Genomic DNA, 72089 nt, shown 5'->3' on the forward strand with positions numbered 1-72089 from the left:
AGGGAACACAGATGGATTAAATTCTATGTGTTTTAATGTTTATTTTATTTGCTGATTGTTCTATCTTCCTTCTTTTAAGCATGTGGCTAGACTATTTTCTCTTTCTCATAAAATAAATCCTAAATGAATTAATTTTTATTGATGTGGCTTTGGGCAGTTTTACAAATGGTTAGTAGCACATATCAGGAAGCCTGTGGACCTTCCGACCATCTGCAAATGCTTGCTGTGGGTTTTCTCTTCATCTTTCCTGCCTGAGTCTCATCTTTCAAAATAGGCAATGAGTCTGGAAATGTGAAGATCTGACCCATCTGCTCCTCTGCCTTGAATGTACCACATGACACTGAATGCATGATTTACCTTTTCTTCAACCTCCATTGATTCATCTGTAAGACAAACCCTGGTCCTAGTGCCTCCCTAGATGGCTTTCCATAGCGTGGCAAACCCCTCCTCTTGGGATGTGCGACTGTGCAAAATTCTCTTTTCAATGGAGATGATCTCCTTTTCCAATGGCCTCATCGTACTTGAAAAATTAAACCTACATGCTAAAATTTCACATGAGAAGTCTGGGTGCCCTGAAATTGCCCTGCTGGAGGGACCACCTGAGAGACTACCTGGTGGTGGGCGGGGGTAGATGCCTGAGGGTGCCAGCTGCTCCTGCCTTCTCAATCCAGCTCCCAGGTGTGTGGTGGAGCCTTCAAGCAGTCCACTGCTCAGCCACCCTCTTACTGCAGCTGTTTGAAAGACCTCAAACAGAACTGCAAATCAATCCTCAAGCCACGAGATATAATTCACAATTAATGGCAATTGTTTTATAACCCTGGATGTGGATGTTTGTTGTATGGCCACAGGTATCTGAAACAGCGGTGATGATCAAAGTTATGGTTGTTCCATTTATGTTCCTATTCCCATTCCCTTTAGCTGATGCCTCTTTAGCATCCTGTAATCTCTAAAATTTGAAATCTCTTCAGTTGCAGTCAGATGCTATAGGCTTCCCCTATACCCTTTACCCAGTTCTCCAGTAATATCCTACTTGTATTGTCCGGTACAAGGCTCCCCAACTCTCCCTGCAAAGAAACCCTAAAATTACTTAGAAATATTTCTAGGAGCACTGAGATAAAATTCAGAGCTCAGCATGGCCAATCAGAAAAAAAAGTAAAAACCCAGGAAGGGTGAAAAAGAAAATAAGACAAACTAGGCTTTCAAAGAAAATTGAGGATCTTGAGTGCCTTCAACGATTTTGATTTATATTTAAACATTTCTTGAGATTGAAGTCTTGATTAGCCCAGTTCTCTCAAGTTCTGCCTCTGCCTTGATTTATGGGAAGGCCAGGCCAGAGCAGAATGAAAGCAAAATGAGATGTTCTTGAAAATTGCCTTGGAGCACTTGAAGGAGGGCAAAGTGCTCACATGGAGATTAAAAAGGAAGTGATGAGATGAGCTTCCAAAGCCCTAGATCTGTGGGTGCCTTGTACTGGGGGTGGGAGTCCACGCAGGATGGATTGCAGTCTTTGCAGGTGAAACCCTTGAAGGATGCTGTGCCTGCCTCGGTTCCCCATAGCCTGAGCTCTCCATCACAGGGGCAGGCTGGCATTTCCATCTCCAGCTAGGAGAGAGAAACTTCTAACATGGAGGAGAATTACAGAGGAGTGGAGGGAGGGGGCTGACTGGTGGTAGGTTATGGTGGTGGAACCTAGACTTAGTGTGGCTCAGGGACTGAATCACCCCAAATTCCAATTAAGGGAAGCCCCTGACCTAGGGTCCCTTCTCTATCACTCTTCCCACCATGCTTTCCCATAGGCAAGAGACTCAGGGGGCTAAGAAAATGTGATCACTTGGAGCCCAGTGCCATCTTGTTAGGAGGGGTGACTGGGATCTGTAATTACTCAAGCAAAAGGCTACAGACGCACGTCCATGTGGGGTATGTACATTCTTCTGAAGACAGAACACACTGTTGTGCACATCTCGGGATTTGAGGGGTGGCCAAGTAGTGGCTGTTTACAGGAGTTGTGGAGCGGCTTGCACACATGCTCCAGGCACATTCACATCTGTGTGCATAAGGCTCTTAATATGTAGGGTGGAGCCAAGGGTGGGAAGAGAAGAGAGGCATAGGTTAGAGGCCTCCATCTTTGCTACAAAATGCTAAGAATTTTGCAACTTTGAAACTCAGAACTGGCTTTTCAGATAGACATAGAGGTACATCTGCCAATGAAGAAGGAGGAAGCACTTGCCGTTTACTGTCTTGATTTATAACGTGGACATATCTAGCCATAGGACAGATGTCCATATGCAGACGTGCCCTGGGCCTGCAAATGTTAGGACAGTGTCTGTGCAAAGGACAGGGACAGAGTGAGCTGCTGGTCTGCTATCTATGCCATCAACAGTGGCCTCAGCCTTTCTCTAGCCCTCTCCCTTGAGAGTGGGATGGTGTTGCTTTCAACTTTAACGCCCCTCCCAAACCTGCTCAGTTTGAGTGAGCAGTTGCTGCCCTGTGGAAAGAAACCTGACGACTGATGGAACATTCTGGACCAATCTACTGGAATCTGTAATCCTTCAAGTAAATGCCTCTCACCACTAGCGTCATATCCTTCATGGACTTTCTATTTCTATTGGTTACACAAACCCCTTCATTGCTCCTCCCTGGCCCTCTTCCTCTCAAATCCCCTCTACCATATGGCTAAATGCACACACACGTGTGTGTGTTTAGGTCCTTTTCTCTTAATGGACTCTTGATACTTATTCTGTCTTGAATATCATTCCCTCTCCTCTCCACCCATCCAAATCCTACCCATTTTAAAAGATCTGGTTCAAGTTAAACTTCTTAGACAAAGTTTGTTTATTCACAAATTCATTCAATGACTAATAATTGACCCTCTGACGTGTACCCAGCCTTGGAGTACAGCCATGGAGCCAGATTTTTCCTATTTCAATTCACCCTGACCTTTATTTTCCAAATTCCTCCTCCATATAACATAATTCTTAGTACATTTTAACCAAATTTCAACCTTGTCCTCCGAAATTTCTTAGTTGCAGATTTTGTTTCTGAAGCTAGAGGTAGGTTTCTGGAGAGCAGGAACTCTGTTGGACCACTCATTGGCCAGCTGATTTAATGGCATAAAGCTGATATGTAGTAAAGACCCATTGATTAAGTGATAGACAGATTGATGGAGGGATTGACTGATTTGTTGCCAATTGCCTCCCATGAAAAGGAATTTTCAAAGAGCACGGGTGGTCTGGCTTCCATTCTCCCTCTGCCATATTTTATTCTTCCATTGGATTATTTCTAATCTGCTATGCATCTATCATGACTGAATTTATTTCAACCTCTTTGCCTGAAGTCTTACTAAGAATGATTTCTCTATTATAACTTTGAGATGTTATTTGTACTTTGTAACAAATTACTCTTGTAGACAAGCATTTGTTGAAACAAATAGGTTCAGTTATTTATTATTTCTTATTATTTCCATATGACATTTTGGTTTGCTTGTCTAAAAAATCTTCTAGTGGGTCCCAATCTCTATTTCTATCTCTTTTCCTTGAGGAAGCAGCTCATATTGAAGCAGTGGTTCCTAAAAGTTTGGTCTCTGGGCCAGGACCATCAACATCATCTGGAAACATATTGGAAACGCAATTTGCAGAACCCAGCCTAGACCTAGTAATTGAACAAGCCCTCTAGGCAATTATAATGCATGCTAATATTTGAGAACTACCCCATTAGTATAAATAAAAAAGAGCTGGCAGTATAAGCCTGAATCTGGGCTCTGGCTCTGTTCTTATATGGCTGTGCAACTCACTCTGAGTCTTAGCTTTCTTGTGCCCATTTTTTCTGTCTGTCTTGTTGTTTTGGGGATAAAGATGGACTATTTTCCTTTTAGTTTTTTTTTTTTTTGATTAATGACATGGTGACAGTAACAGTGTTACTTTACAAAGTTGCTCTAAAGATCAAATAACCCATTGCATAAACATCCCCTCAGGATTTCCTTTAATTGCTCAGAATCAAGGGTACCCAGGTCTTCACTATTTTACCTTGATTGCACAATCAAGAAAATCTCAGCTTCTGGCATTTGGAGGTGTTACACTCCAGTGGAAAATGCATACATACTTGCCCATACAGTGTACTTGAACTGCCTGAATAAATGGCACATAATGATGGACAGTTGAATTTGAAGAGCAAACAGCTTCTGAGGGCTGCAGTAGTGGACATCAAAGATGGGTTTTGAGTTGGTGCTTAGAGATAAGGCTATGGAGAGATGACTGGTGAAAACCATTCCAAGTCAGCCCAGGTAGATGAATGACACGTCTAAACGGCATGCTAAATGGGTGTACAGAGTGGGGACTGAGTAAACCAACCACCAGGACTTGTGAAAGCCAGTTTGAAAAGGATGTTGGAACCAGGTGTTGAGAGTCTTGATGGCAGGCAAAGGAATCTGGAAACTCAGAGAGGACATTTGTATAAGAGATCACTTGTTGTATTTTAGATTTCTCTAGGGTCAATGGGATATTACCTGGTGGTGTGTTGGGAGTAGCTCAACAGATACCTTCAGGAAAGGAGACAGAAGTGAGGTCTGAACCCTTGAAACTCATCTTGGGAGTTTCTTGGCTGGCTCATTGGAGCCAGTCTTAGGTCATATGTGTTAATTAACTCCTAACAGCTTTAAAGACTAGCCTAGCCACCACATTTCAGATACCCCAGAGGAAAGAAAGCAAGTTAATCACAGCTGTAGTTTGCATTTCTGGCTACATATTAGCAATAGTGGGGAGCTTTAAAAAATTCTGTATCTGGACCATACTCCGGTGGTTTTTATTTAATTGGTTCAGGGTGGAGTCCAGGAACTGTTATGTTTTAAAAACTCTCCAGAATCTAGCAATTCTGATGTGCAGCCAGGGTCCTGACTCCCTGCTGCTGGAGGGTCCAGAAGATGTCATGGTAGGTATCTGATAACATTCAACCAATCCCAACAGTTGTCTCTGAATCTGGTGGCTCTTCAAATAATGGGGCAGATTGCTATGGTCTTGGCAAGTCAGGGAATCTGGCAGACACAAGAGATCTTGGCTGGGATACTACAAAATATGGACCCAGGGAAGAAAACATAAGGTGTGGGCTCCACTGAGTGGAGCAGCAGAAAGGTTTCTGGGGAAAGGCATCTGAAAAATTCTGCATGATGCCCAGGAAGGAGTCAGGAGCTACAAATCAGGACCATAACTGTAAGAATGTTGTCTGATTTGTTAGAATTTTATTACTACCATTTTAAAATTTTCTCCTCTGTAGCTTCAAAGCAACTACCAGTAAATCCTTGGAATTGAAATAGGATGTCAGGGATCTGGTGATGTGGCACAGTGGATAAAGCCACCACCTGCAGTGCTGGCATCCCAGATGGGTGCCCGGTTCAAGTCCTGGCTACTCCTCTTCTGATATAGCCCTCAGCTATGGCCTGGGAAAGCAGTAGAAGGTGGCCTAAGTACTTGGGCCCCTGCACCTGCATGAGAGACCTGGAAGAAGCTCCTGACTCCTGGCTTCGGATCAGCTCAGCTCTGGCCATTGTGGTCATTTGGGGAGTGAACCAGCGGATGGAAGACCTTTCTCTCTCTCTGGCTCTACCTCTCTCTGTAACTCTATCTTTCAAATAAATACAAATAACTCTTAAAAAAAAGAAATAGGACGTCAGGCTTGTTGTCTGGGCCTGAAAGGAAAACTGGAGGGCTCTGTGGCACGGTGTCTTGGAGGGAAGGGCCCTGGGCATAGCCTGGGTGTGGACAACTTTCCAGGGGAAAGAGAAGGGGTACCAACAAGAAAACCAGCTGTGAGCAAGAGTCTCTTGTGGTACCATTGTGTTTAAAAATGCAACCAACCCAATACTCGGCACACAGACTTTATTAAAGAAATGTCTGTCAGATTGATGCATCCTGTCCTGGCCTCCACCCTGCATGGATTGTTTGTCCTTGAGTACATTATTTATTCATCTAGAATCACAGCTTTCTCCTCTGTAAACTGGGGTTAATCAGTCCTTGGGAAGCTACCCAAAGGCACAGGAGAAGGAATTGATAAACTGTGAGGGGTGTAGAGTCAGTGTATAGCACACATTTGGTGACTGTCATCCCCCTGAAGTCTCACATTTTGGCTTAAAATTCTTACACAATGAACACTCACTCATCAGCACGATTGTACTGAGGGGATACTCTGCATGGCATTACTATAGGGGTTTGGGACTCAACACGGAACAGCCGTCCTGAGTAAAGGTGAAGGTGAGCAGGCTGCAAACTGAAGTCTGAAGAAGGAAGAGGACCAGCCCAAGGTCACACGGCCGGCAAGTTGATAGCTAGGAAGTGGCCTGAGGACTCCTGACTTCCACTGCAGGCCCTGTCTCCCATTGTAATTTGGAGTCAGCATTGGTGTGGGCCCACACTTTTGGCAGTCAGATTATTTAATAAATCAAATAATCTTACCATAATGGCATGAGCATTTCATAGTTAATCAAATCCCTTGTCACTAGAGCTTACCTAATTACCCACATGTAGTCATTCAGAGTGAACTCTCCCCTTGAAAACCATATTTCCTAAAATATCAATTTCCCAGATATATTGCTCTGAGATGGCTAATGCTGGCCAGGGATGAGACATGCAGTCTGGATTAAATCCACCTTGAGTTGTTTTTTATAGTGTCAGGTCCCTAAATCTTGAATTTTATCTTGTAAGGAAGAAGCTCATAATGGATTCTAAAGGAATAAGAAAGTTTAGAATTGGTATATTAGTGAGTCATTTAGACTAAAGGGGTGGGTTCAGGGTTAAAGGATTACTTTTCTTTCAAATAGGGGGGTATTTGAGGGCATCAACAGAACCAGTGAAGAAAGGTGATTAGATTTAGGCAGGAGACGTGCACTATGTTTTCTCAGACTGGAGGTAAGTATGGTGAAGATAGAAATAAATAGAAGATTGAGGCTGTGTGTTGAGATGCAGTTGAGATTAAGGGTATGGATCAGGCAGGTGCAGTTGAAGCTGTACGCATTCCTAACCAATGAAAAGTTGAAAGTGCAATTTAGGTAGACTCAGTAAACAATGTTTAGTGGTAGATGGGAAAGGTGGGCACTCTTCCCACTGCCATAATGAAATTCCAATACCACTGTCTCCTGGAGATGTTTTCAGACCATGCAAGCTCACAAAAATTCCTCTTCTACAGGGTTCACATTTGCCACAGATTCTATAGCATTCAGCACACGATTATCATAGCCCCAGAGTACTCTTGTCTCATTTCAGACCTATGTGCCTGCTCCTCTGTGTCAGCCAGGGAGAGTTAGGTTGCGCTGTAGCAATAGCCCTCAAATCCCTGTGGATTGAAACAATTGAGGCTCACTTGTTGCTCATACTAAGTATGTGTTGTAGTCTGGGGTGGGTGGGAATTGGCCTGTGCTCATTGTTATCATTCTGGGAGTCATGCTGACAAAAGAGTTGCCTTCTTGAACACTGCTTGTTCCCATACCAAAAATCAAAGGATGCTATCTGAGATCTTGCCTCAACATGTAGATGCTCTGGCTTGGAAGTGGCATGGCATTTTTGCCTGCAACTCATTGGCCAGAACCACTCTTTGGCTCTGCCCATCACAGTGAACAGAAAGTGCAATTTTACCACATGCCTAGAATGGGGACATACCATATGCATTTAGCCAACAGTGCTTGTGACTGCCATACTCCCCCAGCCCGACAGTATGCTCCCTGGAGGCTTGCCTGGTCTCCTGCTTCTCTGGCATAGATGCCCTATTGGGCAATCAGAGCAGAAGTCACAAGATACGGACACCCTGGTTGTGCATATAGAGCTCATCCATCACCATGGTCCCGCAGGCCTTTGGCCAGAAAGCTCCTGAGGCAAACTAGGTGTGTTGTGGGCGAGGCAAGACCTGGCTGGGGACGGCAGTGGAGGTGAAGGATCACAGGAGGCTGCTCACCATGACTGGGGCACTGACTTTGCTATCTAGAGTGGCTGAGTGCCCCAGCACCTCCCAGCATCGGGAGTGGATGGGGTAGCTCATGACTCTTCTGGGTGGTGGGAACCCTGGAAAGACCAGCCTGGGAGAGCCTGATACCTTCCCTGACCCAGGACCCTGAGGGTCACATGGCGACAGACCAGGACTGCCCTTCTCACATCCTCACCGTCCTTTTCTGAGGCATTCAGGATGGGTCTGGGACCCGTCGAGTCCTCGGCACAGTTTGCAGACTTTTTTCTGCAAGCCCCTTCTTGAGGTACCTGGCCATTTTGACGTTGAACCTGAAACTCTCCAGTGAAGTGGGCGGTGACAGTCGGTGCCCAGAGAAGCAGGAGGGTTGCTCAAGGAGGGAGGCTAATGCCCAGAAGTGCTGCTTTGCTCACACTTCCCAGGGATGCCCCACGCTTGCCTGACTAATGCCTCCACCCGGACCAACTTTGTCTGAAATAGAGTGGACATAACTTCAGTCTAATGCAGTTAAGGGGTGCTTGGACTCCTTAATTTTAAGGCTCCCTGAGTATTGAATACAACACAGAAGCTTCTGTCTGTTCAAAGACAACAGCTCCAGATCAGCAGGCAAACCTGGGCTGTCCAGCCTGCTTGCTCCCTGTCAGCCGGGGTCCCTTTAAGATATAAAAACTTGGAGGTAGAGAGGTCAACCACAGGCCAGTGGAAGTTTCCACACTCTGTGTGTCTGGGCCAGCGTCTCTGTCTCTGGCTATCTCTGCTTAGGAAGGGTGGGCCCTGTTCCCACAGAGCTGAGATTTATGAGTTCAGTCTGGGAGGGGAGGGTGGTGGCCTTAATTCTCTGCAGGAGCAAGTGGGTTTCTCCAGTGGTAAACAGTGTTAGGCAGAAAGTTCAGGTCCAGTACTCAGCCTGCGTCCAGCTAATGTTCTGGTCCTTTCTCTCGTAGTGAGTTACACACACACACACACGCACACACACACACACAGAAAGCCTTCACCTTGCTTGCAGCCCTCACCAGCATCTCTCATAAACTTGACTTCTGAGCAAGGCAGGGCATTCTCAGCCTGCACCACCTACAGTTATCTGTGAGCAGAGATACAATCTCCTGCCTCTGAGATTCTTCCTGTAATACACTGAAATATGGAGAGGCGAGAGCCACAAGTATTGAAGGTTTGTGTTTTATTGAAGGGGATTAAACAGGAGTCAGAGATGAGCAAAGAGCTGGCTGAAGCCTTGATTGTGAGAGACAGACATAGGAAAGAAGTCTGGCTGGATTAGCGAGGCTGGAGCAGTGATGCAGACATGGTGTGTGTGTGTGTGTGCGCGCGTGTGCACGTGAGCATGCATGTGTATGTGTGCCTGTGCACATGTGTTAGGGGTGGCAACAGGGAGAGGGTCGCCATCAGGTTTCTACTCTCGGGCTCCTGTGCTCTAGGAGGTCTAATAAAAGTTTTGTGCCTATGAGAGAATTATCCTGCCTTCTTCCATGGCAGGTGTTGTATCATAGAGCTTAAGAACACAGGTTCTGAAATCAGACTGACTTTCAGTCCTGGCCCTGCTATTTCTAACTGTGTGACTTGGGCAAACTGACTTCTCTAAGCCTCAGTTTCCTTATCTGTAAAATGGGCATCTTTAGAGGACTGACACAGAGTTGGAACTGCTGAATGTCTAGCACAGGGCAGAGAATTTGAAGTTACTATGACTATTCCTTGGTTTTCTATATGAACTGATATTGAGGTTATTCCACATTCTATTTCCTCACCTTGCCCCACCTGGAGCTCTTATTTCCATCACAGAAATGACCCATTCCATTGAGGCAGAACACTCTTCTTCCCTTAGCTCATCTCACCTGGCACCCTGGTGCTCCCTGACATTAGACAGGGGCAGAACTGGGGGTGAGGGACCAGGGCAAGTGGGTGGGGCACCTGTCTTCTCTTGTGAGTCGGGCCTGGTTGAGATGGTTATACCAGCCTGTGGCCCCTCGGCTGGAGGGGAAAGAATGGTCATCAGTGTCACTGGCATTCTTTCCTGTGCCTCAGGAGTGTTCTGACCACGGAGAAGTGGGACAGGGTACACAGATACAGCCCTGGGGAGGAACTGGAAGTTGCATGTGGGTGGGAGCTGGTGTGTGTGGCACGTGTAGTATGGTAGCAGATGCCCAGGCCATGCTGTCCGGAGGTTGTGGGGTAGCTTGGCTTCTGACACTGATGAACCGTGGAGCCTTGGGCAAGTCGCCTCCTCACTTTTGTGGGCCTCAGTGTCCTCTGCCTGATTCCTTAATGTGTGATCCCTCCACACGCTCACACATGGACGGTCATGCACACTCACACAGAGGCACGCACATGCACTCCAAGGCACATCACACATGTGCATGAACACACACATACATGAACACACATGTTCGTTCACATGTGTGCTCCTCCTCAACCATCTGAACCACATCCAGTTCAAATCCTACCTCCTGCCTTGCTGGGCTTTCCATCCCACCCTGATCACCTAATTGTCTGAACTTTAGGGGGTGCCTCCCCTCTCTCATTCTCGCTTCAATGTCCCTGTTGAGTTTGTATTGTTTGTGCTCTGGGCTGTTTTTGTCTCTCCATACAGCTAGTTAATTCCCTGACTCCAAGGTTCCTGGTCTTCTTCCCTAGACTCTCCACAGCATGCGGAATTGAATTTCCTATCATGCTAATGACACATATGCTCCAGGGCCCTTCCTCAGCACCATGTGTTTATACGGTCACATGTTTTCATGTTGTTGGCAAGAGGGAGACATGTTCATTGCAATCCGTTACAGCACTGTTTCACCTTTATTTCCCCTTGGTCACTCCTCCCTCATTTTGCTTTATGTTGGAGTAGCCCTTTGGAAACTAGCTAATGGGTGGTTGAGTTGGAGATGTGTTTGTTTTAGGTTCAGTGGGAGTATCTGTGGGTGTTTTGTCACCTCTCTGTGGTCACCTCACTTATTACCAGCTGTCACTGCAGGGAAGGCTTCCAGGAGTAATCCTGCTGCGCACTGCACAGATGGCTTCCGTTGTGTTGTAAAAAGGACCTTAAGCTGGCTGGAGACCTGCGTACATGCATCTATGTGTCTGGCAGTGGAATTACAGGGATGCTGGGAGAGAAGCAAGGTTTCAGATGCCCAGACCCAGAGGCATGGTGGGAAATTCCTCCAGTTATCACATATGTAAAATCATATGTACAGAGGTTCTCATCACTGCCTTGCCAAGAATATACTCAATCATGCAAAGTAATATGATCATAAATGCACTATTCATCTTGTTTATTTTTGATAGGAATTGCCGACATGGAATTTATCAGACTTTCCATGTTTAAATGTCGTGCTGATTTGATAGGAAATACTGACATTGACGGAGATAACATAAAATTCACTATACTCCACTCTGATGAGGACATCGATGACAATCTTGTTAGGAAATTTCATAAATTCCAAGAGTATTTTCGATTTGTCACTATAAAAGAAAAGTTACAATGCCCTGAAATCTCATAGCTCATCTACAAAAGATACCTGACAGAGGTTTTCCCAAAGTTAATAGCAATCTTGAAAATTCACATGGCATTATCAGTGACAAATGAGGAGCCTGAAAAAACCCCTTTCCAAACTGTGAATAATAAAGCAGAGAATTTTATCACCTTGTTAGAGGAGAGACTGAATTTATCCATGTATTCTCTATAAAAATGGTATTAGAAATTGTAGTCATTTAAAGAGGTGATCACAGTTTGCAGTCAACCTCTCCCCCTACCCCTCCACCGAAGGATGACACATAGATACGTCCGTCAGGGAATCTCAATGTGTCAGTTTCTAAAAATGTGTAATTTGTTGTGATTTTCTCTTTCTCAATAGCTTCTCACTTTCCAAGGTAATCTTGTAGTCGTCATTTTGAATTCTTTCTCTTCAAGCGGGCCCTGTAAGCCATGCAAGCATGAGGCCCGCAGCCTGGGTCTGCCTTAGCTCCCTCTCTGCCTCTGCGGAGGGCTCTGTCTCTGCTCTGTGGCCTGCAGCTGCCAGCTGAGACCCTGCAGAGAGGACAGCATCTAGGGTGGCCCCTGGGAGGCACCTGCCAGGGCCAGGGCTGGTGGGGAATGCAGGCCTGGCTGACATCACACAACTTGGAGGACCATGTGCCTCTTACACTACACGGGGCAAACTTTGGTCATGCCACCTAAGAGGGCCCAAACCTTCCCACCAACCATCTTGTCAGGGCCTGGCTGGGCCCTGCCAGCCCCCCTGTGTTTCCTTTTAATAAAATTTAATGTTTTCATTTTCAAAGACCTAGAAAATCCAAACACTTTTTAAAGGCCCTGAGGAACTATAAAAATTAATAGCACAGGGATAATTTCTTTTTCAGTGGCGACTCAATTAAACCTGCCAAAGTCAGACAGTGTGATTTAAACGCGCCACTTGCAGAGGGACCGAGCAGAGCAGGCAAACACGGGACGAAACAATAATATTTACCAATTACCCTCTTGGATGTTTCCCACCAGGCCTCTTCCCCCCAGGGAGAAGTTTTTCCTTCCCTCCCTCATCTCTGGGGGCCAGAGCTCAGCATCCCTAATTGTTTTCTCCTTGAATGGTCACATTGCTATCAACAAGTGACTGAACTTCTTCTCTGCTCTGGGGTAATGGAAAAATACCACCCGGGCTGGCTGCCCTGGGCAACAGGCCACATGGACATCATCCCAAATGTGGGACTGAACTCAGTTTTGAAAATGGAAGAATTGCTCCAAGTTCATCCCAGCCAGACCAGACATCTCACATTCCATGCTCTGTCTTGCCCCGGGACACTTGCTTCTGCTGTGCCCCCTGCCGGGAATGCCCTCTCCTATTTATTGAATGTTTATCCTTGAGCACTTACATCTTAGGTGTTCTGTGAGGCCCCTGTCAAGATTCAAGTTCTTTCAGGAACTCTTTCCTGATAAACCCTTATCCTTGTAGACTTTCCCTTTCACCTGTCTACCCTCAGCACTTTTATATCAAGTCAATTACGCATTATCTCTTGATTATGCACGGCTGTCTGGACACCATCATAAAGCTTTCAACACATGGGTTTATAACAGGCTCGCCCCTACTCTAGACTGCAAGCTCCTTAAAGGCAGGGACACATCTGCATGCATCTTTTGCATTGTTTACGGGATTTTATTTAGTGTTCTACAACCCATGGAGTCTTACCAATTGCTTTTGTGCAATTAAATCAAATTTGGAGAGTCTCAATATTTTCACTCCCGTGGGAGACAGAATGGTGTACCTCAGGAAATAGGTACAAGGATTTTAATGCAAGATTATTCACACAGGAAACATAAAAAATGAGGAAAAAAAAAAAACCACCGTGACCTCAACATCCATTCGTGGTGAGTGGATAAAGAAATGGAATATGAGGACTTGCCAAAGAGCAGTTAAAGGAAACGGAGTTGAGTCACCAGAATGTGAAGATTCCTCAGACAGAATTGTTGAGTGAAAAAGACAACTTGTAGAGCAACATGTTTGTAAATTCAGCCAGCACTACATAGTGTGTGATGGGTCCATGTAATTATACCCATGTGTGAACACATGCATGAGAAAGAAATACAAGCAATTCATGGTAGGCAATGCTGGCCAGAGAGAGAAGGGAGGAGGGACATAGGGGTGGGACCTAAGAGTTGTTAATTCCTTCTGGAGATGTTTTTATTTTCATTATAAAAGTATGAAGCAAGGGGGCTGGCACTGTGGTGCAGTGGGTTAACACCCTGGCCTGAAGCGCCGGCATCCCATAGGGGCACCGGTTTGAGACCTGGCTGCTCTACTTCTAATCCAGCTCTCTGCTATGGCCTGGGAAAGCAGTGGAAGTTGGCCCAAGTCCTTGGGCCCCTGCACCCACTGGGAGACAAGGAAGAGGCTCCTGGCTCCTGGCTTCAGATCAGCACAGCTCTGGCCGTTGCGGCTAATTGGGGAGTGAACCAGCGGATGGAAGACTTTTCTCTCTCTCTCTCTCTCTCTCTCTGCCTCTCCTCTCTCTGTGTAACTCTGACTTTCAAACAAATAAATAAAATCTTAAAAAAAAAAAAGAAAAGTATAAAGCAAACAGGACAATGTCAACCTGTGCTGATTCTGCTTGGTGAGTACATGGGTGTCTATGAAACACAGACTGGCAGGATGACCACTCAGAGGGCTGCCCCTCCTCTTGTCCTATAGCTGGACCCCATTTCCCAGCCTTCCATAAAGTGAACAGCTACTGTGTGACCTTGGTCAGGTTGGGGAAAGTGGGTGGGAATGAGAGATGCCCCCTCTAGACCTGGCCCCTGGAACACCTGGTAGGTGAACCAGATGTTGGTTTTGCTGTCACCTTCTACAGGGAGCTTACTTAGACCAAGAGCAAGCTTAGGGAACAACTCCAGAGCCTTCTGCTGCCTATAAGATGGATGGCCAGTTGGCTCCACACACAGGCACTTCACTGGTTTATTTGCATTGGCTGGCCACTTCACTGTCCCCAAAACATACCTTGGTCTTTCCCAACATACTCTCCACCTGGAATGTCCTCTCAATAGTTTTCTACATTCACAGAACACACTCCACCACAAAACCCTCTGCCAGGTCTGGGCCACTATCCCTGGCAACTCTACTACAACCTGGTCTCCTACTCTCTACTTCTTCCTTCCAACCCACGAGGTCCCTTAACTGTACTGCTTGTTTTGGCTTTAACTGCACACTACCCTGTGCAGTTGCTTGTATCTTGGTGACAGGGACACTGCTTTATCTTTGTCAGGGAATGGCCTAAGGTGACTTTTCAATAGAAGGGATGAGAACAACAACATCTAATCTAGGGTTCCTCTGTGTCTACTGGTTTACAACACATTGTTCAGAATTTCCAGAGTTGGGGTAAAAGGGACTCTACCTGGTTAGAGATGGAGAAAGGAAGGAATGCTCCCCAAGAACTGTAACAGAGAGAGGGGACGAGGGCCTGGAAGGCCCTACAATGAGTTGTTGGGAAAGAGGCTGAGTTTTCATTTCAGAATTTCAGAGAAGATCGAGGCTAATTCCAGACTTGTTAGAGCTTCTTAACATTGCCTTAAGCTCCAGAGCTCCTTGCACTAATTTTTTGTTTTCACTTTTAATTCCTCCACAGGGACTCCAGATAAGATCCCATGGGATGCAGGGGTTTGCTTGTGTCAGAGGCAGCCAGGAAGGAGTAGACAACTGGAATGATCATCCTATTTCTCAGGCTGTCCTAAGGGAGGAGACACTTCTGTGGGGAGGATTGGATGTGGGAAGGAGAGATGTAACTGGTTAAATCTCTAAAGTTTATGAGTGAAAATGGAAAAGCCCAGGACAGAGGGATGTCCGGAGGGTGGGGGAGTGATGGAGATCCTTACCTGTAGAGTTGCAAAGGCCAGTTGCTGACCTCTTAGCTTTGGTCAAAGCCATTAAGCCTCCCTGAGATTCATATTCCTTATTTTTAGAGAGGGGGTAATAACAACTTTGCTAGACCACTGAGATTGACATGAATATAATATGAGAACAAGTTGATCAACTCTTAGGTGCTATCCAAACACAGATCATCACCATGACTAGTAATTTGGATGCCAGATAAATGTAGGCCAATCAGAATGAATAGGTGAACAAATGAGGGAGTGAATGCATAAAGCAATGAGCTTCTTGGGGAAAAGAGGGCATAAATTTGCACGTGGGTCCCGAGGTCCAGACTGTAGATAGGTGAGCAAGGACAGTATCTAGATAAGGATGGTTCAAAAAGACTTGGGCCATATCTATCAAGTTCCTGCTGCCTGACCTTGATGTGACTTATCTGTTATCTCCAAAAGATCAGAAAGTTTGGATCAAGCATCCTCTCCCTTGGGGGAGAGCCCTTGGGGTGAAACCTAGTACTTGCAGGTTATGGAGAGTCTTACAGTTTTAGCACTGTGGTTGGAGCACAGACCTGAGTCTACTCCAAAGTGAACAGGGGCATAAAAGCTGACTTTTGGCTGTTTGCAATTTGGTCTCCGTCAAATTTAGCCATAGGTCACACAGAGCACTCTAGCCACACATTAGAAGAAGAGTCTTAACGGTGATTCGAGAAGACCTTTATGTGAATCCAGGGTGGAAATGCTTTGGAGGGAAATGCAAGGACCATACACCTTTTATGATAGGACTCTGCTTGAGACACCTAATTTCCTACTGTCCTGGGAGACAAAGTCAGAATATCTTCAGATGTGGAGCCTTCTGCAGACTTGCCAAGTGGCCTTCTTGGGGTTCTTGCCCACCTGGGTTGTCTTGCACAAATCTCTCTGTTGAGTGAGCTGAACACACCAACCCATTTTAACACGCCAACTTGGTCTTCTCTTTCTAGCCAACTCTACAGCATCATCAGGGCTCCACTCATATCTCATCATCTTGCCCTAGATTAAGAGGTTCAGTTTTGACTATACCTTTTAGTCTTCACCATTGCCCATTTCTTTTCTTTTCTTTCTTTTTGTTTTTTTTGACAGGCAGAGTGGACAGTGAGAGAGAGACAGAGAGAAAGGTCTTCCTTTGCTGTTGGTTCACCCTCCAATGGCCGCTGTGGTCAGCGCGTTGCAGCCGGCGCACCGTACTGATCCGAAGCCAGGAGCAAGGTGCTTCTCCTGGTCTCCCATGCGGGTGCAGGGCCCAAGGACTTGGGTCATCCTCCACTGCACTACCTGGCCATAGCAGAGAGCTGGCCTGGAAGAGGGGCAACCAGGACAGAATTCGGTGCCCCGACTGGGACTAGAATCCGGTGTGCCGGCACCACAAGGCGGAGGATTAGCCTAGTGAGCCGCGGCGCTGGCCACCATTGCCCATTTCTAACCTCCCTGAATGCTCAGTGCTTCTACCCTCCATGTGATTTTTTAACATTCCCTGCTTAACATTGTGACTGCAATGTTAAGTTTCTCATCTTTTTTGTATACTGTGAATCCCTAAGGGAACTGATTGTATTTAATTTTATTTATTTATTTGAAAGGGAGAGAGATATAAAGAGAGAAAGAGAGAAGGACAGACAGATAGGGATATTCTGTTCCCTGATTCACTCCCCAAATGCCTGCAACAGCCAAATATAGGCCAGGCACATGTTGGAGCCAGGAGCTCCAGCCAGGGTGTGAGGTGTGATGGACCCAAGCACTTGAGTCGTCATCTGCTGCCTCCCAGCATGTATTTTAGCTGGAAGCTGGATTTGGAAGTGGAACTGGGACTTGAACCCAGGTACTCTAATAAAGGATGTGGGTGTCCCCAAGCAGCATCTTAACTGTTGAGCCAATGCTTGTGCTGAAACTGATTGCATTACACCTGTAATTCTGTGTCCCTCAACCCACCTAGCACAAAGCTGGGCACACAAGAAACTCAAAGGTATCTGTCGGATGGTAGGGAAAAGAGAGTCCTTAGTGATTAGGTAATGCCTTGTCCTTTGGTATCTCTGGTCAATGGCACATGTTGGAGAATAAGAACTTTTCAGGATTTCCAAGATGCAAGCATTGACAGGTGACCAACACATGATGCACAACCTGTGTATCCCACTGTGGTGAGGCTGCTTTCATGGTTTATTTTTTGCTTTGCGCCTACTGGATTTCTACTATGCCCCTTCCACTTCTGGGACACAAACAGCCCAGGGCAGTCTCCCATGAGGCTCTCATTACTAGGGCCAATCCTGTGTCATTTCCACTGTCTCTGCACTATGTGCACTACTCAAATGTTTATGGCTCACTTGGGAGGGAAGAATATAGCAGATTTTCAGACTATCACCATTAGAAGTTTAGTCATCCCAGTGACATAAGTGATGGCTGTCCAGAGAGGGAGAGCTCACTTGCACTTGGGAATGTTGAGGGTCTCCAGAGTTGGTGGCATTTGAGGTGAGCTTTGGAGGACAGGTAGAATTTGGAATGGATGAGAAGAAAGAGCAATATGCAGAGTTAAGAAGCAAGAAAAGTGGATGGAAATGAAGGAATACAGAAGACGGGGAGGACAGGTGAGTGAGAGGTTGGGGATAGGATGGCCTGGTAGGCTACCTAGCAGACAACTGGGCAGATCCTCAATAACACCACCAATATTTATATGGAAGTGGTTTTTGAGTATCTGTGAGTGCCCACTTTGGGCTATGGTGGGGAAAATCAGGTTGACTCATGTCTATGTCATCCATAGAAATGATGCCCAGATCCTCAGATATGGAGTGAATTCATCAGGAGTAGGTGGAGGGAGAACACCTTCATGGGTCTATACTCCTGCCAATCTGGGGTTTGTCTCTTCTAGTGGCCTTACCTGCTTTAGAGGTGTCAATAGCTTCTGGACAGGAATAATTAAGTAGGCAGGAAACTACTGCTAGCACAAAATGAGAGAGAGAGAGAGCTTGCCAGGCAGAATAGGCAAAAGTCAGGAAGAAGGCTGAGCTAGGAGAGTTTGATGATTCATAGATCTCAGACCCAATATACAAGGCCTCTAGCATGTCCTGTGGAGGGAAAACTTTGCATGGGCACAATCCAACTCTAGAGAAGCTGGGAACAGGGATCCTGAAGAAGGCAGGGTTTGAGTTCATCTTGGGGAGGAGAGAGGAGAGTGTGAGTCAACTCCAGCTTCTCAAGGTTATTTCCAAACGCCGTTTCCTTGGGCAATCCAAGAGCATATAGTGCAAAGGTATAGTGCAAACAATCTGAGTCCACAGCGTGAGAGGCCTGCCAGAGAAATAAATGCAACTTAGACACAGTGGCGTTTGGCAGATCGGTCTGAGCATGTACAGCAACTCTTGAAGACAGACTTTGGCAATCAAAGAACAGCTAGAGCGAAAGCATATCACAGGAACTGTCAGGGAAGGGGACGTGAGAATTGTGGGCATGAGAGGTCAGGGTTGAGAGTGATGGATGGCCTGAAACAGCAATAGTCTGATATCTGGAGATGTTTGCTACTCGGTGATGTTCAGCTCTCATGGGTACTGCTCTGCAGTGGCAACAGTCAGATTGTAGAGGATACTGGCTTCTCAATGCTTGAGGTCTGTAATGGGAAGGTGCTGTATGCTCTGATATTGCCCATTCTGACTCGACGATCTCACTTATGTGTGGGGCCTGGTACTATATTTCATTGTAGCAGAAACCTAGATACAGTCAAGTTTACAGGTAAGTCTTTTTGCATTTATTTGGGACACGTCAGAATACTTTCTTTTGCTAATAGTATTCTACTGATTCTGCCTATGCATAAAGCTTTTATACCTAACATTTTCTATGGCAGTGAAGGAGTGGTGTGTTTTTACAAGTGGGACAACCTCGAGGGCAGGTACTGTGGCTCACTTGGTTAATCCTCTGGCTGTGGTGCCAACATCCCATATGGGTGCTGGGTTCTAGTCCCGGTTGCTCCTCTTCCAGTCCAGCTCTATGCTGTGGCCTGGGAGAGCAGTGGAGGATGGCCCAAGTGTTTGGGCTCCTACACCCGCATGGGAGACCAGGAAGAAGCACCTGGTTCCTGGCTTTGGATCAGCGCAGCACCGGCCGTGGTGGCCATTAGGGGGAGCGAACCAATGGAAGGAAGACCTTTCTCTCTGTCTCTCTCTGTCACTGTCTATAACTCTACCTGTCAAAAAACAACAACAATAAAAAAAAAAAAAAAAAAAAACAAGTGGGACAGCCCCAAATGCCCTCCGCTCCCGCCCCATGAGTGCTCCATATCGGAAACAGCCATCCTCTTCTCTTTTGGCAAGTACATTCAATTCATCCTTGAATTTGCCTATACAAAGCTTGCATGCAAAGTCATAGGCAAACACATACAAGCTGTGTTGCATCAGTGGAAAGAGCATTCCAAGCAGCAGGGAAATCGCAGCGACAGATATGATCCCATGTCATCCTCACAGTAATCCTATGTTTTAGGTACCACCTTCATTGTACAGAAAAAGAGCCCAAGCAAGATTGAGTAAATTGCCCATTGTCACTCAGCTGGTAGGTGGCTGAGGTAGGGCTTGAACCCAGATCTGCTTGAAGGCCTTTGCTTCCACATTCTACTGGAGGTGAATCAATATAGCATCGAGGGCAACAAGCCAGGGACACTTATGAGAGAATTTCTGCCTGAGGGGTGAGTGGCTGAGGTGTCTTCTGCCTCTATAAGCTTATGGTCTGTCCCCTGGATTCTTAGGCAAACATCCAAACATACAATACGGTGGGTAGTATGATCTGAAACTCCCCCATCCTCAAGTCATAGCTTAAAATTCCAGCCCTCAAGGTGATGGTACTGGGAGATGATTAAATCACTAGATGGAGCCTTCAAGAATGTGTTCTTCTCAAAGAGGCCCCTGCTAGCTCACTGACCCCTCCCTCCACGTGAGGGACACACAATAAGTTGGCAGCTTGCAATCCAGAAGAGGACCCTCACCAGAACCAGAACATGCTGTTGCCCTGAACTCATAGTCTTCCACCCTTCAGAACTGTGAGTCGCAAACTTCTGTATGTAGTAATTTTTTGTAGCAGCCTGAACAATCTAAGACAGTGGGCCAAACCCTTCAGACCTCTACACAATGACAAGCCTGCAAAGGCACAAGGGCAAGGTGAGTGAAATTTGTCTACACCTCCTGAATACCTATTTGCTTTGCAATTTATCCTTGTCTCATCAAGGGTAGCTAGCCCTGGGGACAAGAATAGCTGCTCTGTCTTGCAACCAAATGGAGAAGACTGGAGAGCTGAAGACCCCCAAGTCCATCTACTCAGAGCTTCTCAACCCATTTCTACCCCCTGATAACAAGTTCTCTTCCTTCCTCTGGAAATAGAGATGCCATGGGTTTTGGTAGGATGCAAAGTATCTGTTTGGACCAAGGTCAGTTTATGAATCCTCACCAGCCAGGAAGATTCCGTTGAACTCTCCTTTCTGTAGAGTGTATTAGGGAAGTAACAAACAGACTGTTTGGTTTTCTGAATAGAAAACTATGTTCTACTATGGAACATTATTTTTTCTAACCATAAACATTTCCTTTGCCCCTCCTCATGGAATTCTTACATACTGTAGAGATGGATATGCTACCTCCTTCCTCTGCCCTCACAGTCAAGAATCACTGGTCTAGTACAAGCCTTGTAGCTCAAAAGTCAGAGATATGAATTAATTTGTTAACAGTTTCATTCACAAAATTTCTCATTCTGTTCATTCAATCTGGGTCATGTCAACAAATATTTATTGGGCAACTACTACATGCCTGGCATTCCAAAGGCAGCAGGTACATTTGCATTTTCAAATCCATCTCAAGAAAGAGGACCCTCCAACCAAACGCCTGAATGCTTGGTGGTAGGTTTTAGGAATCAGTGGTGCATGTTCTTTTAGTTGGGAATCTTCCAGAGACCACTAAGATTTCACATCCTAGAGAAATGTCTGCTCCATCAATGGAAAAAGGGCCAGCCCTGCACATTTGCCCAGGTTTGAAGACAGCAAAAACGAAGCAGTTTCCAGTCCTGTCCCAAAAGTACTGGCATCTCTGCTGCCTGTTCTTGTCAACACCCTCTTCTCCCTGGATTTGGTCTCTTACCCTGCCTGCTGTTTTCTTTGCTGTCTTTTCATCCCCACCACACTGGGCAGAAGGGCACCCCTCCCCTTATTTCCTCCATCACTCCCGCCCCATCCTTCCCAGCACAAAGTTCCATTCTTCATGAATGCTGTTTTAAAGCCAGTGCGGAGCTGTTTTCCAGATGTGGCCATGCGCAGACAGTAATTGTGCTCTGTGATCCCTTCCAGCTGCTCCCGACGCTTGCCAACAATCTCCCCCTGCCCCCGCCCTGCAGCCCCAGGAGCCCATGTTTGGGGGCTGCAAATTGGGGCAAACGTTGTAAAATGATCATGTGCTACACACAGCCTCCCCCAGAAGAATTATGGACTTTATAACTGAGCTAATTGGCATTAGGTCTTGCCTGAAAGGTCAACAGAGTGGCAGAGAAACAGGATCTTTGTAAATTGATCGGCTGTGCCCCCCTGCTTCCCCCAGCTCCCTTTCCTTCTTGAAATATGGCCTACCTGCCCTGTGGGGTTGCTGACTCTTGTAAATTGCTGCCTTGACTGTATGGGACTGTGACACGTTGCTTCACATCACACGGAAGGGAGTGGGGATGTCGAAGGGGTGTGCAATTAAACCCTGCAAATTCTTCTACCACACCGCTGGCCTCAGCCTTCATGCACATCTGTGAAGAGGGGCATTGTAACACTCTTGACCTTCAAATCAAGCATGATTTGTCCACGGGTAGCATACAGACTTCATCTTATTTATTTATTTTTGCTACTAATACATGAATTCCTTTGGAATGATCTTGCGATATTTGGTACCCTTGCCTTTCTGTTGCTTCCCAGATGGGGACACACCAGTGACACTTTTTCATCCCACAAACTCTCCCTGAGATATGGAAAATATTACATATCATTAATCTATAGATTGTGCAGGTCTCTTTCCATGTGGGGTGCATTGAAGGATTTTGGGCTCAGACTGTCTGTCTTCCCTGCCTCTGGTGCTCACTGTTTGGGGTTAAGCCTTGAAAGTCCTTGTGGATACACATACAGCATCTGGGAAGAACTCATTAAGCTTGTGGTTCTTAGCTCTCTCTCCATTTCTTTTGTTAACAAGGGGTCCTCAGGACTCTAATGAAAGTTGGCCTCATGGTGCACACACTCCACAATTTTGGGCTGTTATTGGATGTTTTAATTCCAACTATGGATCAGTGCTTAGTTGTAAATTCCTCCTCAGTCATCATTGCCACCCGTCAACACTTGAGCCCACCTGAACTTGTTAGACCACGTTCTTGGAGGAAACAGGGCTCCACTGGTCAAAGGAATGGAAAAAGTGAGTATAGAGTCACTGGCTGATTTCAGGGCCACAAGGTGAAAGGGAACCTGAAAGTCATCTATGTGTGTCATGGTCATCTGCTTGTCCTTTCTGAATGCAGGAAGTGCTGCTGAGCTGTGAGCCTTGTGGCTTCGCTCAGACGTGTGGACAATAAGTATTTGCCCAAAGGCTGTGTGATGTGACTGCATTGATTGGTTCATGCTGTTTGTGTTAAAATATTGCATTGCCCTCCCTAAAAATATACACATATTACATGTTAATCAAAAGTTTTAAAAAATAAAATAATTTAAGAAGAGAAAAATAAACACCTCTAGATTCTTAAATAACGTATCATGCTGGGAAGAGTTGCAAGGTTATTTGACACAAAAGAGAGCTCTGTGAGGGGGAGAGTCAGGAGCCCCTCATCTGTCCTGTCTCTTTGGACCAAGGCCCCATCATGGCTCACTCTGATGACCACCCTGGCCTGAGCGTGCTTCTTCCTTCTGTGCTTCCTCCTACATGCAGCCAGGGTGGTTCTTTGAAAATGCCAGGCTTTCCATGGCTGTTGTTTGACTCTGAGTGAAAGCCAAGGCCTTGCCATAGCCTCCTGCTCTGATATCATCTTCTATTATTCTTTCCTTTGCTCCCTGTAGTAGCTCCCTAGCCCCAGCCCCTTTGCTGTTTCTCCTTTTAGTGGCTATTTTTTAAGATTTATTTATTTGAAAGACAGAGTGTTAGAGAAAGGGAAGGAGAGAGGAAGGAATAGAGGAAGGTAGAGAGGAAAAGAAAGATGAAAGAGAGAGAGAAAGAGAGAGAGACGGACCATCTGCTGGTTCACTCCCAAATGGCTGCACTAGGCCAGTTTGAAGGCAGGAGCCAGGAACTCCATCTGGGTCTCCCATATGGATGCTAAAAAGCCAAGTCTTGGGCTATCTTCCGCTGCCTTCCCAGGTGCATTAGCAGGGGCCTGGATCAAAATCCAGGACTGCAACCAGCATTTGGATATGAGATGCTAGCATTGCAAGCATAGATTTAATCCATTGTACCACAATGCTGGCCCCTGGCAGCTATTTTGGCCCTGGGATGGCTGTAGGGGATCAGGGAGAGAAGGCATGGTCAGTAGGGAAAATTCATGCAGTTGCTGTCAGGAAAGAGGGAAGAAGTGAGACCGACAAGGGGCAGAGTGGGTCACATTTGGCCTCCGCAGGGTGTTAGGCCTCTTTGGACATGACAGGCAAGAATGACGAGGGTCAGGGAGGGAAGTGCAGGGTTGAAGTGGGCTGGCAGGATGGAGCTGGACACAGGCCCTGCTCTTGGGGGAGCTGGATAGGTCGGCAGCAAGTTTCACCTGAGGTCTCCAGTGTCCCTTCTCCCGTTACCCCCATCAGCACAATTAACCATTCCAGTCTTTCTGAACAAACAAAGAAAACATAGCCCTTGTTAGATTTCTCTGCTTTGTCCCAGGAATGCCTCATCTAATATGTGAAGAAAGGCAACTCTCATTTGCCCCAGGCTAGAAACGGGCCCTGAGCTCCGGTCCTGTCCCATAGGCCTGACTTCAACCATGATCCTGTCACTTGCTTCTCCTCTGGGGTTGGTCCTGACCCTCATGTGCCTTGAGTCTATGCAGAGAGAGCTTCCTGTTGTGTTTTCCCTGAGGATCACAGCTGTCTATCAGTCAATGGCCACGTCCTTCCCACCCTGCCATCCTTAGTCTGGGAGGCCCACCTTCCTAATGTGACACACATTACTCCTTTTTTTTTTTTTTGACAGGCAGAGTGGATAGTGAGAGAGAGAGACAGAGAGAAAGGGCTTCCTTTTGCCGTTGGTTCACCCTCCAATGGCCGCCACGGCTGGCGCGCTGCGGCCGGTGCACCACACTGATCCGAAGGCAGAAGCCAGGTGCTTCTCCTGGTCTCCCATGGGGTGCAGGGCCCACGCACTTGGGCCATCCTCCACTGCCTTCCCGGGCCACAGCAGAGAGCTGGCCTGGAAGAGGGGCAACCGGGACAGAATCTGGCACCCCGACCGGGACTAGAACCCCGTGTGCCGGCGCCGCTAGGTGGAGGATTAGCCTAGTGAGCCGCGGCGCCAGAACAGTTCCTTTGCATGTCACAGTGTGTCCTTAGCCTTTTCATTGTGATGTTGTGACTTGTGCTCTCCAGCTCACATGCACCTGGCGTGCTGCTCAGCCAAAGTTGTGTTGTCCAGGAAACCATGGTGCATTTCAATGAGCAGATGTAGTCCCTAACCAGGACCTAGGGGACAAGCCAGAGAGCACCTGCTCTCTGTAGGGTCAGAGGTCACCTCTATGCCTTTAATCCTCTGAACATGAAATCAGAGGCCAAATAGCTAACAGCAGCTGTCAACTACTCTTGTTCTAGAATGTTCCTCAGGGACTTAATCTCCCCAGTGTGTGGACACTCTGCCTGGTCACCACTGACCCTGTCTGCTCCCTGGCACTGGATTTCTAGGAAGCCCAATTTCTCTTTCCTTTTCAGTGCCCCACTGGCTGTCTGACCTTTGCACTCCTGTGGTCAGCTCATTCTTATAGCTCCTTATGGCTGAGTTTGACAAAGATCAGTGTTCCAGAAGGTGGCATTCAAATGACAAAATGAGTTTCCAAGTAAGTCCCCTAGAACTCTGGGGTGCAGTGTAGGGTGACAGCAAATGTGGATAAAAGCAGCCTGCCAGGTGATGCCAGCATGGCAACATGCACAGCCACTGGATGCCAGGAAGCCACCTCTCAAGGTCACCACCACGTCCTCTGTACAAACCTTCCCACCCCTGAGCACACACTGGCCACACCTGCATGTTTTCTACCCCCCATGTCTTTGTCTTGTAGCCTACACACTCAGTCTTCAAGTTGACTCATCCCACTTCTTCTTTCTCTCAGTGCAGAATAAGAAATGACTGATAAATTTCTTGGGGCTAAAACCAAGGGGCAACTCTGGCAGAACCTGGTCAGCAGGGATCTGCTCAAATGGTCTGGGCTCTGTTGCTCAACCAGCACCAGGTATTTTCTTGTTGGGAGCTCCCAGCCCTCAGCCCCCATCTGCTGCAGCCGGTGCTTTGAGCATCACACTGCAGCTTTTCCTTAAGAGGTTTTCACAAGTTCAGAGCAGTCCTGGGTATTGGGGAGTTGAAATTATTTTTACCCATGTGCAGCTGAAATAGCCATCTGCTATCACACCGCCCAATTCCCCACTGTGTTTAAAATCCATCTGGAGTTCTTTTTGTTGTTGTTGCTTTAATTCTCCATATTAAAAAAAATCAGTGTCTTGGTGTAAAGGAAAGTATCATTTCTTCATGTTTTTTTCTCTCTGCAGTGGGATTTGATAGTGGAGGATGAGCTAGGGCTTGTTTCAAACCATATTGATTAATTATTGGTTATAGGTCATTGGTTCTTCTTATTATAGGGATGTCTACTTTCCTGTGTCTAAATGTAATCTATAGCCCAGTATGGGTCACTTCTTCCATGAAGTGTTCCTGATCAATCTAGCGCTGACTTCTCTGAAATCTCATAGCAGGATTGGGCAAGTCCTTAGAGCTTAGTCCTTAATTTTCCTGTGTTAGCCTCCACTGTGTTGGCTTTTTATCTCTTAGTTCTGAGATAACTGGGATGGTACCTTGCGTTGATCTTGCAGTCACCACAGAACCCACTATAGAAGGAGGGCCTTGGGAGAGACTTGGAATGTCCTCTAATACCTTCTCCTTCTAGACTTCTCAGATCCTGTCTTCAATAGCTCAGATTTTATCATATGAAGACTCCTATAATATTAGTGAAATCGCTGGCATTCAATATAATATGCATGCTCATTTTGCTTCGCTGAAAATCTCCATGAACACCATATGAATAGTATCTTCCAATCTTCTACCCCATTGCCTACATAATGGCCAGGCCAAAACCTGCTTAATAAGTGTCTTTGATTTAAATCAGGCTGGTGATAATGATCAAACCAGCCATTTAATAAACATCTGATTGGGTTTCAGTGGGTAGGGCTGAAACATCAGTCTGAAGGTTCAACGCAGTAGGCCCTGACCTACTGGGCTCAGCCTCTCATCTGGGGCATCCTCCAACATTGTCCAAATGGCAATGGGTGCATTTGTCTGAACTTTCCCTTGGTAATGAGGTCTATGAGTCTGTTTGCCTTGACCTGAAGTGGGACTGCTTCAATTCACCTCAAGTCGCCCACTTCCATTGTTTGCTGAAGTCTGTTATAGTTGAAATCCCTCAAGCTCCTCTATTGCCTTAAGTTCAGTGATGTCCCGCTTCTAAGAAAACGAGGTTTAAATGGAAAAGGATTTGGAAACTTGGAGTTGGGAGACATATGCAACCACTACCCTGTGGCTTTGGACAATTGCACTCCTTTGGGCCTCAGTTGTGTCATCTGAAAAATAGAGAGAATATTTGCAGATCCACTTACTTCATTTGAGTAGTCATGGAGTTCAACGTTACAAGTGATGCCAAAGAATTCTGAAACGTGTAAAGTGTATATGCAGGGCCGGCGCCATGGCTCACTTGGCTAATCCTCCGGCTGCGGCGCCGGCATCCCATATGGATGCCAGGTTCTAGTCCTGGCTGCTCCTCTTCCAGTCCAGCTCTCTGCTGTGGCCTGGGAAGGCAGTGGAGGATGGCCCAGGTGAATGGGCACCTGCACCTGCACGGGAGACCAGGAGGAAACACCTGGTTCCTGGCTTCGGATTGGTGCAGCACTGGCCGTAGCGGCCATTTTGGGGGTGAACCAATGGAAGGAAGACCTTTCTCTCTGTCTCTCTCACTATCTCTACCTGTCAAATAAGTAAAAAAAAAAAAGTGTATATGCAAGGGCATACTGCCCCAATGGAAGGAGACAACTGCTCCTTCCTCCCACAAAGACTACCTTGCCAGGCTGCACCACTTCAGTGAGGGCCCGTGGTCTCCCATAGCAACTTGCCTTATCCTGGCATTTGTGCCTCCACATAAAGCTGCTTGCTCATTAGGCATAACAAATTACCCACGCTCCATTGGAAAGCTGTGAGACAGAATGGATTTCTTCCCTTTGCTTCCCTCCCTCTCCCTTTTCATGTTCACAAGTGGCTCTGGACCAAGCTGTCTTATGTTTGGGGAAAGCAGAACCAAGGCCACGCAGAGGTGGTGCTCAGGATTTGATGGGCAGCTGCTCCATCCTCCTTCCCACATGCTTCCCTCACCTTGCATGGCTCTGGCTCTGCCATGCTCCTAGCACATCTGAGTACCAGTTGTTAGCATAAATTGTAAGCTCCAAAATGCTGTAGGCCTCCAGGCATCCAGTGGGGTGTGGAACATTGAGGCACCAGAAACTCAGTTTCTACTTTTTACTTTTTTATTCTACTCTAGAGAATGGTGAAGGAGCCCCTTGTGACATTTCAGGCTTGTGGTCCATTTTTTAACCACTCAAGCAGTGAAGCACATCACCAATCCCGGGATGTAGCAAGGGGAATTGGCAGCATAGAAAGGAGGATCAGGGAGTGGCTGGCCTATAGAAATATTGGAGCATGAATAATGAGTGTCATGTCCGTCCATTTTCCGGGTCCTTTTTCATCTTTACTTAGTCGCATAGGATCTTCATAATCCACCATCCAGACCTGGCCCCACAGCCCAGTGTCCTATGCCCTTATTCCATGTAGGTCACCATTGATGATCTGAATGATCACTGAACGATGAGGCTGGGGACCTGCTCTGTGTTAAAGGGTCTTACTGTCTTTACACATAAGCCTCAGCTGTATGCAACCAGGGAGTTGAGTTAGAGTTGAACTCCTGGGTCCCAGCGAGCTCTGAAGTTTGAGATTCACCTCAATTCTCTCCTATTCTTCCCCCTGCCCCCTACTCAGAAATCATTTTTCCTGTGGTTCATCCCCTCAGGGTCTTCCTGGACCAGGTCAAAACACACTGGGCTGCAGCTTCTTTTATTAATTAAAATCCCTCCTAGTTTAAAAAGTACTGGGGTATTTCAGAATGTCCATGGAAAAATGGAGTTAAAATGCAAGCTTATTTGGTGCAAAAATTTTGAAATCCATGCATAGTTTTCATTTTAATATACATCTTTTGTGACCATTTTGAAGCTCCCTTTCACGGAGGTCACCATATTTTATCATTTCATAAACATTCCCATTCCCATTTTCAAAGTGAGTAGACTGAGGTCAAGAAGACTAATGAGCCCAGCATCCCAAGACTGTTGCCAGAGGACACCTAAGGGGCAGTACAGGGACTCAGATGCAGCTCCTGACTTCCAAGCAAAGAGCTCCATCAGTTACAACATAGGCAGTGAAGCCAATGCATCTGTAGGGGCTCACAGGAACTCCTGCTGTTTTGCTGGGTTTATTCCTGAGTGCTTTGCTCCCTAGGTGGCAGCTCTCTCTCAGGAGTCAGAGGACAAACTGCTGCAGGATGGCATTGACTGGGAGGGGTTGGATGTGGGGCCCTGGGCACTTTGGCTGCACAAAGTTAGGCTGTAAATGCCACTGAGAGAATTCTGCTTGAGAGGCTGAGTGAAGGGTAGGGATCGGGTGCTCTGATGTTCAAAGTAACGGTTTCAAAACACGATGATGCTTCTTAAACCAAAATCAATAACACACTGTCTTTTATTTTTCCTTTTGCTTAGCTCAGATAGCCATCTCCTTGGTTTCATAACTTTAAGAACTAGTTGGTCTGTTTGCTGCTGCTCCCCAGGATAAGGGAAAGCCCTGTTTTCTCTCTTTTTTTTTTTTTTAATTAGAAGAGGTTAGAAAGTGTCCTTTCTCAGTTTGGCTCAAAAGGGGGCGGGGTCATGTTTGAGAGCCTGGGCATGGTCATGAATGTCTTCCCCATGCCTTTAGATAGCAGCAAGAGTTGCCAGGCTGCAAAGAATGATGAAAATCCAGGTGGTTCTTTTTTTTTTTTTTTGACAGGCAGAGTGGACAGTGAGAGAGAGAGACAGAGAGAAAGGTCTTCCTTTGCCGTTGGTTCACCCTCCAATGGCTGCCGTGGCCGGCGCGCCGCGCTGATCCGATGGCAGGAGCCAGGAGCCAGGTGCTTTTCCTGGTCTCCCATGGGGTGCAGGGCCCAAGCACCTGGGCCATCCTCCACTGCACTCCCTGGCCACAGCAGAGAGCTGGCCTGGAAGAGGGGCAACCGGGACAGAATCCGGCGCCCCAACCGGGACTAGAACCCGGTGTGCCGGCGCCGCTAGGTGGAGGATTAGCCTAGTGAGCCGCGGCGCCGGCCTCCAGGTGGTTCTTTCTTTGGAAGCCTTCTATAAGCATTCGAGAGAATACATCTAACTGATTGATTTTACTGACAGTTCAGTGTTTGCTAGGCCGTGTGCAAAGTGTTATAAATTATCTCATGGTTTTCTTCATTTACAACCTTATGATGTAGCTTCTTTCATTAACTCATTCTATAGATGAGGCAACTGAGGCACAAACTTTTAAGAAATAGGCTCAAGGTTAATAATGAGTCATTGGTTGGTTGGCAATGTCTGGTTTCCAAGCCAATTTCTTGACCATGAAGCTTTGACTTTTCAGGGCTCACATGGATTTATGTCAAGCAAGTGCCCCTAGGCTTGCCCTCTGTGGCTCTAGACCTCCTGTCCCAGTGAGGCTGCCACTGCTCCGTGGGCCTGTGTTAGTGGTTGAAGCCAGTCTCAGACAAGCTTCAGTTGGCTTGGCTTATATGTGATTAAAGTCAACTTAGTTCCCACACTGTGTTCAGCATCACCAGGGGGTCTGAAAGTTTTCTTTGTCCTAGGGACTTTCAAATGAAGTGGAATTAATCCAGAAATAATTTTTGGAAGCCTTAAAAGTTTAGGTAATCTCTGCCTTGGCAATTCTAGTTAATTAAGATTATAATCTTGGATGGAGGAGATGGCAAGGAAGATGTGCATATTTGTGAATGCACAGTAAAGAACACTCTAAGTGTCCTAAGGACAGGGGACAGGCTGGTAGAATCCATGCATCTAACACAGGCTTTAGAAATGCCAGCAACATAGAGGCTATGTGGGTTCAGACCAGGGAGGCAGGAAAGAAACCAGCGTCTTGAGTTCTACAGGGAGTCATCCAAAGGTTCCCAAATGGTCTCACTATTAGCTTTACAGCACTCCTAAGCCAAAATAAATGCCCCATAGTTGTGCTTATTAAGTATGTGTGTCCAAATAAACTACTAAGAAGTATTTATGTCCTAACAACTTAGAAGCTACTTGACAAAATGTTACATGTAAATTGAAAGAAAAATGTTTCTATTTCATTCTTAAGGAAACATAATTATTTACTAATAGGATGTGTGCACCTGTTGGATATTGCGTAATTAGTTAAAGTGGGAGCAGATTGAGTACTTCTACCCTCATTTGCAGTACAATGTTGATTTTCCCACAGTCCTTGCTTTTTTTTTTTTTTTTTTTAACACTGAAACCAATGAAGACCCAGCTTCCCAAACATAGGATGAAATCAAACATGGTATGATTCTATGTTGAAATACTTAACTCCCTTACGCTGGTATTTCGTGCTGACAGTATTGAATATTATGGTGTGCTCATTGGTAACTGAAAACACCTTTCAGTGCCCTTGGGGTTCTTGGCATGCAGTTGGGGACTGCAGAAATGTGTTTTCTTCCATTTTCTTGAAATATGCACCTTCTTTATTTGTCTCTTCTGGTCTTATTTTTGATAAACAGATGAGGATAGGAGGTACTTTACTTCCCTCTAACTGTAGCAAAAGAAAATTAGTTTAGGAGCATGATAAATAGAGTCTGTCAACCTGTTTTGGGGACGCTGTAGGGAATGGTGGGGTTTGGGGAAGGCAGACAGTACCAGCTGCATCTCAAGAGAGCAGCTTCCACTCAGTTCCCACCCTGTTGCCTGATGGGAACGTGATGTTATCTTTTCAAAAAGGAAGAGCTGTAAATATGGACTTTTATGTGAAATCTTCCAAATTTATTTGCTGGCAATTAATTCTAACATTGTCATGACATTAAAATGGCATGATGGATAAATATGTAAACAGAGAAATATACTCATCATAGAGTAAGTGAAGAAAGATAACTAACAAAAATCATGACATTGTTTTTCTAAATGCTACTCATGGGTAGCAAGGTAATAAAAGGATATAGAAGCCAGTGGTTAAAATGGTGATTCCTGGGTAGGAAATCATTAATGATTTTAATTTTTTTCTTTTTGCTTCTTTGTATTTTTTGAATTGGTTTTATAATAGCCACATATCACATTCCTCCACTTTTTGTATTCTTTTTAAAAAAGAAACTGAGAACACTAATTATGAACAAGACAGAAATAGGCACAAACACAAATACAGGTCCAAGTTGTATAAGAAGTGATTCCTGCTGTCATGAAAGCTTAATGAATGGGAGGGTGAGTCCATATTTCACTAGTGATAGACAGACTAATTGACAAAACAAAAGAGGGAATTAAGTGATCATATTTATATGTAAGTTCTTGACGGGGCTCAGGGTAAAAAGAGAATTAGAAACTTGTTAAGGTCATGGAAGGAAGCTTGGTGGAGTTCCCAAGACCACCACCAAATTCCGTGATTCATTAAGAAACTGAATCAGCCTATAGTTGTACTTATGGCTAAGATTTGCTACAGTTAAAGGACACAAAGTAAAATTAAAGGTGCACTGGTGAAGTGTAGAGGAAACCAGGCAGAAGCTTCCAGAATGTTCTCTCAGTGGGATGCACTTAATTCTTCCAACAGTGGATTGTGACAACTCCTGTGAAGTTCTGGCTACCAGCGAAGCTCATTAGAAACTCCTTGCCTAGGGTTTTTATCAGAGACCGACCATTGAGGCACCCTCTGCCCAGCACAAGCCAAAATTAAGGACTCCAAGAAGGCGTACAGATGTTCAGCACCCACCCCATTGTTTATTCGAACAATTTAGGTGCAGTAAACAACACTTATCAGGCACAGATGGGGACACCCCTAAAATTCAAGTTTCCTGACAGTGGCTGAAGGCCAACCTTACAACAAGGCTTTGTAAGGACAGCACTTTCAATCCTTAGCTACATGAGCGTTTTTTGGCACCAAAGCTTTCATGGGAGAGATGAGTTTTGAGCAGGGCCATGATTTAGGAAGATGGAAAGAAGACAGAAAACGTCCTGGGTGTAGCCAATGCTCATAAAACTGGACCTCTTTTCAGAAATCAGAGAATCTTAGAGTCAGAAGGGGTTGTAGGAGGTCTAGCACTTTCCAAAGGGTAAGCATATACCACAGGTGGAATAGAAGATGATTGGGGCTCTCTGGAGATGGATAGCTTGTATTTTAGTGTTTGTATATTTATTCCAGTGTGTAGTTATATAAAATGATATTTTATAATATTACCTATGTATTTCATAACACTCCAATAAGATCTTATCAGGAGCAAAGCAGCTTTTTTTGGTAAAAAAGTGTGGATCAATTTAAAGAAAATAGTAAATAGAAAATAAAATGAATAAATACTAAATAAAACATGAAATAATACTGCATATTAAATAAATGACAGTCTGGGGTCAGACACTATGGTCAGCCACTTGAGGGCAGTAGGATGGCGAGCAGGTGGCTGACAGTGACCAGCCCACTCTCCCTCCCACTGCACAAACCTAACTCTCATGTAGTAACTTTGGTTCCGGACTTTCCCAGTGTCATCTGCTTCATGGGTAGGTTAAGAAGTTGCAACCTAACCTCTAGGCTACGTGCCAGATCTGCGAGGCAACATTTCCTTGATCCTGGGAGACCTGCCGATGTAAGTCTGTGGGGAAATGGAATTCACTTTTTACTTAATATTTTTCAGGAAGTCTTTTTTCTTTTTTCCTTCTATAAAACAGGACTTGTCCTTCTGGACATTGTCATTGGTGAATGCCTGCAGGACGTTCCGGAGAAAAGAGACCACACAAATCACCCAGAAGCTTTCTGATGGATGCCATTTTCAGCATCTTCAAATGACTTTTCCTTTTTCCATTTGTTTGCCAAACTCCACATGAACACCTTTTATGCTTGAGACATTGGCCTCACCCAACTGCCTTGCTTCTTTAATTCCCCCTGGCCTGACCTTCCGTGGTTCTTTGGCCCTGACCATTTGGGACTCTGCTGGGACTTCCAAAGCCACTGATTGCAGTCCTCAGCCATCCCTTGTGACAATCCCAAGCCCACAGACCTGAGAAAGTCATTATTAGGCAGGGAAGTACACCTTTGCAATAGTCCTGGAGGCTATTTCCAGCAAGAGCTGAAAACCTAAGCCAGGCTTTCTGATTGTTGATGCCTAGGGGACACAAAAGCAAAACCCCTTTTCTCTTTCATCTAACAATCCCTGAGGCTAGATGGACCTTGTAGTGCCTGTCAGAGAAGTTAGCCTGCTGTCAGTAAGAGGTCTCTGCCTTCTAGTATGATTTATTCACCCAACACAAAGTACCCATCTCGAGTAAGACACACCGGGAGCAGAGCAGTGAACAGGATGGTCACGATTCCTTGCCCATAGTAAGATAACGTTTTCGGAAGCCCCAGCCATAGGCAAAAATATTGCTGTGACCTCTCATGCTGTCATCTGCCTCAGTGCCTCCTACCCATTCTCTTCCCTTCTTTCAATTGTGAAAATATAGAATCTTATCATATCTATAAGGCAAGGTTGTCTAATGACCATCAGAGAGTGATTGGTGTGGCTGTACCTAGACACTTGGGCCACTTGGAAGGCTCAGAACAAGTTAAACCCCTTCTGCAGGCTGCTCTAAGTTAGAAATTCCAAGAAAGCTTGTCCTTCTGCAGCTCCCCCACACAGAGGTGGACATGGTTCATGCCTTGTGTCTGAGCAGCCCTATGGATGCCCGTGAGCCTGTCCCTTGGAGTTGGATAACTGGGTGGATGAGGACGGACACCTGATCCCAGGGCAGCCCATCTTTAGGCTTGCCAAGATGAATATGTGAGGGTCTTGGTTTGGGAGACTTGTGTACAGGAATAAAGGGCACTATGATTTTGGTGGGCCAATGTGATCTTGCGATTGGGCTCATTTGGCTATTGCATATGGACACACACACGCAGCTGTATCATAAGAGTGGCAGAAAACTGGCAAGAAGACCAAGAATCCTGCTGCTTAGGGGCACAAAATATCCCTGCTTCCCCGGGAGGAGGACCCACAGTGCTTGAGGTACCCTGAGCTCCTGCTGCTATCAACCCAGAGGCCCAAGATGCTTCTCCTTCTGCAGTCCCAGCCTTTCCCTCCTGACACCCTCACTCACACAGGCTGTTTCTTGACACTGGACTGGAAGCCATCAGAAGTCCTGACTTATGGATTTTGAAGGGCAAGGCTTTGTGGGGTTTTTGCTATGAGCCCAGCTCAGGTGCCAAGAAGGAGAATAAAGGAAGGTGGCCCACCCTGGCTCTCAGGGAGCCTGCACGCCAGCAGGGCAGGGCCAGGTAAGCCCCGAGGCGGTGTGTGACTCTCCCCAGGGGGGTGCACTTGGGGCAGGTGCTGCAGCAGCTCAAAGGGGGCCTCCAGAAGTGGGGGTGATGGTGGAGAGATGTGGCTAGAGGAAGGGGAGGGGCACTGTCTCAGTTACACGGACCAGCATTAGCAAAAGTCTATGGAAGGCCAGGAAGAGCACCTGAATGAGGGGCTGGTCCCTACTCTGTCATCAAACCTGGGAAAGCTACAAAATGGGTGTGGCAGCTCACCTGCCCTCTAAGTCACCTCCTTGGGCACAAAGTGCCCAGGATTGAGAAATAAAAGAAGAAAGAAAGAAAGGAAAGGAAAAGCCTCATTATATGGTTGGAAATCCTCATACCAGAGATAAAGTTTTACGAGTTGCCTAGTGCTCAGTACCCCGTATTTTTGACATTCCCTGTTTCACGTCCAGTATTTTAAACACATGAAACGCAGACGTTACTTTTTTTTCTTATTTTTTTTACCCTTTTCATTTTTTTTTCTTTCTGTCATGGCTTAGTGGGTAGCTCTGAAGTTTTTAATACTGAAGGGCTCATTTCATGTTATTTATTGCCCTGCTTGCGTGGAAGCTGAGGCCTATAAATCGTCAACACAGGCTGTCTAATTCCAGCAACAGCAAGGTTTCGTCACATGTAATTAAAAGATCCCAAAGCCATTGGAATGTAATGGATTTGGAAATGACACCACGGGGGCGAGGGGAACAGGCCCAGGAAGAGGCAGCCGTATTTCAAAGGCTCTCCTGCCTGGTCTGGGCCCAAGGGGGCTGCCTGGCTGGGCTCCAGCAGGGCTGGCTAGAGGCAAATCTGGATTTGATCGGATCCTTGGCGCTGGGACTACACCACGGCAACTCCCACCTGTGTGGAGGTGCACTGAGCTTTTGAACTCACACCCTCCTTCGGCCTAGCCCGCAGAGGCAGCCTGCTCTGCCAGTAGCGAGCATCCCCAGTCCTGGCTGGAAGTTTCTAGAAGCAGGGGAGGAACGCAGGCTCACAGGCAGAGCCTGAGCCCAGGATGGGGGAAGGTCTTGGCATTCACCTTCCCCACACACACAATGGTCCTCTCATTCTTGCCCAGCTTTCTCCCTGAAGCTGTTTCCAGCTGTTCCAGACCCCCAGGATCGCTTGGTCTCCCGTGACTCCACATTCTGGCATGAAATTTCCTGGATTCCTGCGTCCACCTAGAGTCTGTTGCTCCTTCCTCTGAGCTCCCAGAGGCCCCTGTCCATGCAGTTATTGGAACATTATGGTGCCGGGGTGGTTATTTGTTTACTTGGTTGCCTCATTCTCCCTCTCCCCCTCACCCCCGCCCCCAGGCTCCGTAGGAACAAGGCCTGTGTTGAAATCATCTCTGACCCCAGTGACTTTACATCAGCCTGCCACAGTGTAGGTGGTCAGCACCTGTGGTAGGAAGAAAGAGATGGAAGTCAGAGAAAAGAAAAGAAAAGAAAGAAAGAAAGAAAGAAAGAAAGAAAGAAAGAAAGAAAGAAAGAAAGAAAGAAAGAAAGAAAGAAAGGAAGGAAGGAAAGAAGGGGAGAAGGCATGGAGGGAGGGAAGAAGGTCTTTTGCTATCTCTTCTCATCACATGCTTTAACTAATGTGGTCATCAGACCCTGATCCGTTCCTCAATGCTGCCACCTCCTGGTCTTCAAGTCCTGGTACCTCCCACTTTGTACCAGGGCTATTGTGTGTGACTAAGACTATATGGCAAAAGTGATGGTGTGTTACTTCTGAAATTAGGTTATAAAAAGGACTGTGGCTACCGCTTCTCCCTCTCATTCTCTCTTGAATTACTTACTCTGAAAAAAGCCATGCATGTGAGCAGCCCTATAGGGAGGTCCACATATCAGGGAACTGAAACATTGGACCACCAGCCAACCAGGAACTGAGGCAGGGTTTGATTTTGGAAGTGGACCCTCCAGCTCCAGTTGAGCCTTGAAACGACTGTGGCCCTGGACAACAGCTTGGTCACAGCCTCATGAAGACCCTGAATCAGAGTCATCCAACTAAGCTGCTCCCACATTCCTGACCTCAGAAGCTGTGTGAGCAAATGAATGTTATTTTAAATTTCTAAGTCTTGAAGTAATGTGTTGCTCAGATGACAATACAAATCCCATCTACAAGTTGATGGCATCCAAGGTTTATTTCCAACTCAGACATCACTGCAGTACTGCAGAAAGGTTTATTCAAATGTCTCCTTCACCTTTCCTCCCTGCACTCCATAACTGGACTCCTGGTCACCCTCCCAACCAGCTTCCCCACAAATTCCCCATCTCAGCTGGGGGCAGCTCTTACAGGGATGCCTGCTGCAGCCCTCTATTTGCTTCTTGCTTCCTCCCATGGCAACACAGCAGTCAGTGATCCCAATAAAATGTAAGTTAAATCACGACACTCCTCTGAACAAATTCACCAGTGGATCACCACTTCTATCAGAGAAAAGCCAAAGTTCTCACATCATGTACAAAGCTGTCCTTTGTTCCTCTATAACATCATCTACTACCGTCCTCCCATACTACTGTCCTTCCTTCCTGGGGGCCACACTGGCCTTTTTGCTGCCAGTCACTTCAGGGATTTGCACTTGCTGCCACTTTAGGGCAAGGTACTGGCTCCTCTGACTGCCTGGGGCTCCTCCCCAGTTGTCTGAATGGCTCACTGTCTCACCTCCTTCTTAACCTTGCTGAATGTCACCTTCTCCATCAATTCTACCTTGATAACCCACCCTATTAAAATTTGTAGTCCAACACCTTAAACTCCTGGACCTCATCACTCTGCTTTCATTTTTCTGCCTTTTCATAGCTCTTTTATACTTTCTTCCTGTTACATGTTTTATTTATTACGCTTCTTGCTCAGCTCTGTTAATGTGTAAGCAGCTCCATTAAGGCAGGGATGTTGTGTGACAGCTGTTGTCTGTTTTGTTCCCTGCTGTATCTCCAGCATCTGGAACTATGTGCCTGGCATATAATGCTGGTCAATAAATATTTGTTGAAGAAAGGAAGGATAGGAGGAAGGCAAAGAGGGAGAGAGGAAAGGGGGGAAGAGGAAGGACTATACCATGGGAGTTCTTGCACTGTGGTTTGAAGGATTGGTTAGCAGACGAAGCTCCTTTCCCAGCCAGGTATTAATGTGCTTGGAGGCCTATGAGGATACCCTGCACATGGCTTCCAGTGACAGACCCCAGACAGCAGCATCAGGAAATGGCTTTGAGTGACCCGCCTAAGAGGCTCTGTTTCATTGTCTTCAGGATCTAGAAAGCCTGAATATTTTCGCTTCTCTTGAATTTTGCCACCATTCACATGCTCTGCTTTTCTCACTTTGCCATGGATTATGAATTGTGTCTGCAAAGATATATTGAAATTCCATCCCTCAATACCTTGGGGTATGATTTCAGTAAGTAGGGTTGTTGCAGATGTAATTAACTAAATTAAGATGAAGTCATACTGGAGAGGAGTAGACCCTGAATCTGATATGACCAGTGTGAGAAGAAGAAATTCACAGGGAGAAATCCATGTGAAGACAAAGGCAGAGATGAAAGTGATGCATCTACATGCCAAGGATAATCCAGGATTGCTGGACATTACCAGAAACTTGGAAAGAGGCATGGCATGGCCCTCACTCACAGCCCTTGGAAGGAACTTACCCTGCCAACACCTTAGTCTTGGGGCTTCTAGCTTCCAAAACTGTGGAAAAATACATTTCTGTTGTTTTAGCTGCTCAATTGTGGTACTTGGTTACAGTAGCCCCAGGAAACTGATACACATGTCAGACCCTCTTCATTCAGACTTCTCTCTCACTCTTGCTCTGAGCCTTCTCTCGGCATTTACAGCTTACTGAATGTCACCACCCCAAAGCTCTCCAGCAAAATGAATCCCACCTCCTCCAAGAAGCTTAGTAAGAAGGAATACAGTGCTCTTAGCATCCCTGTATTTAGAAGCTAAAATTCTAGAACATCTGGCTTCTGAGATGCAGACAGTCCACCTTTCCATTTGTTCTTGATTCTGTCAATGGCATGCTGTCTCTCTGACTGAATGTTCCTGGAGGACAAGAAACAAATACTCTCCTTCATTGCCTGTAGTTACAAGTTCAACCATGATAGGGAAAAGGCCCTCATGCAGGTGGAAAGATTTGCTTAGGAAGTTGGGATCTAGCTCATTTCTCCCCTTTTCCTATTTCATAAGGGAAGAAACTGAGGATCACACAGAAAATGTGACCATAGAGTCTAAGAACCATGAAATGTTTTAATTTTGACTCCATACATGATTGCTAATGTTGGGGCTTTTGCTCAAAGTCAAGCAGTTACAGACATACTCTGAGTTTTTAGCACAGTCATTGCTAACCATGGGCTCGGAGGTAGATTCAAATCCCAGTCCTGTATTTCCTTATTTGTACAACCTTGGGCAAATTATTTGGCCTCTCTGAGCCTCACATCCCTCATCTGAAAAATGAGAATGGAAACATGCACCTCACAGCGTAGTTAGGATGATTCAATGAGAATGCCATTGAAGGAATGAGCCTGTGTACCATGGAAGCTGAACAAATCTTAATTCCTTAACTTTTATTCTCAGTGCATAAACTCCAGACCAAAGGTGGGAACAATCTACCTTTTCAATTAAGTTTTTTCTTCTATCGATTTGTCACATTTAGCTCAAGTTGGAAAAGTTGTCACAAATAATAGAAGTATGTAAAACAACCTGTCCTAACTTTGTTATTAATAGTGAGGGCTGGATAGTGGTAACAAGATTAGTCACCTGCAAAGGCCCAGTGATGTTCACAAGACAACTGATCAGAAAAAGAAAATGATAATCTGATATGCTGGGGAGATTTCAACCACAGCAGTCATAGAAAGAGCATTCTGGTTGCCTGTCCATAAGGGACTAGTTATTATGGCAGTTGGGAAAGTGGGCAAGAATTATGTACATGGATCAGACCTTGGGTCGCATTAACTAGCTAATTCATTTAGCCAGAATGCCTCATTCCTGAGAATTCCAAAGAACTGAAGTGAAATTTTACAGTATGTTGTTTTCAGGTTGTGGACATGAAGATGTCTTACAATGTAGTTAACAGCATATTGGGCTGAGAAATAATCTATGATTAACTCTCCCATGAACTAGCCAGTTTTTCTCTCTGATCTCAGGATTGCCTTTCATCCAATGCAGGATTAGACTAATACTCTCCAAGTCTCCTAAATCGATATTTTTATATATTCCTGTTTTATTTTTGACCTTGTCCCCAGGACCCACACCTTCCATGAAGCCCCAACTTGTTCCTTCCTTGACCTATGAAATGTGAGGGTTGGACTAAATAATAAACTCTGAAGTTCCTTTGAGCCCCAACATGCTATTATTTTAATAGTGTACTTTATTATTATTTATTAGAGGATTAAATTAACAAAGTCTTCGACTCAAGTGTTTCTAGTAAAATAAAAAGAAGCTCACAATACCAGATTACACAGTGTGGTGGCAAAACAACAGAACTTGGGTTTTACTTTTGCCCCAGCAGCTAATCAGCTTCTACTCTCCTGGGTAATGTTCTATCTGTACTTCTATGGACTCCTTTCCCCCATCTACACATTTAGGTGCTTGAACTGGTTAGTCTATGGGACCTTCCAGCTCACTGTCTCCAAGAACCACAACTCTGATGCAGAATTCTCTTCCCAACTTCACTGAAGGCTCCTAAGGAAATCTCTGCAGGACCACCAGGTGAGATTGATTCATGGATAACGTTTTCTTCAAAACCAGAACAATTTAAAAATTTTCTGTGCTCTTTGAAAACTTATTTTACGCGATCACTCCCAAGGTTTATTGAATTTATACGTTTAACTGTTGGATGCATCACCTCTGGTACAGTTCATTAGTAATCACCTTTCTTTTGTTCAGAGCCCAGAGGTCTAGGTCAGAGAGGGGCTTCAGGAAAGATCTAATGATACCAATTGGCAGATCCGGAGCAGTGAGCTAATCCCACCCAGGAGGCTGCATTTATACGCCATTTTCAAATGACTGCATGTGGCCCAGCTTCTTCATAAAGCCCACATACCTATTCTATGCCTAAGAACCTAAATCAGGAAGAATGTAGCCAAAGAAGAAAAACCCTTTTCCAGTCTTGAACTATCCCGAGCTCTGGGGCTGTCTTCTCAGGGAAGACAGAGGTGTGGTGAAATGGTAGTTTTGCTAAGGGAGCTGCTTTCAGTCTTACCAAGAGTAATGCCAAAATGTTATTTCAGTGCCCCATTTATTCAGAGGCCAGATTATAAGGAACTCATACCTTGGTCCCCACATGCAGATTCAAAACTTTCTGAATAGTTGAGACAATGCCCCACTGAATTTTTGCAATAAGTAAAACTCATGAGCCATTGTCTCTCCTTAGGCTTTAATGAAATGCTTGGTGGACACACAGTTCAAACAGGGTTAGATTTAGATGATTGTCAATGATTGCAGAAGATGAGATGCAGAACCAAAATGAGAGGCGTTGACATGAGGAAGAAATGAAGCTGATAGTGTGAGATGAAAAAAGAAAACTGTCTAAACTCAATGTGAAAACACAGCAATAAAGGACAATTCCATGTCCTTGTAGGGAGAAAAATTATGGCAGGGAGCCATAGTAACTAAGTAGCCTATGCGATTTTTGTGCTGTTTAATAATGGACCATGGAGAAGAAGCTAGATGCAATATGCATCATTAGGTTTGTAAGAAAGTAGGGAAGCGATAGTGGTCATAAGGAAGATTGCCAACAAACATTGTCCAAATAAATGAAAAGACCCGTTGGGATAAGATTTATTTGAACACAAGAATCTTAATTTGCTTCTCTGTCTGCAACATCTAGCATAGTGTATAATACGTAGCAGATGCTCAATAACCACTGGATGAAAGAATGAAGAGAAGGAGAAAGGTTGCATTTTTAAATTTCTTGAAAATTGACTTATGTATAGTATTATGTTCTCCCATGACTTTCACTGAAGAAAAAAATTTATAGAACACCTACTGCCTAAGCAGGCAAGACCATCCTAGCAGAGTGTGGCACTGGATAAATAATGCCTTGCAATAGTAAATGTGAACTATTCTGGTACCAGGCTCTGAAGCCTGGGAGTACTTTGGGAGCCTGACAAAGTTTTATGCCTATTCAGAAAAGTCGAAGCCTACAGAAAAGTCAATTCCAGGTCATCCTTCTGCTTTAAACCATCAGATACAAGATAGTCACCTACCACCAAAGAGCTTCAGAGAAGGAATTCCATATGGGAATGGTGCACTAAAGAGAATAAGTGAGATGGTTATTTTACCTCACCCTCCTACACCTTGGGTTCCTCTCAAGTCAAAACTCCTTTTCTCACACAAACTCATGGGCTTTGATTCAACCTTAAGTCTTGGGCTTCAATGTGACAGGACTAAAGATTGAGAGGGAGACAGTAGAACAAGCTGGGGACTGACATTTGGGTTAAACATTAGAAAGCCAATCCGTTCATATTTACTTATGACCTAGTATGTGTCTTGTACAATAAGTAGAGATCTTTATTAAGAGGGAGCCAAATAAATAGAAGACCCAACCTTTTTTTCTTGTGGAAATCCTCTAGATTTATTTATAAAAAGTTCTAATTTGGGTTACGGAAACCACAACTTTTGTCTCTCGGATTGCCCCAGTCTTTATGATTCCTTATCAAGAGTTGTACACTTAGTACATGTGTCAGTAGATGGCCAAGTACCAGTGAGAAAGTGGGCCATTGTGATATATCTCCTTTTATAAAAAATTTTTACTACATCTACCTAAATAGCTGTTTTGACTGTGTTCATCATCCACCAGTGATTTTTGTTTCTGTTTCTATGGTGTCTAATAAACAACCCAAAATAGAAGATTTATTATTTCCCTTGATTCTGTCTTAGCTGTCTTGGAGAGTAGCAACTGTTTACATATGTACATCAATTTACAGGTTTTTAAAGTACTTGCAGTTACTGCTTTTAATCCTCACAATACTATGACACAGATATTATGTTTTATAGTTTAGACCTGAACCTGAGACTTTGGACTTCAAATGCCACATCCCTTCCATATCACAGGTCTGTAGAAAAGTTTTTGAATCTCTATTTTATTCTTTAGATGTTTTCTTTCTTTTTGTCAAAGAGTTGAATAGATAAGGTATGAGTTGAGTGATTTGTGTAATTCTGTTGCTACTGCCTTATCTCTTTGACTTTCTCTTAAGCTATTTTCTCTAACACCACCAGTATTATCTACAACACATAATACATCTAAGAGGGTCTGATGTTAGGACTTTTGGGTGAAAATGGGATCATAAAGGTGGCTTTATTCCTAATTGTCTCAATCTTGGATTTGCCAGTGTTGCCTCATTAGCTGAGAAGAGACATCTTATATCTCAGGATTTGCCTATACAACAGAAACTCAATAAACTTGCCATCATATCCCCTGATTTGCCTAACTGGAAGCATTTCATTCTTCAGAACAAGGAGTTATCTTTTTTTGCTTGCAAGATTTTGGTGAAGAGATCCTGGAGACAGCTTAGTGCTGTTATTCACTAGCTGTGTGATGATGGACAAGTCCTGTCCCTCTCTGGTCCTTAGTTTCTTATTATGTAAAATAAAGATATAATAAATATAATAAATAATAAAAGGCAGAGTATCCTTAAGATCCTTGCAATCCTGACATTTTCTGGTTATAAAGTTACATTGGTATCCATCCAGCAGCTTTTCCAATTTCAATGATCTTCTTTCTGTCTAGTTCCTCTTCCTATAATGAAGTTTTCTCTATGTGTGTTCTGTGTGAAGTCATGGTAAATTTTCTTAGCAATTCCCTCCTCACCTACAAAGTTTCTGGTCCAGATAATTATAAAATATTCAGAAAGTTCAAATCTTTCAGTGTCCCTCCAGCATGGTCTTTAATATTCCTGCAATCTTGCTCCAAGTTGCCTGTCAACAGTGTGTTTCCCCTTCTTTCTCCATATGAACTTTGTGTTCCAGCTAAATCAGATATTCAGTCCACCGCCCCACTCTTTATGGCTCAGTTCTCTAATATTATACAGCCGATGACCCCTTGCTGACCTCCCAAGTTTGCTCCAATATCATTTCTTATCTGAAACACTATCTTGGTCCTATTGCTTTCCATTTACTGGATTTTTCTGGTTAGTTTATTTTTCCAAGTAAATTGTAAGCTGCTTGACTCAGATAGTCCATGATTTGCTCTTCTGTGACCTCAGAGTGTTACACACAGTAAGTTTCGTTTATTGATTGGTGGGGATGTCTGACATAGTAACCTGTTGGTTAACCCCTGCAGAAGAATCTACCTCCCAATTAGGAACCAGAATTAGGGATTACATTTGGTTATAGAATTGAGGCATCCTGACAATGAATTCTCTCCATGTCACACACAGTCTCCTTGCATTACATTAGCAAAGACAATTTTAAAAAAAATCCCTTCAGTTGGATAGGGAATCCCAGTGGCTATAAACCATGAGGGGTCACTGTTGGGAAGAGAATAGCTATGCTGGCTAAGGACCCTTGCTGCAGAACCCAAACATTCACAGTAAGTTCATTCTCTGAAGCTGTCCCTCCTATCAGAAAAAAACTTCTCAATCACCTACTGCCCTCTTCTTTATTTATCCAAGTAAAATGGTGCTTCTGTGGACTATCGAACATTTTAAAAATGTTCTTTTGCTTACAAACACCTTTTGAATCAGTGGGTTAATTTTGCTGAGATTTGTTGTAGTATAAAAGAGCCCTAAAATGCACATTGATTTCTATCTTGTCTCAGTGAATACCTAGAAACAAAATGGCTGCCAGCAGTTGCTTTGACATAACAACTTTTACACACATTTGAGTTTGTTGAATGGCAAATTTGGAGTTGCTGTCGCATTGAGTGGACCGCTGGGTAACAGTGTTTCTAGGGGACTATTAGGAAATATACTCCTGTCTTACCAGTATCTAAATGTGAAAATAACACTTAAATAGATCTATAAAACAGTAATTGGAATACACAGCAAATAGGTTGTGAGTACCTTCGAATTATGGGTGATATAAGCATATTTTTATCACTAGGGTTTAATAAAAGCCATTTTTGTGTCTGGATCAAGGGCTTTGGCACACATCCAGGGCAAGTCAAAGGAGTTAATAACTGTTAAGAAAGGGAAATGGAGCCAAGGCATATCTAGGTTGTATTTCCTTAGGGATCATGGAAGTGTTAGGAGAAGGGAAATCTTCAAATAAGGCAGGCAGAGTATGCCAGCAGTGCTGTAATTATTCAACCTTTTCTGGGATGGGGGACAACAAGACAAAAGGGCAGGGCTGCTTATTTATTTGTTTATTTATTTATTTATTTTGACAGGCAGAGTGGACAGTGAGAGAGAGAGAGACAGAGAGAAAGGTCTTCCTTTTCCGTTGGTTCACCCCTCAATGGCCACTGTGGCCGGCGCGCCACGCTGATCTGAAGCCAGGAGCCAGGTACTTCTCCTGGTCTCCCATGTGGGTGCAGGACCCAAGGACTTGGGCCATCCTCCACTGCACTCCCGGGCCACAGCAGAGAGCTGGCCTGGAAGAGGGGCAACCGGGACAGAATCTGGCACCCCGAATGGGACTAGAACCCGGTGTGCCAGCGCCGCAATCTGCAGGGAGAGGATTAGCCTATTGAGCCGTGGCGCTGGCCTGGGCTGGTTATTGAAGGCTTTGTTTCATTTGCTTGGTTCTGTGATTACTGCAAGGTATTCTATTTGTTGCATGACCAATAGAGGTCGGAGGGAGTTTACAGGATGTGCAGAGAGAGAAGGGAGGGTACTTTATGGCATTTCACCCTGATAATAATAACAAGGTTCTCTCTCTCTCTCTCTCTCTCTCTCTCTCTCTCATCATCCCTCTTCTCCTCTCACTCCACAGAGTCATCTGCCTTGGAATTTTCAATTTGTTCCTCTTTGGTGATCATGTATGGTTAGAAGATGGATAACATGTGCTGTGAGTCTCCTGAATGAGTCCTATCAGAAATCTTGCTAAATTCTGAAGAGAGCTTCCTTTAACCCATGGCCAGGTTAAGAAAAAAGGGTTCTCATCTCAAAGTTGGGTGGGGAGGACAAAGTGTGGGGGCATGAGCAAGCCAAAATGCAAGAGGCAAGACTTTCAGCTTGGAGAAGGAAAATTGGCATTGACTATAGTACATTCACTAGGAATTTTATATTATTTAAAATATTTTATGTATATTTTCTAATTTGATCATTGGAAACATCCTGTGATAGGGCTGGGTCTATTGCTGTCAGTTTGAAAAAAAAAAAAAAAGACGATTCTTCAGTTTAGAAGAACAAATAACGTGGTTTGCCCAAATATGTCATAGAGGCAGCTTTTGTACTAGAAACTTCTTCCTTGATGTGCACTGCTCCAAGCCAAGAAGCCAGAGCCCACAGCACCTGCTGTGGTTCTGGGGACATCAGGAGGCCAGGGTGGGTAACAGACAGAACCCAAGACCAGATTCTCTTTCTGGTTCTGCCACATATTTGGGCAAGGAATTCATTAGCTATCTCAATTTAAGATTTTCCACCTGTTAAATAGTAGTGGTGCTGGAGGGAGGCAATGGCCAGCCTATGGCTCCAGGGAAGGTGCAGGGATCAGTGAGGGGGCTCAGCAATCCTTGAGCAGGTTTTTGTTTGTTTGTTTGTTTGTTTGAACAGCCACTTGAGCACTCTTTCCTCTTTGATTTTGACATCAGCACTTTGAAGTCAGTATCATCTGTTTTATATGTGAGGGATTGGAATGTACAGAGGTTTACTTGCTCAAGCTATGGAGGTAAGTGGCCGAAACAGCATCCCAACCCATGTCTATTCACTGTACACTACAGATTCCAATGAAATAATGGCTGTGGAAGTTCTTCTGATGGTATGAAAAGCTATTCTAATATAAGAGGGTCTGGCTGGTGTTTTGACTCAAGTATCTGAAATCCGGAGTGGGCAGAGAGGGACCAAAGTGAAAGAGAAGGGGACCCAGAGGCCTGTGATAATTAGAGTTGGACACAAGCTCTTGGTCATCTACATCTTTGTTACATTTATTTTGATTGCTTTAAGTTCGTTCATTCACTTAGTTATTAAATGGCTATTGACTGAGTCCCATTAACAGCCAAGTGCTATGCTAAGAACTGGGCATGTACAGGGAAAGCAGGAATGAATGGACAGTCACAGGAGATGTGATAAGGGATCTTGGAGAACAACAGAAGAGCTGAAGGGATTTGATGTCTAGAGGAAGCATAGCATGCGAGGTGGGGAGGAGCAGGGAGTGGCAAGGCTGCAGAGGTGGGAAGCATTTGAAGAGGAACACAGGAGCAGGCAGAGTATGTATATCCTGGTGAATTTTGGGAACTAGCCTGGGCATTTCTAGGAACTTTTCAATAATTGAAACAGTGGGAACAGATAGAATCCATGGATGCAGAAGCCAAGAGTCAGCTAGCCTGTCCCTGAAATGACTGTGTAAGAAAATGAGCCTTCTTGATGACTCCGGAACAGGAAGTTCCTTGGCCATCTTGAGAAGCATCTGGAAGTCTGGTGGGATGGTCATCTTCCAGTTTAAACACTACTGGGAACAGCACAGGCTCCTTTAGCAAGGACCACTGGGCGTAACTGGCCTCCCATGGTCTGTAAGCCCTGCTGCCCCTTCTTGTCATAACCTGAGTCAGAGCCAGGTGGCCCCATGTGCTTCTCTCTATTCTCCCACCTGCACAGGTTTTTCTGGGGTTGGGGCAGGGGGAGCTCAGATAGGCAGGGACTGCTAAACACCGCAACATGCAAACGAGCGCTTGGTGCTCCAGAGCCTCGCTCCTTGGCAGGTTTCAGGAGTGCTCTCTGCTATTCATACTAGATCTTGACCCCTTGAGGACTGGGACTTCGTATTTCTTCCTTATGTTATATTTCTTTTGGGGACTAACACTGATCTTGGCACTCAGTAACTATTTATTGCTCATTGGTAGAATGCCAACCGGTGCTTGAGATGTAAGAAAGCCATCTTGCTTATAAACTGAATTTAGAGTCACAGAATCCTGGATTGCAGGAGCTGGCGGTGCCATGGTGCCTTTGTCTGATTTTACAGATGGAGAGACTGAGGCAAGAGAAGGCAGGTAAGTCATGGAAGGGAATGGCAGTGTTAGGTAATTAGTGTGATTTCATTTCTAAGTCTGTGTTCTTTCCACCAAGATAGGACTTTCTTACTTCTCTACATGAGCCCTGAACTAAGACTAGTGGAATGGCAAGGTTTCTTGGGAATGGGTTGTCTGTAGACATGTGTGGCTGCATGAGGAGCCAGACACCGTGTGCCTTGAGTACAGGAGCTTATCAAGCTGTTCTAAGTTTCCTGACGTTTCTGTCCAACCTTTCACCTTGCCTTGGTTATAGCTGGGCAGGTCTCACACCAGGTCAGGGGTGCATCCCTTTTATTGTCTTTATATTCTTTTCTTCCCACCCGGTTGAAACCCTTGCCAGGTCTTTAAGGCCCAGTTGAGTTCAGTTTAGTGCAATGAGATCAACAGACATTTATTGAGGAGGTCATGAATATAAAACACTGTGTAGCTAGACACTTGTCGGGGCACTTAAGGACACTGGCTCTAGGCGAAGACAGATCAGTAAACAATCAACACTAGCAGCCCAAACTGGGTGCAGTAGTAATAAAGATCACCTATCGAGCAGCTACTGAATCCCAGACTCTATTCTAGGCATTTCCTATTTGTTACTGCCAGTCTTCACAATGACCAGGAAGGGCAGACGTCAGATACAGCCAACTATACTCAAAAGAGCTCCAGTTCTGTAATCACTCCATCCCTCACAAATTATATGTCTTTGGGCAAGTTACTTAACTTTTCTGCATCTCTCATGTGTGACATGAGGATAACATAGGACACATGGGAGGATGAAATGATAAAAAGCACACAAAGGGTTTGGTGTTGGGGAAGTAAGGTGTTGAGTAAGTAATTGACACATGTGGCCAGAGACCTGCATGCTTCAGGAAAAGTGGAATATCATCCTTGAAAGTAGCCTCCAGTGGAGACCCAGGTAATATATGGGGGTGGCAGGCAGGATGCATCATTTGAGTTGCATCTCTAAAGACAAGTGGTGACTAGACAAGGTAACTGGTGAGGGCTCTGACTGCTGATGCCTAACGTGGCCTGTTTCATGGTGCTTAACTCCCATCTGCAGGGTGCCTTGCCTGGGTGGCCAGACTCCTCTGAAGGGACTTTCTTATCATTGTCCTCATCCTCATTTATTTATTTAATCTTTCCCTCACAGTGAGTGAAGCTACAATTCTCACCATCTGGGGAAGTGGGCGTCTCTGAGTTTCTCTTCACTTATGTGTCCAGTGTAGACTGCTGTAAGCCATCCGTAAGACCTTGTAACTCAAGCAGACTGCTCCTGACCGGAACCTTGAATAGACTAGTTCTTGTCTGGCTGAATGTGTGCCAAGCTCCGTGTTTTCCATGTTGGAATTTGGCAGGCATAGGAGCCCCAAGCATGTCAGACTGTCAAAACCAGGTGTCCTCAACAAAATGTCCTCTGACCTGCATTGTTCAAGGCAGTAGGGTGGAGCTGTTGGGTAAGGATCCACATGTCAATGAGAACTGGAGAATCAGAGGAGACCCCAGTGGAAGCTAAGCCAACAGAAACCCTCATACAGCAAACAACAACAACAACAAGCACATTGTAAAAAAGTCAATATATTTTTGTGGTATAAAATGAATGAATGTATGAATAGAATTTCCTTAAGAAAGTCCTATTACTAAAACCATCAGCTTATTTTAGAGGTCGGAGAAGAACTAGGCCTGTTTCCCGGGAACTGTCAGTGCAGAAATAAATGTGCTTTGTGGCATTTCCATTCCGGGTAGTGAGTTATGTCGGACTGTTCCTGCCCTGAGCTCGGGGCCATCTCCTGCAGAATGAGGGACAGGACCTGAGAGATGGTGCCGGGAAGTTGCTGCATGGAAGACAGCAGTGGACACTCCCCTGTTCTGAAACGCCAAGGGCAAGTCCGCTGGTTCCACCTTCTGGAGTTTACCATGACCTTACAGCGTGTGTGCTTCTAGGGCTTGGCAGAGTAGGAAAACAAGCCTCGAGGTAAGAAATACTTTCTTTTTACAACGCACCATGGCCAGCCCATGAGGAGGGCAGTATTCCTACAGTACATCGCATTGCTTAAGTAGCATCATTACTCCCATTGAAAGCTATAATAGCCTGGTGGGAAGCATTGTTATCTCCATTGATAAACTGGGAAAGCTGAGGATGAGAAAGGTGAATGCTGTACCTGTGTCAGGGGACAAGTCATCAAGGCAAGGTGAGAACTTCCATCTCCAGACGCCCCTCCCAGCACTCCTTCCACCAGGAAACATCTGCTCAATGAGCCACAGCGCTGGTGGCAGTTACCACAAAGGACTCCTGCTAAACACTGCTTGCCTTCTGGTGCCCATGTATAGTTATCGTCAGCCACAATCTGTCCTCAGCACCCCTAGAGACCCCCTCCAAGCCTTCCTCAGCTGGAATCCCTGTAGTCACTCGACTGGTACAAATGCAGATTTGGGGTCCCAACCCCAGAGAATCTGATTCTGTAGGAATCTTCATTTTTGGTACACTCACCAAGTGATTCTGCTAACACATTACATCTTGCAACTGGCTGATTGTGGAAATACAATGGATTTTAAAGGTCACTGAGGCAGACATAATCTCATATGTAAATCTGTCTCTTGAAAGATAAGTTAGTAAAAATATACAAGAAGAAAATGAAAGGAAAAAAAAGAAACAGACATTCTCTGGAGGTCTTTTCCAAGGCATCTCTTTATGTCTAAATGTCTTTCCTGCTTCTTCTAAACTTCCCAGCCTTTTCTTGCCCTGCCCCTGTGCTAATCTCTCTGGTCCCCGAGCTAGACTATGCTTACCTCCCTAGGTACCCACTGAGCACCTGCCTTGTATGGTTCTCTGTCCTTGTGCCTGTGCACCCTCTGAGAACAAAGTCTTCTCCTGTGTCCCCAATAGTCCCTAGCACAGTGCTGGAGACGAGCAAGATAATCCTGAAATGAGCCATCGAGTCCTGCTGGGTTTGAGGTCTAGCACTGCTCTCTCCACTGGCATGCGTAATCAAGCTGTTGACAAAGAAAGCCCATCATCAAACAGACATTAGGCCACTACCAGGGGTAAGACTCCAAGGAGACTTTGAAAACTCCCTTAAAGATATGGGTGTTTGGTCTAGCAGTTAAGACACTGGGTAGGACACCTGCATTCCACATCAGATTGCCTGTCTTCCATTCCTGGCCATCGCTCCTGACTTTAATTTCCTTTCAGTGCAGATCCTGGGAGACAGTGGTGACAGCTTAAGTAACTGGGTTCATGTAACCCAAATGGGAGACTTGGATTACATTCTGGGTCCCAGTCTATCCCTGGCTATTCTTGGCATTTGGGAAATGATTTAATGAATGGGCACTCTCTCTCTTTTTCTCTCCTTCTCTTTCTCTCCCTCCCTCCCCACTCTCAAATAAATAAATAAAAATATGGGTAAACTAAGTGTGATTATTAATGGATCATCTGATGAAAAACTGGGGTGATGTGTGGTAGGTTTTCGGTCCTGGTCACAGGTGGGCCTGTCAGTTGGTCACAGACATCTCTCTTGCCTGGTTCAGTTGCTTAGATTCCAGAGGCTGTCAGAGGAAATTGTGGGAGGAGGCAGACACACCCCTCACCCTACTAGGGAGACACTCAGACATACAGGCCTTGTCATTTGTGCAGGGCTCCTGCAATAGCAACAATCATAATAGCACCTTATGTTTGCACAGACTTTGCTGTTTACCAAACCACTTCCCTTATCTTCTTACAACTGTTTACAACTCTGTTCTCTGTAGGTCTATGGAGTGTGGGGAGCAGCCCGGACTGGACTGAGTTACTGGAATTAAGACTTATTCTATGCATCTGCTCTCCCACAATATGGCGCTGGGAGAGAAGTAAACAGCTTCCACACAGCTGCCTCCAGTTCAGCTAATAAACTGTAGGACCTGCTCCTGATTGGAGGAGAGCAGCGTACTCGGCGTGTGGGCAGCCGAGTTAGGATTGGCGGAGGAGGACTATAAAGGAGGAGAGAGACGGCATGCACCAGGAACATCTAAGGGGAACATCTAGCTGAAGGAACACCTGTGCAACCCCCGAGAAAGCCGGCCGGCGGTGTGCCGCTCCCCTGCGGAAGTGGGGAATGTGGCCAGGGGGAACTGCCCTTCCACGGAGGTGGAAGGGACAGTAGCCAACCCGGGAAGAACCAGCAGCAAACCCGGGGAGGGCCGAGCAGACGAAAGAACAGCGCAGGGTCCTGTGTCGTTCCTCCACGAAGAGGGGGAGCGACAATGGAGGAGGACGTGAACGTTCCCAGGTATTCCAGGTCACACAGTTGGGTGTGCGAGAACCCAAGTTTTCCAATTCTAACACTTCATGTTTCCCCCAGGGCATCGCTGGATTCTTTTCCCCTGGGTTGCACCTCTCCCGAGTGGACACTGTCCGAAAAACATTTCTCCAAAAGAACTCTGCATATACAAAATTTATTCCATAAATTTAGTTAAGAAGAACAGAAAGAAATGCATGTTAAATACATGTAGCCAATAAGTCAAATATGTGTTTTAGTGCATAGTACTATGTAAGGACATTGTGCCTTCACTGGGGGATAAAAGAAATATGTGCAAAACAGGCCCACTGACCTACGGCCTACACCCCCCATCCATCACCTTAGGTCTCTATCAGGTTATCTGTCAACAGCCACATATGGCACACTTACATTTTTGAAGAGAGTTTTGGAGATTTTAGTTGAGGCTTACACTTGCTAGGAACTCAAGTCTATTTGTCTATTTGATGGTGGCTTTTGCTTCTGCAACAACCACATCTTGATTATCCACCATGATAGAGAAAGTAGTGCTGATACACAATCCCTGGGGGCGGAAAGGCTCATCCAAGAACCTAGGCAAAGCATCTTTGCCATCTCTGAGGACGTACCAAATATGGCTTCCATCCTCTAGAATCTAAAACCAAGTAGTATACACAAGGGATGCCAAGGGACCAAAGAGCTCCAAGCATGCTACAAGTGTGATTTCCAGGGTGGGAGAGTGGCAGCAGCTGCCGGCTTCCATCCATGTATGTGACAGTCTGCACATGCCCAGAGGGATCTGGTAAGTAACTTACTGCACTCCCCGGTGCTGGCTAATTCCTAGCTCAGAGGCTGCACCTGACCCTGGTTTCACCCGGAGACCTCACCTGAGTGTGGAACCCAAAGTGGTCTCATAGCCAAAGGGCTTCCAGACCACAGACCCTAAATACAAACAGATTCCAGAGTGGGGATTCTCTGAGCCTTTAGCTTAATTTCCTGACATCATGAGCCAGGAGATAAGTGGTTTAGCACCTTGCGGATTGCCACACACCCAGATTGTGGTTTACAAGCTCTCTTCCCCTTCTTTGTGTTTACTCCGTCTGCTTATCCCAATTAGTTCTCTGCCAGGGATGCTTCCCCAGCTGGCAGCTCACATAAATGATGTGTCTGGGATTCCCAGGGGGCGGGGAGCGAGTGAGGTGTGTGCATGTGCGTGTGCGTGCGCGTGCGCGTGTGTGTGCATGTGCTTACATTCACTCATGGGCACGAGGGTGTGGGAGTGGGAGAGGATGATCCAGGTTTGGAACTAACACCGGGACTCTGAATGGGCAAATAAAGAATAATTTCCCCTGGGGGTCATGCCCAGCCTCCAAGTTTTCTATCTCCTACAAGAACCGATCAAATGGAACTATGCTTGATTCAGGGGTAGCTAATCTACAAGGGAGATTTTTTCTCAGTCCACACCCACCTCGCCTTTTGTAGCCTTCATGGATTTCAGTTCATTTATACACAGATTCAGTTGCTTGTTAGTGTGTTCCACAGTGCTTCCCTAAGGATATAACTCTGCAGATGGACATTTTTTATTTTATTTTCTTAATATTATTCTTTTTTTTTATGGGGAAGATTTTTTTAAATGATTATTCTTTCTGGCATTATTTCAGTTTCCAATTACAGTGTGGGTACACTCTTGCACACTGCTGTTTTGTAAATGCAAGTATATGCTTACTGTTAATTGATTCCCCAAACAGGTCCTGGACGCTTGCATTTAGATTGTGTATTATATCCCTTGCATGCCACCAGGCTGGCCCCCTGCCAGCTGGGCCTCTCAGCTTTCCAGAAGCATGGTGGCTCCATCTCGTTTTTTCTGACACCTGTGCAAGACACCTTGCTTGCCCTTGGCATGACTCTCCAGGGAAAAGGAGCTAAGAGGGCATTCTCTGGAAGAGATGTCCAAAAACATGAGAGTCTCCTGTTCCTTCAACATAAAAACAGAGCCAGAAAAAAAATTCAGCGTTCATCACCCAGACTATCCATCTTTTAGTGAAAACACAAAGGAAGGGTGAATTCTGGTCACAGTGTCCTTATCCCTGACCATCAGTGTCCGAATCCAGACACCTGCAGTTTGAGCCACCTCTCTGTGAAGCTTTTCCTAGGGCTCCAGGTAAGCTTAAGAGTTCCTTCAGATGGCCTAAGTCCTTGGGTCCTGCACCCCATGGGAGACCAGGAGAAGCACCTGGCTCCTGGCTTTGGATCAGTGCGGTGCACCGGCCGCAGCGCGCTGGCCGTGGTGGCCATTGGAGGGTGAACCAACGGCAAAGGAAGTCCTTTCTCTCTGTCTCTCTCTCTCACACTGTCCACTCTGCCTGTCAAAAAAAAAAATTCCTTCAAATGGGTTCTATCAGTCACCTCTCAACCCCAGCAGTCACAACGCTTTTTGACTTGTGTCTCATCTCTCAACTGTGAACTTGTGCTGGGACCTTCCACAGTGTTCAGTCTATATTTGACAATTGGTAGGTAGTTTGAATGTATGAACGAATGACTAATACAAATGCTGGCATACAGGAGTTGTGCTATAAGTTAGCACCAGATACATGCAAAAAATGGGTGTGTAATTTTAAAAAAAAGATTATTATCTATTTAAAAAAATCATGGTATTTAGTAAAGTAGAAAAGCTGAAGTATGTAGCACACAGAGAATAGGAACTCAGTTTGCATTAGCTGCAAAAGGAGATGAACCACCTCAAAGATGTTTCAGAAGTCCTGGAATGAGACCAGCATTGTGGCATAGCTAGTTAGGCTGCTCAGTGTAACACTGGCACCCCATATGAATGCCAGTTCAAGGCCTGGTTGCTCCTCTTCTGATCTGGTTCCTTGCTAATGTGCTTAGGAAAGCAGCAGAAGATGGCTCAAGCGTTTGGGCTTCTGCATCCACATGGGAGACCTGAACAGAGTTCCAGGCTCCTGGTTTCAGTTTGGCCCAGTCCCCTGGCTGTGGCCACCATTTGGGGAATGAACCAGTGGATGGAAGATTCCCTCTCTGTCTCTCCCATTCTCTCTGTTTCTCCCCCCTCTCTCTATAACTCTACCTTTCAAATAAATAAAATGAATGTTTAAGCAATAATAAAGGAAGTCCTGGAGTAACCCAGAGCTGTACACATTATGTTTTGTCAGGTGAGTGCTCTTTCAAAGAAAGGGATTTCATTTGGGAAAGTATGTTATACAATCTGTTCTTTTCCCTATAACATGGAGTGGAAAACAGACTGAATCTAGATGTCATATTCAGTATTATTATTTTAAGATGTCAGAGTTAAGCTATAGTATTAATTTGAACATTCCAGTTCAGCCATGTTCTACAACCATCGCAATAAAGCACAAGACTCTGTAACCAGGGAACTTCTGTTTTTTGTACCTCCATGAATTTAGCTATTATTCCCTCCCAGGGAAAGAGGGATTAAAGTTTTCAGTAGAATGCCCCAAATCCCAAAGGTAGAATTTCCAGTGCCAGTCAAAAGGCGAGAAAACTCTGAGAGGAAGGTCGGGTTTGGAGTTCCTCGAGTTCCAGGATTTACGACTCCTCGCCAAGAAGTGGTGGCTGCTTTCACCTCCGGGTAAGCCTGGCCCTGGCCGTGATAAAGCCTGTCAAAGAAGCTAATTCGGCAAGTTGGATAGCAGCATGAATGTTTATGTAATGCTAGCCTGAGGTTTAATGCCACAATTAAAAGAATAACAAACTCTCCTGCTGAGAAGGCTTTTGGCCACTCCAGACCCGTTAATTCCCATCAGAAGACGACATGTCACTTCCAAGGATTGCCCACAACAGGCCTTGCTTTGGAGACATAAAGGCACAATTATCCATGGGGAGGGGAAGACTGAGGTCAGCCTGGCTGGGGTGAGGACCCGCCCTTTGTGCAGATATTGGAATGTCTCGGAATTCCAGCCAAACCGAATCAACTAGGCTGCATCTCATGAGAAGTTACTTGGGGAGGTCATTTTGTCTGCCCTGCTGCTGACTCAGGCAGCCTTCCCCAAGCTAACAAGAGTCAGATGAATTCATGGGAAAAGCGGTGCCTTCACTAGTAAGCCCATCAAATGGAGCTGGGCACTGGGCCCACTATGTCCTTGGATGAGTTGTGCACATTGTCCCAAGCCGTATGTCCCAGGAGCGCAGGGACCCTGCCTGTCTTATTGGGCACAGTAAGGACCCATAGGAGGAAGGACCAGCTCTCCCTGTGTGCAGGGGGCTCTCTCTTCTCTTCCAGATACCACCCACTTTTCAAGGCTTAAGTTGCAGCCCCATGGGATGCTTTATCTGATCTTTCTCAGAGTGCTGTGGTTGCTGGTGCTCCCAACACAAATTTAACCTCATGGTTAATTTTGGCACTGACTGGACCAACGACTCTGCCTTACACTTCTGTCTTTACTTTGCAGCATCAAGCACAGGGTCTTTTACATAACAGAAATGCAGTAAACAATAGAAGCTTGGAAGACTAGAGTGAAAATGACGTTTAGGATCCGTTAGTCCAGGGTGTTACTGATTTTTTGCTTTTAAGTAGCAAAAATGAACTATTTTGGAATCTCTTCCCCCATGTAAAACAGATAAGAAACTAGCTGCTTCTGGCTCACGGGAGCCCAAAGGCTTGGAAACCTTACCTCTTGTCTCTCTTGCCCCAACTCTGGTCCCTGAAAAATCACTTATCTGTTCACTCTTCATTTTATAAATGAGGAAGTTGAAGGCCAGAAAAATTAAGTGACTTGGTCAGGTTCATATTCTTATTTTAGTGGTAACTTTGGGAGGGCAACCAAGGTCTCCAGGTTATTCCCCAAGTGACCTTACCATTTTATGGTATTGACTGACTCTGGGCTGAAACAAAGAGGAAGGAAAGAAGAGTAGGAGGGAGAGAAAGGAGAGGGAAAAGGAAAAAAATCTTCAACACATCTGGATGAACTTAATTTTCTCTTCTGTAGGCCCAGCATTAACATCACCTTATACTTGGTATAGCAGAGGCCCTTTCTCCAAAAAAGCCCAAATATTAGGTTTTGTAAAAAGAATCTTCAGAAAGGAAATTGAGGGACTCACATCAATGATTAACTCAAATGCTTATTGATATTAAAAATTTTGCATTCCTATCAACTGAATTTTTTCAATTAGTAATTCCTATAAGTCATGGTATTCTGGGTATTTGAGGCAGCTGATCTACAAATAACTTCAAAAAGGATCACAGAGCAAGTCCTGTTTCATTTCTAAGAGCACAGCTTTAAACCCTTCCTTCCCTGGGTCCTATTTCCTGGGATGTATGGATTTTGTGAATTATAAGTGTAGTGATGTTGATTGTTGTCTTTGCCCTCCCAGGTCCCACATGTCTGCAACAGTGGTGTGAGCTGGGGAGGACGGCTGATGTAGGCTGGGATGTGCTCGCTTTGTTACTTCCTCAAAAACCCCTCTTGACTCTCTTGTACTTCACTTCTCATTCCTCTTCTCGAGGGGAAGAAAACACAGATGGAGTAAAAGACCTGCCCATACCTGGCTAACTAGTGTTGATCAAGCTTAGGTCCCAGGTCTTTGAGGTCTTTGATGACAAATTTATACTCTGTCTATACTCTGTAATTGCTTCTCCTTAAAATTCATTTTAGCTCAGTGATGCTATAGTCAGTAAGATGAACCGGTTACTTTAAAAACATAATATCCAGAATCCAGGACACTTGAAAATGCTTCCATTTTCAGTCTTTCACAGGAAAAGTATTTATTCATAAAATACTTAGTGTTAGACACTGTTGTGGGGCCAGGTACATGGTACTTGACACTCCTGCACATGTGTGAGTAGTGTGCTCATACCGTCTGGTTGACATGACCTTTCTAGGAGACACGGATGCCATCACAATGCTTAACAGGGTTCTGATGGTTTTCTTATTGTATTTTCAAAGAATCGCTGAATCTGGTCAGTGCCAGATTGTGGAACAGTGGAAAGGAGGCAGTCATGATAGGTAGGAGTAAATGAATTTATGAATACATGAATTAACAATTTACTACATATTAATGAATCCATTCATAGCTGCCTCAGTGCCATGTAACAACAAGCAATTTGTGGTAATTACTTAAGGGCCATTTTCCTATCTATATCTTAAGGGTATCGGTTGGGCTTTATTCATCTTTGTATCCCTCATAGAATTTAGCCTTGGTACATCATTGGTGCTCCATAAAGATTGCTGACAGACAGGTGTGTTCCCAATATCAGTCTTTCTTAACAAGTAACATAGGTCAGTTCCACCTTAGAAAGCTCATCTGAAGCATCCACAGCATTTTTCTAATAAGGCAAGTTCATCTACAAAGACATGGTTTACATTTTATCAAAGTGAGCGTCTACCTCCACAGTATCATCCTTGGGGAAAATGGTTTCTTTCCATCTGCTGGCTGATGTTATTAGTCTGATTGGGACCAACTGTTTAGTGCAGAGATGAAACTAGGACCTATGGGCTAGGAAGGGTAGGATTGCTGCCCATAAAAGACATGAATGGTTGCAAGTTTTCACCACTCAAGGCAGAGTTCTCTGTTGAGTGGAGAAGGGTGGTATAAGGTTCTCTTGATCTGTGGGGTTCCTGTGGAAATGGGATCCATACTTTGTATGATCCAGGGAGACAATCCTTACATTCTGGGACTGAACAGGTAAGAGTAAGAATGACCTAGGCTCAAGGAGTAGCTCATGTCATCAGTCCACCCCAGAGGTATATCTCTGTGCTTCTATTGTTTGTGGGGCCACAGACCTGACCCTAGTAGAGAATGCTCAGTCATCTGCTGCCAGGAAATATAGGTACAATTCACCCACCAACCCTTTACACATATGTGGGTAAATCTATTGTACCAAAGTCAACTTTCTATTTGAGTCCTATTGGCCCTAACTAATTTAGAGGGTGATGTCATGACCACTGAAAGGAAGTAGTATCATTACACAATAGAATGTGTAGTATCATTACAAGGTAGTGTCATTATATTGGAAGTATCATTACAAAATGAACTTTGTCCTTGGTATACAACCCTCACCTCACTTCTTATCAATACAATGATGCTGGAAATTTCTCCACCAGAGACTTAATGATAAGGCGTGAAGTGAAGATTCTTCTGAGAACGAGAACATAATGACTGTATTCACATTGGAGAGTAAATGATGGATTTGGAAGATTTTCCTTGAGCAGGTTTTGATCCAGAGGTTTACAGAGAGTTAGAAGTAAATGTTGGGGCAGCTGATAGGATATATTCATAAGATTAGGACGTGCCTCAGGTAGTATTTAATAGAGAGCAAGTATAGGCAAAAAGCTGGCCCCAAAGACCTCTACACTCACCTCCTGTTGTAAACTCTCAGTATACCACTCTGCTGAGGATGTAGGATAGCTATCACTGGACACTTCCACAGTTGGTGACCCTACAGGCCAATGGTTAAGTTTTTTGGGCCCATCTGTCCTAAAGCTTGATCAACAGAGAATCCCGTGCTTTGATCATACTCTAGAGTAGAAAGCTCTTTGGCAAGGACTTTCTCTAAAAGTTACTTACAGAAAACTTGAAAGCATTCTGAACTGGCCATGGCCCTCACTGTTGAGAAATGATGTCTGGGAATTCCACTCTGCCTTCCCACCCTTGCAGCCCACCCCCTACTCCAGTAATGGCCTTGTGATCTCATCTTCTAAGACAGACTTGACGGCAGAGTGAGCCTGATGTATGTAAACCTTGTGCCCTAGCCAGACTCTCCCAGAGAGGCTGCCCTGAAGAAAATCTATTGCCCTAATCAATTATCAAACTTCCACATGAAATAGATCTTTCCCTCTTGCTGGAAGACCATCAAGCTGTCATTTTTCTTGGTAATGAGCAACAGTGCAGGAGGGGAATTGCACTTTCTCCGTGGCACTGGACAGAGGGTTCCAGTAAGCAGGGCCTAGCCAGGAAAGCCAGGAGTTACCTGCCAAAATGATGGAAAGGTATCTGGAAGCCTCTCTCTCTTCTAACTGAGCTCCAACAAATTTCTCTCAACTGTTTACCGTGGATCAGGTATAGCAGATGTAAAATCGAGACAGGACCCCTCTTTTTGGCTTGAATGGCTTGAATATCTTCCCATCTGGCTTTACTTCCTTGTTCCCCCTTCCTCCCATGCTGGTCCAGTTCACATCCAATTCCTGAGCTACACCTGATGAGGACAAAGACTCAGTTGGGAGCCTGCCTTCACCATCTGACAGGGACTGAAATTAGTCTGTTTCTCAGGGATGCTCCATGGGGTATTCAGTCCTCAAGTAACTCTCTCATTTGAAATGTGCTCCTTTACATGCATCTGGGATCTTGCCTCAGTTTACCTGTCCAGCTTCCTCATTTCCTTTTTTTCATGGAACAAGGTTTCAAATGCTAGTCTGCTTGCCTGGATTATTGCTATACTCCTTCTCTAGGGTCTGAAAGCTCATTTTTTTCCACCTCCCTCTTGCTATGGGGTAGACTGATGACCCAGTGCCTTAATGCCACATTTCCTTGTCTTCAAATATTGCTCATCCCTGGAAGTTCCCTGTAGTGGTGTTTTCCTTGCCAAAGTGAACTTCCTGATATACAGGTGGGGTCTTGAGCCCTGTGTAGTATCATCACACCCCCCTGGGATCTATATTCTTCTTTCGAAGGCAGTACTTTTCATAAAAGACCTCTTTCATGGGAAAATCTTTATCACAAAAAGAGAAGTATTATGGGTGAGATTTGGGATACTTGGGTTGATTTCTTCTTCATTTTTCATCTAGTTCCACCATCCTTTTCCCTCAGGCATGGCACCAGAGACCCCAGCTCCAAGCTCTTCCAGGTAAGGGCCCTGAGTCACCTGGCACTCACCTTTCAGGTGGGGAGGCATGCAGATATTGAGGTAAATATGAATCACAGTGACAAGGCAGTAACAAAGGTGAGTTCAAAGGGCTGTGGGAGTGAGCACAGGGAGGGGGCTACTAATTCTGCTTCCAGTAGGGGTTGAGGCCAGGGATGTCCAAAAGAAGTAGACATTTAAGGAGGGGCAGATGATTGATGGACAAAAGTCTTCTTGGAAAAGATTACCCTGACTGGCTCCACGTCTGAGCAACTTAAGAGAGTCTTTTCAGACAATGTTTACACTGCTATATAAATTCTGTAAGGTCAGTGATCCGCTGACCCCAAATATAGTTCTTGACCCATGGGAGCACTATAACCACACACAGTAAGCCATTAAATAATAATCAAGACCATACCTAATAAGCACTACTTTGGGTAGAAACAAGTGGCAAGGATGTGCCAGGTGCCAACATGTCTAGCCCAGGTATATCCCCTGCACAAGGCTGGGAAACAGAGCAAGGTTGTTGGCTTGGAGGGACTCAGGAAACAATTAAAGGGGAGTTGACACAGGAACTAGGAATAGGAGCCTTTCTGTCATCTGCAAAATCATATCATGTGGGTGGCTACCTTCTTGGCCTCTTCACTGCAGAATGATCAGTTGGATTTCCAGGAGAGAAAGAGAACAGAAAAAGTCTTATTAAAAATGACAGGACTCGGTGCACATATGTGACAGTAAGTTAGTGTCCAAAGACACATCCAGCAGTGCAGCCAGCTCTGAGCACTGGCTGGTGGAGAAGTGTCCTGAATGCAAAGCAAGGCGAATGGCCTTTGCAAATGCCACCTGGAGAGGCTGCTTGGCTGCGCATGCAGGATAAGGAGCTAGGGAGCTGTCACCTCTCTCAGGAAGTTCTTTCTCTCACTTTGAGGGAACTGCTGTCTGTTTTGAGAGGGGCTTTGAGTATCTTGATGATGGGGCAGATCCCTGAGAATGGGGAATCTGCCTGAGTCCCAGTTCATTCTGTAGCTGGTTGATCCTTTCTGGAGGCATAATCACTCTGCAACATTCCTTGAAAGAGTGGGCCAGGCTGCCCTCCTGCTGGCTTGCCAACATGCTTCTGTACTCTATTTTTTATGACATTGGATTTGGGGGGAGCTCCTTGTTGGCTGGTTGGGAGCCACACGAAGGAGTCTTGCCATGGGGAGAGCTTGGCCATCAGTCTCATATTTCTCATTTTCTTCCAGTCCTGTGCTGAGTATTTCTGGGGGCACAGGACAAACCATTGGGACTGGGGTTCAAATTCCAGCTGTGTGGCTGCCTGATCTCAAGGGATTTACTTAATTTTGTAGACTCAATTTTTTTCTGGATAGCAAAGGAATCTTGATGACTACTACAAAATGCTGAATCATTGTCAGGTATAAACATGAGAATAATCATAAACAACACTTGGCACTCTGAAGAAAACTTCAAACATGCTGGTTGTCATGCCCCTAACTTTATGCCTAGGAACCCTGGGGTGCAGGGAGGTTAATTGTCTAATCCAAATTTGCCCATCAACAATGGAGATGAGACCAGAACCTGGGAAGTAGAGTGAGGGGGTGAGGGAGAAGTGGCTCCAGGTTTGATCCTGCCCAAGCTGGGCGTGGGACAGATGCCACCATCCAGGCTTTGCTTTCTCTCTCTGTTAAGCAGAGGCTGGGTCAGATGCTCTCCCTGGCTCTTCCAGTCCTAATGCTAAACAAGTATTCCCCTTTTCTCCATGCAGCAGACTCCTGGCTTGCAACTCACAAATCTCTGCATTCCATAGAAAAGCAGCTATGTGGGTTCTCATGTTAGCATGTCTACAGAAGGAGTTCATTGCAAAGGAGCTTCTCAAAGATTTTGGCCATCGACCCCTCCTGTGAGAACAATCCCTGGGAGGCAGGGATGAGGGCTTACAGGGTGCAGGACCATGGACACTGCAGTGGCAATTTGCTGACACCATGTGACCTGGCCTTTCTTGTCTTAACTTTCCCATTCTGCTAACTTATTTTTCTGTCCTTGTCCCTGCATTGACCTGAAACACTCTCACAACCTTATCTTGGCTTTCCTGTCAATGTTTTTTCTCTCTATTTAAACCTTGATCTCCTCTATGCTAATCAACAAGAACCAAGGCTTACTCAGACAAAAGTAGCTGTTTCATTGAAGAAAATACATAATAGAAATAGTGGCTAAGACACAGAAAGAGAGAGATGGTGAGGGATAAGAATACTGAAAGCTAATGCAGAGAGAGGGAGAGAATATGAATTCAGGCAGAGATGGGTAGATTTGTCCATCTCTTCTTTGTGTGTTTGTCTATAGAGAGATGTAATAGAAACCATCAAAACCATTAAGTGCACTGATGAGTTGGTTAAGACCAGGAAAAATATTCTACAAGGGATGTAGGGACCCCTCATTTTCCTTCTATTTGGAATTTTTCAAGAGTGGAAGGCCTTTGGCTTACAGGAGGCTCAGGATAGAGTTAGGACCATTCTCTGGGACAGTGGCTAGATCCAAATCAGCTTTGCAGATTACTGAGTTGCCTCTGCTGAAGGTGCTGGAGGATAGCATCTCTAAATATTCCAGTCCACCTTACCTTTGAGTAAATTAGAGCACACAAAGTCTCTTTTAAACATATATTTTAGCTTGGAGTGGCACTTGGAACCTTCCCATTTGTGCCCAGGTATTTGCCCCTGTGCCAGATGGTCCCAGATAGTCAGGTTTTCCTGGCTGATCATTATTCTTACCTTTTCCTCACTGTTACTATATATGCCTTTTGTGTGTTTCCATTTTCTTGTTTTACATAGATTCAAACGAAGGAGATCTCTAAGGAAGCTCTCACCACTCCTGTCAACTGGCCATTTCACATTCATTTTCAAGTAGCTTGAAAGTCACTCCTGGGAAGATGTCCCCAAAACTGAAGTGGAAGCACCTCAATGCACTCTCTTGGCTAAAACGCCTACCTCCCCGAATAAAGGGCAGTGCACAGAGGTTTGCCTCTGCCGTCAGATTGGGCACTCGCTGAGGGCAGAGACTGTGTTCTGCAGGGTTCTTCAGTGCCTGGGATGCTGCTGGCGAACAGTGAGTGCTCACCAGCATTTGCTAAATGCACAGATGTGTGTGAGCATAGGGACAGCTCTGTTTCTCTCATGGAGCAAATCTTGTCACTTGATGCTAGAACCGTAGCCGAGGGGCAGAAATTAGCAAAGGCCAATTTTAGGAAGAGTGGGGATGGTGCTCCCATGGACTCTGTGCTCCAGTTGAGCTTATTTTCTCATCGTTCACTCATCCAAACCTGGCACATCCATTTCCTCCGTACCTACTGTCCAGTGCTCTTCCTACACCATTCTTTAACTGATCTGTCTGTGCTTGGGGACTGCTTCCTCTGTAGGGCCTTTGCTGACATGACTGCCAATCTCCCCTCCTCTGCTCTGTGATGCCCCTTTCAATCTGCATCTCACAGTGGGATTACAATGGCGTCATCCTGTGTAGTAACAACCCCCCTTTTCTACACAAACCATGTCACGCTAGAATTACAAGGAATGGTGGGTATCGTCCTGCTCATCTCCTTCACTGGATAGACCAGGGAGCTCAAGTGACCCCTGAGGTAACAGAACTGTTGGGTAACAGATCAGGAAAGAAAGTCAGGTCCCCTTGCTGAAGTCTAGGGCAGATTCCCCTTCATTCTTAGAATTTTATCACTATGTCACCCTGCCCAGAGCTGGTGTATTAGTTTCCCAGGACAGCTGTGACAAATGACCAGAAACTTAGCCTCGAAATAACAAAAAATGTATTCTCTTAAAATTCTGGAGGCCAGAAGTCCAAAATCAAGGTGATGGCAGGGTCCTGCTCCTGTCTGGAGCCTCTAAGAAAGAATCTTTTTTGTTCTGTTTTAAAGATTTATGTATTTGAAAGATAGAGAGATAGGGGGAAACATACACACACACACACACACACACACACACACACACACACACACACAGAGAGAGAGACTGATTCTATATTCCCAAGTTCCCACAACAGCCAGGCAGGAGCCTGGAACTCAATCTGGGTCTCCCACGTGTATGGCAGGGATTCAAGTACTTGGACCATCATCTGCTGCCTTTCATGTATGCATTAGCAGGAAGTGGATTCAAAGAAGAAGTAGGACTTGATCCTAGGCGCTCCAATATGGGATGCTGGCATCCCAAGTGGCGGCTTTACTTTCTGTGCCACACTGAATGCCCCAAGAAGATTTTTTTTTGCCTCTCCCAGCCTCTGGTGGCTCCTGGCATTTCTTGGCTTGTAGCAGCATTGTTTCAATCTGCCTCTGTCTTCATATGCCTTTTGTTTCGTTCTGTCTTCTCCTAACTTTATCTGCAAAGTCTCTTATTCCAAATAAACTCACATTCTGAGTGTCTGGTTGGCTGTACATTTAGGGGCACTATTTAACCCATAACAGCTGGAGTCCAGCAGCCACACAACCCAGGCTGGATTACTGACCCACAACAGCATTGCTGGCCGATCATCAGGCCCACTAGACCCTGGAAAGCAGCTTGGATCTGATGGACATGAGAGAGCTGGGTTTTCTGAGCAAGGAGAAAGTGAAGGGCAGGGTCTCAAAAGCTGCTGGGACCAAGGCTCATGGCCTCAGCTAGTGTGTGAATCAGAGCTGGGAGGGGCATGTGGCTGGGCCGGGTGCTGCAGGAGGGCCCACCACAGCCTGGGGCTCTTGTTAGGAGGCCGATAGTTGTAGTAAGCGGGAAGAAGTAGTCTTCCCTCCCCAAACATCTACTTTTCCAGGAAGTTAGTTTCTCTGTTCTTGGCTTGACCCTCCCACCCCAATTCTGCTGAAAGAGATCCACCTCACAACAGACGGAGCTGAAGGCAAGTGGCCCTGTCACACGTCCCAGTCAGCCACTTAAGAAGCAAATGAGGGAGGAGGCAATGCTAGGCTTTGTGAAACACGTAGGCGGGTCTGTACACAAACATCGGCTCATACAAATAAACCAAACCTGGCCAAAAATAACAGAAAGGCAACAGATGCTTCCAATTAAAATGTCAGCTTCTCCCGAGAAGTCGAGCTCTCACGTGGTGTGGGTGCGCAGGGCCGAGGACTACTGGAAGGGACTGCATATGGAAATCTGTGTGCATCATACCAAGTCCCAGATGCCACGAAGACACTGGCCTGACCTTGCAATTAACATGTTGGCTGTTTCTAGGGTGTAGGATGTGGACTGGATGCAGGAACGTCAGAGAGTTGTGAAACAGAATGCCTCTTCCCACTGAGTCCCATAGGAAGCTAGGGCCTGGGGCAGTCTTAGGGGATACAGCTCTGCAGACTTCCTTTTCCCCATCTCCTCTCCTCCGTGCCTCCACGTCCCTAAAGTTGTCAACACTGATACAAAAGCAAACCCGGCTTACCTGCATAATAGGCAGTATTGGTTGGATAGGCTGTTAAAGATTGTCAGAAGGATGTGTGTGGGTGGGGATAGAAGGTCCATACCCTCCTGCCCCTCCCCGCCTTGGTAGTGGGGTGAGGAGTAACCAAGGACACTGGACTCACCCCGGAACTTGCTAACAGTGTATGTGACCACACCCTTCCACTCTGTACTCTAAATCCTTCATAAAACCATCCCTTTCACATTTGCTTTGGTGTTTTCTCCTTTCCTCCTAGGGCAGTTTTGTTTTTGTTTTCCAAACTCTTTCTCTCATCCCATTTGGGTAACCACTAAGGAAACCAAAGAAGGAGGCAAAAAAATGGCAGATGAGCAGAAAGGAAACCGGCATGGATCTTTCCAGAACCTCACCATCTGATCAAACCAACAGGGAGTGTGGGTTTGTAAGGGTGCCTCATCCAGAGAGATAAATCTCCTTCTCCCCTAATTATTTTTATTATCATCACTATTACAATAAAATCCACACATTACAGCTAAAGATCCAACTAGAGTAATGTCCACAGAAAGGAAGAACAATGGGAAAATTTATGAACTGAATCCTCATTTGTGTTTCTGTAGGGAAAGATGATAATTTGCTAGTTTTAATAAGCTCCTGGATTGCATGGCTGTCATAGGCCAGGGTACTCGGGGGTAATGCAAGACGTGAAACTGAAATATTTTTTATGTGAACTCAAACACATTTTCATTTCTTAATGGTCACTTTTACTAACCAGATATGGGAAAGACCTGTCAGCATAAAACAAATAATTAGTTTTGACAACAGAAGAAGCTTAAACAGGACGTTAATTAGCAGCCATAGAGATGGGAGGGTTCTGGATGGGAACAATCATGCATACAAACCCACAGTATGGCTACAATGTGCCAGGGTCCCATCCCTTACCATATGGCTACAGACTGGCAAATGGCTTGTTGGCAATTCATTACCATATCGCTTGGAACTCAGGCGCGTATCGTTTATGATGAGCCAATTCATTATGCTATCCTTGGTAGCTCAAGGGGACCCTGAGGGCTTGCCTCCCCCGTCATGTTATTTTAAGGACATATGACAGGGAAGGAAGAGCCCTCCTTTCCCCAGCTGCCTCAATGTACTGTTTGCTGGAATCTCGATAGAATCTTTCAAAAGAAAATAAACAAGCAAAAATCTCCCTGCAGTCATGAACTGTAGCCACAGCTGGAATGACTGGAACATTCCAAAGATGAAAAAAAAAAAAAAGAGATTTCCTTTGCCTTTCCTTCCATCCTAGTGAGGACATATCAGCCAACCTTGTACATATACTCTAGCTACTGCAAGACATAATCAGGGAGAAATGAGGACTTAAAACCATGAGACCAGGAGACAGGAAACCATGGTTCTGGAATAGATTATATTAATAATTAAGTTGGAGCAAGACAGCTTGATCCTGATCTTAAAACTCAGAACTTGCAAAATAAGGCTTGCTGTCTTTACCTGCTTTCCTGTGGTGTGGGGGGGAGAACTGTCAATGGAGGGTCTTTGATGAGATGTGTTACTCCATGCATGAGCTGGATTAAGCTGCAGCATGCCAGCACTGGGCTATCAGAGAGCTTTATTTTCAACTCAGATAGGCAAGAAAGAAAGGCGCACAGCCTCTCTTGTTGGGATCCACTATTGATGGGATCTGCTGTGTCTGTAATTCAGCATTTTAACTCACGTTGCTGAAAAGAGTGTAGGGAGCTCCATGTTCAGTAGAAAAAGGGGAGTTCAAGCCTGAGAAGTGACTAATAGGACGTGTTTTGCAGAAATGAAAGTCTGTTGGAGTAGTGGGAGTGCCTGAGGAAGGAGAAAAACATTAAGACAAGAAGGTTATAATGGCAAACAACCTCAAAGAGAAGGAACAGAAATGGGAAAGGGGCAAATAAGAACTCAGCATTGAGTTTGTTAATTTCATGTGCTTTGCTCAGTACTGGCTGGGATGCTGGCAGGAAGTCCACTTAGTGAGTAGAGAGCAGGATGTGGTTTCATTTAGGTTCATTGCAAAAGGTGAGAATTCCTTGGCAGAGTGAGCTCCCTAACATCCACCATAGCTCACTCACAGTCTCCTAAAAACATGCAAAACCGTCACAAACACCATCAGTCTGGCCTAAAGGAAGTGAGCTTGTCATAATCAACAGTAATTACACATTTAATTAACTCAAATTTTGTTTCCTTTAGAATTCCAAGGGACTCTGGGGAAGACTTTCAGAGGTCCAGGTCTCTGGAAAGAGCTGTCTAGGGAACTTTAAAATTACACCTCCATCTTCTTGTGATAAATTTCTCTGTAGCAAGCAGTAGAGGCATTAAAAACAGAATAGATTTTATCAACCTGTCTTCAAAAACAAACAAAAACATATAGGTTCTTCTCAGAATCTTACAGTTTGGAAAAAGTGCTGCTAAAAAAATCCAGAGACCTGGGTCTGAGTTCTGGGTCTGTCTCTGATTTATTACACAACCTTGAATGTGTCAGTTAACGTTTCATGCCTCAGTTGGCTTGTCTAGATGTTGGTTGGATGAGCTCCACTGGAATGCTTCTTGCAGCATCATCTCACTAATTCAAATGAGTGCAGAGGTCTAGAGCTATGCCCATGCTTTATGGATGTGAAAGAGTGAATCTGGGCATTTTTCAGTTTGATCACTCTAGCATCCCATGATTTAATATTGTTATTCATAGTTATGATACATGGGGATACAGTGACCTCATCCACAACACGAACTCTAGATATGAAACTGTTCCTATGAGGTTGAGACATATTTTAAGTCTTTCTGCTCTGCTGAGCCCAACAAACTCCTATACAGTGTCAGGTGCTAGACTCACGTTCAAGGAAGGGAAGGCGCAGACCCTGCCCTGGAGGAATTTTATGTTTTGCTGGGGGGAGTCAGACCTACCAACAGGACACTTCAGTAAAAGATGCCATGTGAGACCACAGTACTTCAACAAATTTCTGAAAGCTTTTTCCTCAAGGCTCTTCTGATTGGAAAAGCAGGAACGTTTGTGAAAAGGCATTTTTCCATGCCACTTCACCCCCTGAATCTGAAACTCCAGGAATGGAACTTGGGAGTCTGTCTGCTTACCAACTCCCCTAGCATCATGTGCCTGATACTAAAGTTCTTTACGGGACATGTTAGCTACTGGAATCCATAGAAGGCTGGCTCAACATCCTGACTCCAATGGACTACTTATCTGAGTTCAGTCCTACAGAAAATCCAGTAAACATATAATAGAGAATCTATTCCCTCTAGGATCTTACAGCCTAAACTTTTCTCTAGGATCCACAAAACTTGGGCATCACATCTAGGGATAATGGGAAAAAGCAGAGCTGGAGCCTCTCCCTCATGAGACTCTTGCTCTAGCCACACCCTGCCAGCTTCCTCCCCCTGGGACTCTCTTTTCCTCAGGGTTTATAAGCCACTTGACACACCACAGGGAACTCGGTTCTGCTCAGTGTGATGCTCTTTAGGACCACTGTAGTCTTAGGATAGTAGTAAGTAGCCCTTGTGGAGTTCCTTGCCATTTCCTCTCCTGCTCCCAGTCCTGTAACTCATTATCAGACCTTGACTGTGTCCTGGGCTCTTCTTCATCATTACCCAGTGTCCTGGGACATCCAAATCCCTTTCTCTTCTGTGTCTGTATCAGGGACATGTCTTTCACTTGTAACCCTGTGAATGGAGGAAATACCATGTTCCCTACCTGGAGATGTGACCTGGTGTAGGCAGGAGCCAAAGCATTTTCATAAAAAGCATTGCATTGGAACTATCTAGTGACTTACACATTTCCTAGAAAGATAATATTATGTTTATTTTATAGACATGTTCAAGGGGCCTTGGCTAAATTCACAAAGTTGGTAGGTGGCAGACCCAAATCACTGATTGGGGTCTTCTTACTCAATTATGTATGTGGTCATTATGATAATCACATGTTTCTTATCAAGGGAATGTTCATGAACAGGATACAATTAGAGGGTCATGCTGTCATTTTTTAGGTGTGTCTAGCTCTTGCAATGGCTCTGATGCTTTTGCTGAGCCAGCTTGCCAGAGTGAAAATACAATGACATTTGGAGTTTCTTCCCTTCCTTATTCTTTGTGTAATCTTGAGCAAGTTGACTATTTTTTTAAAAAAAGATTTATTTATTTATTTTAAAGTCAAAGTTACACACACACAGAGGAAGAGACAGAGAGAGATCTTCCATCCACTGGTTTACTCCCTACATGGCTGCAATGGCTGGGCCTGAGCCTGGCTGCAGCCAGGAGCCAGGAATTTCTTCTGGGTCTCCTACGTGGGTGGCAGGGACCCAAGTACCAGGACCATCTTCTGCTGCTTTTTCCAGGACATTAGCAGAGAGCTGGATCAGAAGTAGAGCAGCTGGGACACAAACTGGTGCCCATATGGGATGCCAGCGTTGCAGGTGGCGGCTTTACCTGCTATGCTACAATGCTGACCCCGAACAAGTTTTAGTCTTTCTGACCCTCAGATTCTGTGCTGGTAAATTGGAACAATAAACTCAAACCAAATGGTACTGTGGAGTTGATGGAATGAAATAACGAAGGTAATTTTCTTGGATCACCTAATATTAGTTTCTTTCCTATTTCCATATTCCATTTCCCCCATACAGGTAGCCAAAGGTGCCCTCTCTCTTCACCTCTCCGGTGGAAGTCTTGAAGACTGGAGAAATGGTTCTTGCTGTATTATCTGATTCTGACAGTGACCTGGCTTATTCTCACTTATTAGTAGCTGATCCTTCCCTTTTCATGGTATCATGGAAATCCTGTCTACTCCTAAAGCCAGATAGAATCCACTGAGAAGGCAGAGATGGATCCGTCTTAATCTTGCTCATTTGCTTGCATTTGTCCCTGACCTGTCCATTCTAAACCTCAGGGGGGCGCAGAAAAAGGGGCTGGGAACAAGGGATATGACTGGTTCCAGCTACCATACCCTTTCTTGAGGAACTAGATTGCTTACGTATCAGAGTAAAGTCAGAATTTCAGGTCAGAAAATATATTATAGCAACCTAGCATGCCAGAGAGACACCAGTACTGCTTTGGGTGGATCCAAATATAGTCCAAGTGGCCTGGAGGAGTTATTACTTCTACAAAGGATAATCTTTCTAACACATTATATATATTTCTCAATCCTCCCCCCCCCCTTTAAAAATAGTAAAGCAGCTAATTTATCGCCTGCTTCTTATAATTACATTGTCCATGATTAACTCCCTGGAGTCTAATTTGACTTGAGTTTTTGGTAGGAATCCTCCATCACTGGGCATGGCGGTACTTTTGGGAGTGCAGCTGCATTCTGTTGGGCTCATGGAGCTCAATTAATGCACATGGAGAGGATGAAGAACAGGAGAGGAAATGGCAGGTTCTTT

The 72089-nt window shown here is 45.2% G+C and overlaps 1 long non-coding RNA gene across 1 annotated transcript; it reads left to right on the forward strand.

Annotated features, from left to right (window-relative positions):
- Positions 1 to 49237: 49237 nt before the first annotated feature.
- On the forward strand, positions 49238 to 55432 carry LOC149123732 (uncharacterized). The gene is made up of 3 exons (XR_016215126.1): positions 49238 to 50185; positions 51958 to 52475; positions 52548 to 55432. It is a non-coding gene; the product is annotated as an uncharacterized LOC149123732 (long non-coding RNA).
- The last annotated feature ends 16657 nt before the right edge of the window (positions 55433 to 72089 follow it).

Source organism: Oryctolagus cuniculus, chromosome 10 (assembly GCF_051225735.1).
Source record: "Oryctolagus cuniculus isolate XC-2025 breed Fujian yellow rabbit chromosome 10, ASM5122573v1, whole genome shotgun sequence".
Classification (NCBI taxonomy): domain Eukaryota; kingdom Metazoa; phylum Chordata; class Mammalia; order Lagomorpha; family Leporidae; genus Oryctolagus; species Oryctolagus cuniculus.